The sequence below is a fragment of the Poromitra crassiceps genome (genome assembly GCF_964638095.1).
Source record: "Poromitra crassiceps genome assembly, chromosome: 7".
Classification (NCBI taxonomy): domain Eukaryota; kingdom Metazoa; phylum Chordata; class Actinopteri; order Beryciformes; family Melamphaidae; genus Poromitra; species Poromitra crassiceps.
In genome coordinates, this window is record NC_139628.1 from 26,286,297 (window position 1) to 26,358,385 (window position 72,089).

The 72,089-nt window shown below is 43.6% G+C and overlaps 1 protein-coding gene and 1 long non-coding RNA gene across 2 annotated transcripts; both read right to left on the reverse strand.

The window, feature by feature from the left end:
- Window positions 1-7,916: 7,916 nt before the first annotated feature.
- LOC310779498 (uncharacterized protein) lies at window positions 7,917-29,880 on the reverse strand (the record flags this gene model as incomplete). Its single annotated transcript, XM_083640029.1, has 6 exons — window positions 7,917-8,062; window positions 9,084-9,264; window positions 9,685-9,796; window positions 23,808-23,945; window positions 24,563-24,713; window positions 29,733-29,880. The coding sequence occupies 6 exons, from the start codon at window positions 29,878-29,880 to the stop codon at window positions 7,917-7,919; spliced, it is 876 nt and encodes a 291-aa protein (XP_083496155.1).
- A 17,925-nt stretch (window positions 29,881-47,805) lies between these two features.
- On the reverse strand, window positions 47,806-59,581 carry LOC310780119. The gene is made up of 4 exons (XR_014552905.1): window positions 59,433-59,581; window positions 48,591-48,737; window positions 48,182-48,246; window positions 47,806-48,078 (listed from the first exon to the last, which is right to left on the reverse strand). It is a non-coding gene; the product is annotated as an uncharacterized lncRNA (long non-coding RNA).
- Between the last annotated feature and the right edge of the window lie 12,508 nt (window positions 59,582-72,089).

The following is a 72,089-nucleotide window of genomic DNA, read 5'->3' on the forward strand; positions in this document are numbered from 1 at the left end:
GTGACACTAACATAATGTGTGATAAGGTGCCACTAACATAATGTGTAATAAGGTGCCACTAACATAATGTGTGATAAGGTGACACTAACATAATGTGTGATAAGGTGACACTAACGTAATGTGTGATAAGGTGCCACTAACATAATGTGTGATAAGGTGACACTAACATAATGTGTGATAAGGTGACACTAACATAATGTGTAATAAGGTGCCACTAACATAATGTGTGATAAGGTGACACTAACATAATGTGTGATAAGGTGACACTAACATAATGTGTGATAAGGTGACACTAACATAATGTGTGATAAGGTGCCACTAACATAATGTGTAATAAGGTGACACTAACATAATATGTGATAAGGTGACACTAACATAATGTGTGATAAGGTGCCACTAACATAATGTGTGATAAGGTGACACTAACATAATGTGTGATAAGGTGCCACTAACATAATGTGTGATAAGGTGCCACTAACATAATATGTGATAAGGTGACACTAACATAATGTGTGATAAGGTGCCACTAACATAATGTGTGATAAGGTGACACTAACATAATGTGTGATAAGGTGCCACTAACATAATGTGTGATAAGGTGACACTAACATAATGTGTGATAAGGTGCCACTAACATAATGTGTAATAAGGTGCCACTAACATAATGTGTGATAAGGTGCCACTAACGTAATGTGTGATAAGGTGCCACTAACATAATGTGTAATAAGGTGCCACTAACATAATGTGTGATAAGGTGACACTAACATAATGTGTGATAAGGTGCCACTAACGTAATGTGTGATAAGGTGCCACTAACATAATGTGTAATAAGGTGCCACTAACATAATGTGTGATAAGGTGACACTAACATAATGTGTGATAAGGTGCCACTAACATAATGTGTGATAAGGTGCCACTAACATAATGTGTGATAAGGTGCCACTAACGTAATGTGTGATAAGGTGCCACTAACATAATGTGTGATAAGGTGCCACTAACATAATGTGTGATAAGGTGACACTAACATAATATGTGATAAGGTGCCACTAACATAATGTGTAATAAGGTGCCACTAACATAATGTGTGATAAGGTGCCACTAACGTAATGTGTGATAAGGTGCCACTAACATAATGTGTAATAAGGTGCCACTAACATAATGTGTGATAAGGTGACACTAACATAATGTGTGATAAGGTGCCACTAACGTAATGTGTGATAAGGTGCCACTAACATAATGTGTAATAAGGTGCCACTAACATAATGTGTGATAAGGTGCCACTAACATAATGTGTGATAAGGTGACACTAACATAATGTGTGATAAGGTGCCACTAACATAATCTGTGATAAGGTGCCACTAACATAATGTGTGATAAGGTGACACTAACATAATGTGTGATAAGGTGCCACTAACATAATGTGTGATAAGGTGCCACTAACATAATGTGTGATAAGCTGCCACTAACATAATCTGTGATAAGGTGACACTAACATAATGTGTAATAAGGTGCCACTAACATAATGTGTGATAAGGTGCCACTAACATAATGTGTGATAAGGTGCCACTAACATAATGTGTGATAAGGTGCCACTAACATAATGTGTAATAAGGTGCCACTAACATAATGTGTGATAAGGTGCCACTAACATAATGTGTAATAAGGTGCCACTAACATAATGTGTGATAAGGTGCCACTAACATAATGTGTAATAAGGTGACACTAACATAATGTGTGATAAGGTGACACTAACATAATGTGTGATAAGGTGCCACTAACATAATGTGTGATAAGGTGACACTAACATAATGTGTGATAAGGTGACACTAACATAATGTGTGATAAGGTGACACTAACATAATGTGTGATAAGGTGCCACTAACATAATGTGTAATAAGGTGCCACTAACATAATGTGTGATAAGGTGCCACTAACATAATGTGTGATAAGGTGCCACTAACATAATGTGTAATAAGGTGCCACTAACATAATGTGTGATAAGGTGACACTAACGTAATGTGTGATAAGGTGCCACTAACATAATGTGTAATAAGGTGCCACTAACATAATGTGTGATAAGGTGACACTAACGTAATGTGTAATAAGGTGCCACTAACATAATGTGTGATAAGGTGACACTAACGTAATGTGTGATAAGGTGCCACTAACATAATGTGTGATAAGGTGACACTAACATAATGTGTGATAAGGTGCCACTAACATAATGTGTGATAAGGTGACACTAACATAATGTGTGATAAGGTGCCACTAACATAATGTGTGATAAGGTGACACTAACATAATGTGTGATAAGGTGCCACTAACATAATGTGTGATAAGGTGACACTAACGTAATGTGTGATAAGGTGCCACTAACATAATCTGTGATAAGGTGCCACTAACATAATGTGTGATAAGGTGCCACTAACATAATGTGTGATAAGGTGCCACTAACATAATGTGTGATAAGGTGCCACTAACATAATCTGTGATAAGGTGCCACTAACATAATGTGTAATAAGGTGCCACTAACATAATGTGTGATAAGGTGCCACTAACGTAATGTGTGATAAGGTGCCACTAACATAATGTGTAATAAGGTGCCACTAACATAATGTGTGATAAGGTGACACTAACGTAATGTGTGATAAGGTGCCACTAACATAATGTGTGATAAGGTGCCACTAACATAATGTGTGATAAGGTGACACTAACATAATGTCTAATAAGCTGCCACTAACATAATGTGTGATAAGGTGACACTAACATAATGTCTAATAAGGTGCCACTAACATAATGTGTGATAAGGTGCCACTAACATAATGTGTGATAAGGTGCCACTAACATAATGTGTGATAAGCTGCCACTAACATAATGTGTGATAAGGTGCCACTAACGTAATGTGTGATAAGGTGCCACTAACATAATGTGTGATAAGGTGCCACTAACATAATGTGTGATAAGGTGCCACTAACATAATGTGTGATAAGGTGACACTAACATAATGTGTGATAAGGTGCCACTAACATAATGTGTGATAAGGTGCCACTAACATAATGTGTGATAAGGTGCCACTAACATAATGTGTGATAAGGTGCCACTAACATAATGTGTGATAAGGTGACACTAACATAATGTGTGATAAGGTGACACTAACGTAATGTGTGATAAGGTGCCACTAACATAATGTGTGATAAGGTGCCACTAACGTAATGTGTGATAAGGTGACACTAACATAATGTGTGATAAGGTGCCACTAACATAATGTGTGATAAGGTGCCACTAACATAATGTGTGATAAGGTGCCACTAACATAATGTGTGATAAGGTGCCACTAACGTAATGTGTGATAAGGTGACACTAACATAATGTGTGATAAGGTGCCACTAACATAATGTGTGATAAGGTGCCACTAACGTAATGTGTGATAAGGTGCCACTAACATAATGTGTGATAAGGTGCCACTAACATAATGTGTGATAAGGTGCCACTAACATAATGTGTGATAAGGTGCCACTAACATAATGTGTGATAAGGTGACACTAACATAATGTGTGATAAGGTGCCACTAACATAATGTGTGATAAGGTGCCACTAACGTAATGTGTGATAAGGTGACACTAACATAATGTGTGATAAGGTGCCACTAACATAATGTGTGATAAGGTGCCACTAACGTAATGTGTGATAAGGTGCCACTAACATAATGTGTGATAAGGTGCCACTAACGTAATGTGTGATAAGGTGCCACTAACATAATGTGTGATAAGGTGACACTAACATAATGTGTGATAAGGTGCCACTAACATAATGTGTGATAAGGTGCCACTAACGTAATGTGTGATAAGGTGACACTAACATAATGTGTGATAAGGTGCCACTAACATAATGTGTGATAAGGTGCCACTAACATAATGTGTGATAAGGTGCCACTAACATAATGTGTGATAAGGTGCCACTAACATAATGTGTGATAAGGTGCCACTAACATAATGTGTGATAAGGTGCCACTAACATAATGTGTGATAAGGTGCCACTAACATAATGTGTGATAAGGTGCCACTAACATAATCTGTGATAAGGTGCCACTAACATAATGTGTAATAAGGTGCCACTAACATAATGTGTGATAAGGTGCCACTAACGTAATGTGTGATAAGGTGCCACTAACATAATGTGTAATAAGGTGCCACTAACATAATGTGTGATAAGGTGACACTAACGTAATGTGTGATAAGGTGCCACTAACATAATGTGTGATAAGGTGCCACTAACATAATGTGTGATAAGGTGACACTAACATAATGTCTAATAAGCTGCCACTAACATAATGTGTGATAAGGTGACACTAACATAATGTCTAATAAGGTGCCACTAACATAATGTGTGATAAGGTGCCACTAACATAATGTGTGATAAGGTGCCACTAACATAATGTGTGATAAGCTGCCACTAACATAATGTGTGATAAGGTGCCACTAACGTAATGTGTGATAAGGTGCCACTAACATAATGTGTGATAAGGTGCCACTAACATAATGTGTGATAAGGTGCCACTAACATAATGTGTGATAAGGTGACACTAACATAATGTGTGATAAGGTGCCACTAACATAATGTGTGATAAGGTGCCACTAACGTAATGTGTGATAAGGTGACACTAACATAATGTGTGATAAGGTGCCACTAACATAATGTGTGATAAGGTGCCACTAACATAATGTGTGATAAGGTGCCACTAACATAATGTGTGATAAGGTGCCACTAACGTAATGTGTGATAAGGTGACACTAACATAATGTGTGATAAGGTGCCACTAACATAATGTGTGATAAGGTGCCACTAACGTAATGTGTGATAAGGTGCCACTAACATAATGTGTGATAAGGTGCCACTAACATAATGTGTGATAAGGTGCCACTAACATAATGTGTGATAAGGTGCCACTAACATAATGTGTGATAAGGTGACACTAACATAATGTGTGATAAGGTGCCACTAACATAATGTGTGATAAGGTGCCACTAACGTAATGTGTGATAAGGTGACACTAACATAATGTGTGATAAGGTGCCACTAACATAATGTGTGATAAGGTGCCACTAACGTAATGTGTGATAAGGTGCCACTAACATAATGTGTGATAAGGTGCCACTAACGTAATGTGTGATAAGGTGCCACTAACATAATGTGTGATAAGGTGACACTAACATAATGTGTGATAAGGTGCCACTAACATAATGTGTGATAAGGTGCCACTAACGTAATGTGTGATAAGGTGACACTAACATAATGTGTGATAAGGTGCCACTAACATAATGTGTGATAAGGTGCCACTAACATAATGTGTGATAAGGTGCCACTAACATAATGTGTGATAAGGTGCCACTAACATAATGTGTGATAAGGTGCCACTAACATAATGTGTGATAAGGTGCCACTAACATAATGTGTGATAAGGTGCCACTAACATAATGTGTGATAAGGTGCCACTAACATAATGTGTAATAAGGTGCCACTAACATAATGTGTGATAAGGTGCCACTAACATAATGTGTGATAAGGTGCCACTAACATAATGTGTGATAAGGTGCCACTAACATAATGTGTGATAAGGTGCCACTAACATAATGTGTGATAAGGTGCCACTAACATAATGTGTGATAAGGTGCCACTAACATAATGTGTGATAAGGTGCCACTAACATAATGTGTAATAAGGTGCCACTAACATAATGTGTGATAAGGTGACACTAACATAATCTGTGATAAGGTGCCACTAACATAATGTGTGATAAGGTGCCACTAACATAATGTGTAATAAGGTGCCACTAACATAATGTGTAATAAGGTGCCACTAACATAATCTGTGATAAGGTGCCACTAACATAATGTGTGATAAGGTGCCACTAACATAATGTGTGATAAGGTGCCACTAACATAATGTGTGATAAGGTGCCACTAACATAATGTGTAATAAGGTGCCACTAACATAATGTGTGATAAGGTGCCACTAACATAATGTGTGATAAGGTGCCACTAACATAATGTGTAATAAGGTGCCACTAACATAATGTGTGATAAGGTGACACTAACATAATCTGTGATAAGGTGCCACTAACATAATGTGTGATAAGGTGACACTAACATAATGTGTGATAAGGTGCCACTAACATAATGTGTGATAAGGTGCCACTAACATAATGTCTAATAAGGTGCCACTAACGTTTATGTGATAAGGTGCCACTAACGTAATGTGTGATAAGGTGCCACTAACATAATGTGTAATAAGGTGCCACTAATGTTTGTGTGATAAGGTGCCACTAACATAATGTCTAATAAGCTGCCACTAACATAATGTGTAATAAGGTGCCACTAATGTTTGTGTGATAAGGTGCCACTAACATAATGTGTAATAAGGTGCCACTAATGTTTGTGTGATAAGGTGCCACTAACATAATGTCTAATAAGCTGCCACTAACATAATGTGTAATAAGGTGCCACTAATGTTTGTGTGATAAGGTGCCACTAACATAATGTCTAATAAGGGTCCACTAACATAATGTGTAATAAGGTGCCACTAACATAATGTGTGATAAGGTGCCACTAACATAATGTGTAATAAGGTGCCACTAATGTTTGTGTGATAAGGTGACACTAACATAATGTGTGATAAGGTGCCACTAACATAATGTGTGATAAGGTGCCACTAACATAATGTGTAATAAGGTGCCACTAATGTTTGTGTGATAAGGTGCCACTAACATAATGTGTAATAAGGTGCCACTAACATAATGTGTGATAAGGTGCCACTAACATAATGTGTAATAAGGTGCCACTAATGTTTGTGTGATAAGGTGGCACTAACATAATGTCTAATAAGCTGCCACTAACGTTTATGTGATAAGGTGCCACTAACGTAATGTGTGATAAGGTGCCACTAACATAATGCGTGATAAGGTGGGGGTCCACCCGCTATGCCGACCACCCGCTATGCCGACCACCCGCAATGCCGAGGTTTAGGCGTTGGGGTGGGAGAGGTTAGGTTTTGGGTTAGGGTCTGGGGGAGGTTAGGTTTAGGCATGGCATGGGGGGAGGTTAGGTTTGGCGTGGGGGCTGGGAGAGGTTAGGTTTTGGGTTAGGGTCTGGGGGAGGTTAGGTTTAGGCATGGGGGGAGGTTAGGTTTGGCGTGGGGGCTGGGAGAGGTTAGCTCCACCGACACGCTGCACGCCGCCTCGCTCAGCTGGTTCTGCTTGTGGGCTATCGGCATTGCGACCTGTCGGCACTGCGGCCTGTCGGCACATAGACGCGGCACCGATAAGGTGCCACTGACGTTTGTGTGATAAGTTGCGAGCAGTTTGCCACTAAACTGACTCACTGGGGAGTCAGTCTGCGTAAGGTCAAATTCCTTGTTCACCTGTTAAAAGACTCCTTCTCAAAAAGTAGTAAAATACTCCTCTAACTAGCAGCTCAGACTCAGAGGAGTAGGCTACACAGGGTATCCATAGCCTATATAGGGAAGAGCAGTCCTGTAGACATTTAGAAGTCTACACCGTTGTCTACCAGATAATTTCCTTTCTTTTTAGTTTTAAATGTAGTGAAATATTATGATGGTAGGCTATTTAGATTTTTTTTTTAATGTATTGCTACACTGATGTGTGTAATTCTATTGTTAACCTGATGTGTGTATTTCTACGGTTATACTGATATACATATACTGCTGTAATTTGGTTTTATACTTGTGCTTATGCTCAGAATTTTGTGCCACCGTCTTCTCCCGCCCAGGGAGTAGATGCAAATGGGCTGCTAGCTATTTCTGGTGCAATATCTTTATGGTGCATTGTCCCTGTCAAATAAACAATAAAGATGAATATGGTATTTTAATATCTCAATGTTTTTTCTTTGCTTATTTTTTCCTCACATGGAGTAAATATGGAGTGTGTAGATGGTGATTGACAGGGTCTGACGGACAGGAGTGTACAGCTGAGCTCTGTTGGCTGGAGTTGGAGGCAGGAACCAGGGCAGATAGAGTCCCTCTATACAGGATGTCACTGCAGCGCCCACTGGAACAATAAAGACAAATACACTTTTAGTGTAATTTCACTGTCTACACAATCCTGCAACAAGAAGCCAAATGTTTAGATAAATAATAAGAAGAATAAAAAAAGAAGTTAGTCTCCTATATTTATTATGCATGCATCAGACCTGCAGCTTGCATGAATAACAGCAATTGTGTGGCTGGGCGACAAACACTACAAACTCCAGCCTGGAGCTTGTTAGTCAAAACATATCAAACAAGCTAATATGAAGCCTAGCGCTGTTGCTACCAACTGAAACAAGCTATAGTTACCTAGTTGACCTTCAAGTTCAAACTAGCTAGCCAGCCTGCTGACCGTGACACCATGAATGCCATGATCATGAATTAATCAATTATATTATATTTCTTCTTCTTTTTTTTCCTTTTTTTCCACAATTTTTTATCCCATTTTTATCCCCCATTAGTGTTAATTTTAATTTGTTTATTCTGGTTGCTACTCCACCCTCTGCCGATCTGGGGAGAGCCGAAAACTGGCTCCATGCTTCCTCCGAGACATGGGCAGTTAGCCAGCCGCTTATTTTCACCTGACAGGGGAAGCTTCACCGGTAGGACATAGCAGGTGGGAGGATCACGCTATTCCAACGAGTTCCCCTCCCTCCGAACAGGCGCCCTTAATGACCAGAGGAAGCACCACATCAGCAACCAGGATATTGCATGTTTTGGTGAAGGGGTTCCTATTAAGGAAACCCCCGGGAGGCACAGGGAGAACATGCAAACTCCACACAGAGAGGCCCTTTTGACGACCCCACCCGGGCGGTGGGCACTCGAGGACATGCAGACGGGCAAGCATTCCTTCAGCGTTCACAGCGTCCCAGGTGGGAATCGAACCCAGGACCTTCGAGCTGTGAGGCGACAGCGCTTACCACTGCACCCCAATTATATTATATTTCTATCTCTCTCCAAAGCAGCTCTGCCTCTGATATGTTTTTGTCCGTTTGTTTGTTTTCATAGTGAAAACTTCAGTCTGTAAAAAGGAGATCTCCTACCCTTGACAACAAACTGGACAGGTAGACTGCTGAGACGGTTGTTAGTAGTTCTCCCCGTCTGAGAACCATCACGTTGGGTGAGTGAAATATCCTGGGTGGGAAAGTCCTCCATCACCAGTTGAACAACGTATGAGCCTTCATTACTGCTGGTGGTGGTGGGAAATGACAAAGAGCAAGAAGACTGCAAAAGAAAAAGGAGACAAGTCCAATGTAACTCAATAGTGCTGCATTGGTTTGATGTAAATGAAGACTTTCATGGCTGAAACATTATTTTGTAAGACTGGTGAATATTTTGGAACAAAGGATTTCCCATCTAACTTTCAAAATCCAAATACTAATCTTACAAACTGTGACAATGCAGGGTGTGTGTGGGGGTGTGGGGGTGCTATTTGATATTCAACAAAAATATGATTTCATCATCAAGAATTTGATTTTGTGGGCAGAATGGATCACTTTTGCTTCAAAATGGTAACCACTACATGGTCAAATCTAATTGTGCGTTACGGTTTTGGTGATTCTGAGTGTTTTTATGTGCTTTTATTAAAGTTTTTTATGTTGTTTATTTTGATCTGGTTCTATTTGGTTATGCTCTGCTACTCACTGTTGATAAGCTCAGAACAGACGGCAGTGAAGAAAATACTCCGCATTCAACCCTGTCTCCATCCGGGTCAAATGCCAACAGGTTGAAGTCTCGCTGACAGTTTGAAGGAACTCTGAGAGAGAGAGAGAGAGAGAGAGAGAGAGAGAGAGACTTTTGACTTTTGATGTTCCTTTAATGAACAGTCAACTTATCTTTAAAAAACCGAGCGACCTAACAAAGCCAAAACCTAAACAAACTCAAATGCCTCGCCACCCACAGGCACACACACACACATGCGCGCACACACACACACACACACACACACACACACACACACACACACACACACACACACACACACACACACACACACACACACACACACACACACACAGAGCAGGGATAAAAACAAACCATGCCAACAAACCCCACAGATACACAGAAAGCCAGGTTAACAAAACCATACCGGCTACTCACACTCAAATACAAATGACCAGCCCCTCCTCCCCCACAGTGCAGACTGCCCCCCTCAGCCCCCAAACACTGATGAAAGCCTCCACATCATTATTCATTTCATAGTACATGTATTCGATCCTGAGGCGAGCTGTGACCATCCCCCTGACCATAGCCACAGGATCAGTGGGCCCAGCACCTCTCACCTTGTTCCTGCGTGTTAGCCAAATGGCTAGCTTAGCCTGCCCAAACAGGAAGTTCATCAAAGTGCACACCTGTTTCCTTCTGAGTGAATACACAGGCCCCAAAATGAAAACTTCGACACTGAAAACCTCACCCAGCTTCACACACAAACCATTCAAAACAGTAAAAACATGTACCAAACGGTGGCATTCATGAAAAACATGTACAACAGTTTCATTGGCATTACAGAAAGGGCATTCACTGCCGACCCCTGGAGTAACACGGGCTAGAAACCTATTGGTCGCCAGGGCGCCATGAAGCACCCTCCACTGTAAATCACCAGACCTTTTAGGGAGAGGAAGCTTGTAGAGCACTCTCCACCTAAACTTTACAGGGCTCTGGTCCTCTATCACATCCTCCCACTGATGCTCCCTGACATCCTGTAAGGCCCCCAGGTTCTTCACCTTAACACAGGCTGCATACAGAGCCTTGCTGCCTGCCTGTCTGAACCTCCCCAGGCTCGGAGTGGAGAAACACAGCAGCCTCCCTGCAGCATCCTGCCAACCCCCATCCTCAGCAGATACCTCCAGTTCGGGAAACGCTGGAGTCCCGTCCCCCTGTGGCACATTGAAGCAGTCCCGCACATTGTCCGGCAAGTTCCTCAGGACCTCCCTCAAGAAACCCTCTACCAGTCTCAGGGAGGTCACCCCTGCCTGCTGTGCCAGCTCATGGGGGGATTTCCACCCCCCTCCCCCCGGAGACCACAGGAGGCCCAGCTTGGTGATTCCCCCGGCCGTGAAGCGGTGTCTCAGCGTGGCAGAGCATGTAGACCCCAGTGGCAGCAATGGGTTGTGGAAGATGGGCTCCTCCCACAGCCATGGCCCCGGCACTACACCTCCCCCTCGTGTAGGCCTCAGCAGTCTCCAGGCTCTCAGAACAGAAGTGTAGAAACCTGAGAGCCCTGCTGTGTTCAGACCGTCCTGCTCCATCAGGAATAGCTGGCGGTCCAGACCTAGACCACCAGCCTTCCGCAGCAACGCACGCGCCGGTTGTCCCCAACAGACACCAGCATGGTACAGCAGTCTTTGTGCCGCCTGGAGCCGAAAAGCTGCCACTCTGCTCTCCAGATGTATCAGCCCTTGTCCCCCCTCCTGGGCAGGCAGGTAGAGAACAGCGGCCCTCAACCAGTGATGGCCCAACCAGAAAAAATCCACAAGCTTCCTCTGGATTTCGGCCAGTAGGCCTCCAGGGGGATTGAGCACAGCCAGCTTATGCCACAGGGAGGACGCTACCAAGTTATTGATAACCAGCACCCTCCCCCTGTAGGACATAAAAGGCAATAACCACTTCCACTTAGAAAGTCTGGCATCGATAGCCTGTAGCCTCCCCTCCCAGTTCTGTGCTACATACCCCTCCGAGCCCAGGTACACCCCCAACAGTTTCACACCTGTGTGACCCCACTGCAGGCCCCCAGTTAGTGGTGGAGGCACCCCCCCCTCCCACCGCCCACACTGCAGAGCCTCACTCTTACCCCAGTTAACCCTGGCAGAAGAAGCCCTCTGATAAATACGGAGACAGTCCTCCACTGCGCTAGTGTCCCGCCCATCCCTGACCAGTACGGTCAGGTCGTCAGCATAGGCTGAGAGACAGACCGGCAGGCTAAACCCTAGCTGAGGTGCACAAACTCCCTGCGAACCTTCTCCTTAACAGACAGAGCAGAGGCTCTATGGCCAAAGTATAGAGCTGGCCTGAAAGTGGGCAGCCCTGGCGAATACCCCTACCTACCTGCACCGGCCTGCTGAGGCCCCCACCCACCTTGACAAGACATGAAACATTATTATACAACATTTTTACCATTGCACAAAAATGTGGCCCAAAACCAAAACTCTGCAGCACTTTAAACAGATACCCATGGTCAACTCTGACAAAAGCTGTCTCCTGGTCTAGGGAGATAAGCCCAAAGTCCAGGTTGCAATGATGAGATAGATCCAGCATGTCCCTTATTAGGCACAGATTGTCCGACATCGAGCGCCCAGGGACACCGTACGATTGGTCCTGATGTACCACAGACGCAATGCACAAGTTCAGTCTGTTAGCGAGGCATTTGGCAACCACCTTATAGTCTGCGGTGAGCAGTGCCACGGGCCTCCAGTTTTTTAGCGTGCACAAGTCCCCCTTCTTGGGCAGGAGAGCCAGAACTGCACGTCGGCAGCTGCAGCTCCCCAGCCCGAACGCATTCACACACCGCGCTGTAAAAGTCCTGGCCGATAATGTCCCAGAAGGCCTTGTAAAAATCCACAGGCAAGCCATCAGCACCCGGGGCGCGGCCCGGAGCCATTTGGGCAACTGCCTTAGTCAGTTCAGAAAAGCTAAGCGGAGCATCTAAATCAGTCCTTTCTGAAGGTGAGAATTGAGGGAGGTCCTCCGACAACACATCAGTACATACAGAATCACATACATCAGCGCCATACAACTCAGAATAGAAACGCACAGCCTCATCTCGCATTCCCCAACCACACATGTCACATGACCATTAGGCAGGCGCAGACAGCGCATTTGCTTCTCCTCGCTTATCTTTTTCTCCAGCCCAAAGAAAAAGGAGCTAGGGGCATCCATCTAGAGAGAGAGAGAGAGAGAGGGGGAGGGAGGGAGAGAGAGAGAGGGAGAGATGTGGAGAGAGAGGGAGTGAGAGAGAGAGGTAGAGAGAGAGAATAACAGCTTCTATGAGTCCATCTTTTATCTTCTTGTGGTTTTCATCATTATAATAGTGTCTGAGGAAGGGCTTGCTGTCTGAAACGTGACACTTGCTGGTATATGCTACCAATAGGTTAGGTTAATGGGAGCTTTTTGTAGTGTGTGTGTGGACTTTCTATTCTATTTTCTACCACACTTCCACCTCTGTCAATATTTTTAAAACATTGTTGTGCCTTTGTGAACTTTATCATTATAATAGTGACCTAATTAATTACCCTTGAAGCTAAAATCACTTTTGAATTTATTTGGAAGACAAGTCTCAGCAAACATCAAATAAAGAAAAACATCACAGCAGGGAAGTATTCAGGACCAATATTCTGTCTGCGATGTGAGCATTCCTCCTCCAGCCATCCATCCATCCATCCATCCATCTTCAACCACTTATCTGAGGTTGGGTCGCGGAGGTAGCAGTTTCAGCAGGGGACCCAAAACTTCCCTTTCACCGGCCACATTAACCAGCTCTGACTGGCGTCCCAGGTCAGCGTGGAGATATCTCTCCACCTAGAACCTCACTCTGCAGTGCCCCGTGGTCTCCTCCCAGCTGGACGTGCCTGGAACACCTCCCTAGGTAGGTGACCAAGTGGCATCCTTACAAGATGCCGGAACCACCTCAACATTCCTCAACTTTTCCTCCTTTCTTTCCAAAGAAGCATCTACTCCGAGTCCATCACGGATGACTGAGCCTCTCAGCTTGTCCCTAAAGGAGATGCCAGCCACCCTCCTGAGAAAACCCATTTCAGCTGCTTTTCTCCGTGATCTTGTTCTTTTGGTTTTGACCCATCCTGACCATAGGTGAGGGAAGGAACGAAGATCGACCGGTAGATCAAGAGCTTTGCCTTCTGGCTCAGCTCTCTTTTTGTCACAATGCTGCGGTAAAGCGAACACAATACCGCTCCTGGTGCTGCGATTCTTCGGCCCATCTCCTGCTCCATTGTCCCATCACTCGAGAACAAGACCCAAGATACTTAAACTCCTTCACTTGTGGTAAGGACTCATTCCCTATAAGTAGACAATCTAGCGGGTTCCTGCTGAGAACCATGGCCTCAGATTTAGAGGTGCTGTTTCTCATCCCAGCTACTTCACACTCGGCTGTGAGCGATCTCGTGAGTGCTGAAGGTCCCAGACTGATGGTGCTATCAGGACCACACCATCTTCAAAAAGCAGCAATGCAATCCTCAACCCACCAAACTGAACCCCTCCCCCCACAACTACACCTCGAAATCCTGTCCTGGCATCCGCTAGGGCTGCACATTGTCACCTATCCTGTTTGTTTGTTTGTGAGCATTTCCCACTGAGATGAAACCATGCAAAAAATACATGTAGCCTATTATGTTTAATTAGGTGTTTGTGTCGCCAATAGGGCTCCTGCTTTTGTGGTATCATTCTGATTTATGATGTGAATTGACTGTGGGATTGTTTACCTGTAATGTGGGCAGTGACTTGAGTTTACATGGGCTGGGTTTGGATGGACTGGGGGGGGGGAGGAAAAGAGTGTCACAAGATTGTTCCCAGGTGCAGCGCGTCAGCTGATTGCAGTGGGCAAGGTGCCGCACATCAGCTGATTGCAGTGGGCACACCCGCTGTGTGCTGAGCTGGCCAGCTGATTGGCTGGCGGCAGCGACACGGCAGGATTTAAACCTGGTGTTTGGAGAGGCCGAGCAGAAAGGCACTGGACGGACGGGAGAGAGCAGACCGCTGGCAGATGGACGAGGCGAGGGCCCGATCGACACCTGACTGATCAGTGGAGAGAAGCTGAACCACCGAGAGCACAACATACAACGCCCTCTAATTTCCTGATAAAGGAAAGTAGGACGCCTGCCATCGCTGTGTGAGTGAGTCTGCTACTTTATTGTAATCAGCCACTGATACCTGTGTGTTGTGTTTCGTCAGCTGGACCCGCGCTGCCCCCGGACCCGTCATCACCGCCTGATTGGGAGTCAAGAGAGCCCGCAGACTCGGACCTGTGGATCATCGGACCCACCTCAACATAGCCTACATACAACGCTCGCTATTTCCTGTGAAAAGGAAAGTTGAATGGCCGTCTGCCTATAGTAGCCTACTTGTGTTCCCCCTGTTGAAAAGCGCTTTTTTATTGATTCAAGTTTTGCTGTGTCCTGTCAGTGCCTGAGCCGGATCGGACGGACTGCGCAGGCCAAGTGTCTTCCCCCGTGACCAGTGGACCCGCCTCACGTCACCAAGGACGCTTTTGCTGGACTGAACGCTTGTATCAGACTGTGTCCATTGGGAAGGGGTGAGGTGGACAAACCGTTTTTAATTCTCTCGGCCGGACGCCTCCGACCGAGAGCGGACCTCAAAATCTTTAATCTTGTACAGTCCAACTACCATTTGAGCACTGTGAAGCTCTATGTGTATTGCAGCCGGCCAGTAGCACTCGCTCAGTTTTATTAGCAGTTTTCCCCTTTAATCCATAGAGGCTAATAGAGTCCCAGTGTGTTTTCACAGTGTGTTTTGGAAGAAACATTCCCATAGTGATTTCCTTAGTTGTATTGTGTGAAATCCTTACCCACTCTGTAGTGGTTTTCTTAGATTTGCTGTGAGTACATTTTGGTCTTTGCAGACCTTGCTGTGAGTTTTTCATAAGTGTGCCGTGTGCTGTCACCCCGTGACCCTTTGCAGTGATTGCCTTTCACCATTAATACTCTTGGCCATAGGGAGAGGGAGGGGTTAACTCTCACCTGAACTGCAGTGCCCTGGTGGCGGGGGCTACCACTCTAGTGTCTGATCAGTGGGTTCTTTGGGAGGGAAACTGTATAAGAATGTATTGTTATTTATCATGCTGTTTCTAATTGTTCATTTTTGTAATAAAGTATATATCTTTTTATAAATACCTGACTCCGGCCTGTTGTGTGTGTGTGTGTGTGTGCCATTTGGGGGATCAAAGAGTATTTTTACTCAAGTGTTAACCAAGGTGGGCATTGCCCGTGACACTTTTTGGCGTAGTTCGGCAGGATCCCCCTACACACACGCTCAACATGTCTGTTGATGGTACAGAGAGTGCTGCTGGCCCCTCTAACGCTGCTCCAAATATTGTTAATCATGTTATGATACCATGGTACATGGGTGGGCCATGGCTCCCTACCTTTGGAGGAAAGGCTCAGGAGAAGGTTGGGGAATGGCGGGCTAAAATTGAAATGTTCATACGGGCTCAAGGTCTCCAAATGGCACAAAAAGTAGACTTTATATTGAGCGCCCTGGGAGGGGAGGCTAAACGTGAAATGCTGCTGGTCCCCCTAAATGAGCGAGACACTGACACGAAAATATTGGATTTTTTGACTTCATTGTATGGCAGCAGCCAATGTTTGGCCACACTGAGGGCTCAGTTCTATGAGTGCAGGCAGGGCGCAGAGGAGGAGATGGGGGTTTTTATTCTCCGTTTCCGTGAGCTCTATCACAGGTGGCAAGCAGAAGGACCACAAGACGCAGAGGCCGAGGAACTACTGAGGACACAGTTCATCAGGGGACTACAAGAGAGTTCTATGAAACAGGAGCTGAAGCGCCTCCTCCGTCGCACGTCAGGTATGACTTTCGCTGCCATCTGCACCGAGGCGAAAATCCTGGAGAAGGAGCAGATGAAAGATTGGGCAGAGTCGCGTACCTGCCGCGCCTACAACACTGGGCCCTCACAGACACTCCCATCAGCCATGCCTACACGCCCAGCGGCAGCCCCACAGGCTCACCCGTCTGCCCTGCTCCCATCTTCCCCAGATATAGAGACATTGTTGGAGTCCCTGCGGGCGGAGCTCCGAAAGGACCTCAAGGACCAGATCTCCTAGGAACTTCTCTTGCAGCGGAAATGCGGGTTCAAATAGCCAACCTTTCCCTGGGGCCAGCGGAACAACCTGTATGGGCCCATAGTCAACAAGCGGGTCCCTCATTTCAGCAGGGATCCCGTAGACCACCCCCTGAGTCACCTAGAGATCGATTTCAGTGGGATCCCCAAGGCCGGCCCATATGCTTGGAGTGTGGGCAAGCAGGCCGCACTCGCCGGTTCTGCCCCAGGCGACGCAATGGACCCCCAGATTTTTTGTCTCCTCGGTTGCTGTAGGGCAAGCAGTCGAGGAGGGGACCCAGACCACACCCCCAATAAAGCCCTCATTGATCGGGACGTGCCCAAAAGTGGACATCATGGCACAAGGTAAAAATATTCCTTGTGTCTTAGATACTGGTTCACAAGTTACACTGTTCAGCTATTCCTTGTTTTAACGGTATTTTGGAGAAGGACTGGTCCAAGGAGAGATTCCCTGGCTCACGCTGAAGGCGGCAAATGGACTCAAGATTCCATATATCGGTTACGCGCTCTTGGACTTTGAGATCAATGGGGTGAAGGTAATGGGAAAAGGGGTGGTGGTCGTTGAAGACTCGTGCCTGAACTCTGATTGTGGCATATTGGGGATGAACATTATTGGGGACTGTTGGCGGAGCCTTTTCCAGGATGGCCACCCTGGGGAGGCAGCCTTTAAATCTTCGCTGCCCTCTACTGTTAGTGCGGCTTGGGCAAAGGCTTTCGCTGTTTGTCGGCGGGTGGTCCTGGCTGAACCTGACATTGAGCTGCATGGGGTCGCAAAATTGCCCCGTCAGGCTCCCGTAGTGCTCCCCCCAGAGACTGAAATGATAATCTGGACCCAGGTGCCCCAGGCGGTCGCCAGGTCAGACTGCTGTGTCATGGTGGAGAACCTCCAAAGCGAAGACCAGGAGTGGCGTGTGGCCAGAACGCTGAGTTGGGTAAGAGGAGGGAGGGTACCAGTTCGAGTGTGTAACCCTCATCTTTTCTCCATAGAGCTCCCCCAGCGTCGTGCCCTCGCTACGGTGTCCCAGGTGGATCCCCAGGCAGTACGGACCCAGGAAGAGCTGGTGCTGACCTCCACTGGCCCGTTTGAAGTGGAGGTATCGGTGAGGAGAGTAGAAGGCGCCCCAGGTAACAACCCGCCGCTGGAGCATCCAGCCCTGTCCTTACAGGGGGATCAATTGACCCGGGATGAACAGCAGCAACTAACAGAGTTGCTGCAGAAATGGACCCAGGTTTTTGCTGCCAATGACGATGATTTTGGTCACACGAACGCTGTCCTACACCAGATCCCTACAGGTGACGTGCCGCCAGTGCTTCAGAGACACAGGCCGGTCCCACCAAATCAGTACGGTGAGCTGAGAGCCCTGTTGAAAGGTATGTTGGACAGTGGAGTGGTAAGGGAAAGTGCCAGCCCTTGGGCTTCGCCTGTAGTGCTGGTAAGAAAAAAAGATGGATCCTGGCGTTTTTGTGTGGATTATCGAAAACTTAATGCTGTCACTCATAAAGATGCCTTCCCTCTACCCAGGATTGAGGAGTCCCTCACACACCTTAAGGAGTCCGCCTGGTACTCCACGCTCGATCTGGCTAGCGGGTATTGGCAGGTCGAGGTGGATCCGCGGGACCAGGAGAAGACGGCCTTTACGACACCAGTGGGCCTGTACCAGTTCGAGCGGATGCCCTTCGGCCTGTGCAATGCCCCAGCCACCTTCCAGAGACTCATGCAGCGCTGTTTGGGGGGACAGGTAAATGACTTTTTGTTGATCTACCTGGACGATGTCATCGTGTACTCACCCTGCTTCAACAGCCATCTTCACCGTCTGGAGCAAGTGTTTGAGAGGCTGTACAGACATGGACTGAAGTTGCAGCCCCTCAAGTGTCACTTGTTCCAGAAGGAAGTCAAGTACCTTGGACATGTGGTCAGTAAGAAGGGGGTGGCCACGGACCCGGACAAGACCGCAGTGGTACACGATTGGCCAGTCCCCCAGACAGTCACGCAACTCAGGTCCTTTATGGGATTTGCGGGATATTACCGCCGCTTCATCCCTGCCTTTTCTTGTGTGGCAGCGCCCCTCAACGCCCTCCAGCAGGGTACTGCGGGAAATAAAGCAGCCAAAATTCAGTGGTCCCCCAAGTGCCAGCATGCATTCGAGGAGCTTAAACGTGCTTTGATACAGGCTCCAGTGCTGGCCTACGCTGACTTTGGCCTGCCGTTCCTGTTGTACACAGATGCCAGCTTAGAGGGGTTGGGTGCCGTGCTGTCACAGGTACAAGGGGGGAAGGAGCGGGTGATTGCGTATGCCAGTCGGAGCCTAAACCCCAATGAAAAGAACGATCGGAACTATAGCTCATTCAAGTTAGAGCTGCTGGCTTTATTCTGGGCGGTCACAGAGAAATTTAAACACTACCTGTGGGGCGCTGATTTTACAATCTTTACAGACAATAACCCATTGGTACACCTAGGGACAGCCAAGCTGGGAGCGGTTGAACAACGGTGGGTGGCTCAGCTGGCTGACTTCACCTTCACAGTAAAATATCGACCAGGTACAGCAAATCGGAATGCGGATGTCCTGTCCCGGCTCCCGGGGGAGGTCAAGGTTGCAGCGGTTCAGGCGGTGCCCCCAGAACAGGAAGGCCCAGGAGGGGTGGGGTTGCAGCCTGGTCCAGAGTTCAACTCGAAGTCATGGCAAGAGCACCAGCAGAAGGACCCAGACCTGAGCCAGGTGAGCAAACTGAAAAGTGAGGGGTTAACCATTGCTCAGCTGCGACAGTCTGTGTCTCCCCAGGTGCGCCAGTGGTTACCAGAGTGGGATCGGTTGGAGCTACGTGGAGGAATCCTGAGCCGCTGCATCCAGGAACTGGACACTGGCCAGCTGGCGTTTCAGGTGGTTGTCCCAGCCCAGTGTGCTCGGGGGCTCTGGGAGGACTACCACCAAGCGGCGGGACATGCTAACAGCGAGAAGGTCCTGAGCATGCTGCGCCGCCGATTTTACTGGCTACGGGTGGGTAAGGATATCAAATCCTGGACAGCAGAATGCCCTCAGTGCATCGTAGGGAAGGCTGGTCCCGAGGTGAGAGCTCCCCTCCAACCGATCACGTCTAGCTACCCTTGGGAGGTTGTGGCCCTGGATTATTTGTCCTTGGGAAGGGCAGCAGACACTCACCCATATGTCCTTGTCATGACCGACCTGTTCTCTAGGTACGCCGTGGCCGTGCCTACCAAGGACCAGACCGCCCAGACGATTGCTAAGGCGTTATGGACATCTCTCATTCAGCCGTTCGGCTGTCCGGAGCGGTTCTTGTCGGACCGTGGGGGGGCTTTTGAATCTGAGTTGATGCACCAGCTCTGTGGACTTTATGGCTGCATAAAGAGCCGTACCACCCCGTACCATCCACAAGGTAATGGTGCCTGCGAACGCTTCAATCGCACCTTGTTGTCTCTGCTGGGCTCGCTCGCTGAGGATGTGCAGGTACGGTGGAGGGAGAAGTTGCCAGCATTGGTACAGGCATACAACAACACTGTACATTGTAGCACTGGTCTGACGCCCTACTTTGTACTTTTTGGCCGGCATGCTCGATTGCCTGTTGATCTGTGCTTAGATGTTGTCCCCCCACAGGAGAAGGGGACGCTGGAGGGGTGGGTCGGCACTCATCACCGGACGCTGGTTGAAGCCTATAGAAGAGTGCGAGCCCACACCCAACAACGGCAGGAATGGGACCGAGCTCGGTATGACAAAAAGACTCGTGCACTTCCCCTGTTGCCTGGGGAAAGGGTACTGATCAGGAATTTCAGGCGGAGAGCCCGGGGCAAATTGGCACCCCATTGGGTGCCGTCTCCATATACTGTCCTTGCGCAGATACGGTCGGGCCACCCTGTGTACAGCATCCGGCCCGAGGGAAAGGAAGGACCAGTCCAGACGATGCACCGCAACAACCTGCGACCCTGCCCTACAGGACTGTGGATTGGACAAACTGAGCCCGAGGTGTGTACCCCCAGAATTGATTCTCAGCCTAACCAACCTGTATTTTTGTTGCCTTTTGCCCCTGTAGTACCGTTGGCCCCCCGGGTCGCTGTAGAGCCTGCCATGCCTGACCCGGTGCCTGAACCCAACCAAGTTGTTGAACCAAATCAGGTCCTAGTTCCGTTGGAACCTGAGCCTCAGGTGGGGGGTGGGCCAGACGAGGGACAGGAGCCTGTGCGACGGTCACATCGGAGTAATCTTGGGCCCCGTTCCAATACCCATACTTCCATACTATTTAGTAGGCAAAAAAAGATTTAGTATGTCCCAATACATAGTATGTCAGATGCAGTATGCCAAGAGTACCAGGATGTTGTACTACATCAGCTCCTATTTCGGAGTATGCATCGATGCATGCTGCTTCAGCCAAACTTCCCCACAATCCTTTGCGCAGCAGGAAGTTATGTCTTCTTCTTCTTCTTCTAATGTTTTATGGCGGTTGGCAAACAACTTTTTGTGCATTACCGCCACCTACTGGAGTTACGTTGCACTGACTGAGCTGCGTGTTCATGAATGAGATAATTAACTTTAAGAAAGCCTTGAGATATGTTAAAACCAAACAAGCATGGTGTGTACCAAAACATGCATATCTTGATTCCTGTTTAGATCTCTGACTTAATGTTTTTGCTTTATTTATTTTATTTTGTTTATTTGATTGTCTGTTCCAATTTTGTAAATGTTTAGTCTGAATTTTTTGTATAATGTACTGTTTGTTACTGCCAGACTTTGTTTATTGAGAAAAAAAAAAAAAAAAAAAAAAACTCAAATGTGGCGCTGCGGACATCGGCGGAAGTGAGCAAGAGGTCGGAGTTCAGGAAGCTCACGTGACGACAGATGTAGTGTGTCCCAATAGTATGCATTTTGCATGCATGCTGCACACTACAATCCATACATGTGAGGGCAGCGGCAGTACATACTACAAGAAAGAAGTACAAGTATGGGTATTGGAACGGGGCCCTGGTGTGCAACCCCAAAGGTATCCGGACTAAGGGGATGGTCGGGACGACCACCGCTAAAGGGGGGGGGGAAATGTCGCCAATAGGGCTCCTGCTTTTGTGTTATCATTCTGATTTATGATGTGAATTGACTGTGGGATTGTTTACCTGTAATGTGGGCAGTGACTTGAGTTTACATGGGCTGGGTTTGGATGGACTGGGGGGGGGGAGGAAAAGAGTGTCACAAGATTGTTCCCAGGTGCAGCGCGTCAGCTGATTGCAGTGGGCAAGGTGCCGCACATCAGCTGATTGCAGTGGGCACACCCGCTGTGTGCTGAGCTGGCCAGCTGATTGGCTGGCGGCAGCGACACGGCAGGATTTAAACCTGGTGTTTGGAGAGGCCGAGCAGAAAGGCACTGGACGGACGGGAGAGAGCAGACCGCTGGCAGATGGACGAGGCGAGGGCCCGATCGACACCTGACTGATCAGTGGAGAGAAGCTGAACCACCGAGAGCACAACATACAACGCCCTCTAATTTCCTGATAAAGGAAAGTAGGACGCCTGCCATCGCTGTGTGAGTGAGTCTGCTACTTTATTGTAATCAGCCACTGATACCTGTGTGTTGTGTTTCGTCAGCTGGACCCGCGCTGCCCCCGGACCCGTCATCGCCGCCTGATTGGGAGTCAAGAGAGCCCGCAGACTCGGACCTGTGGATCATCGGACCCACCTCAACATAGCCTACATACAACGCTCGCTATTTCCTGTGAAAAGGAAAGTTGAATGGCCGTCTGCCTATAGTAGCCTACTTGTGTTCCCCCTGTTGAAAAGCGCTTTTTTATTGATTCAAGTTTTGCTGTGTCCTGTCAGTGCCTGAGCCGGATCGGACGGACTGCGCAGGCCAAGTGTCTTCCCCCGTGACCAGTGGACCCGCCTCACGTCACCAAGGACGCTTTTGCTGGACTGAACGCTTGTATCAGACTGTGTCCATTGGGAAAGGGTGAGGTGGACAAACCGTTTTTAATTCTCTCGGCCGGACGCCTCCGACCGAGAGCGGACCTCAAAATCTTTAATCTTGTACAGTCCAACTACCATTTGAGCACTGTGAAGCTCTATGTGTATTGCAGCCAGCCAGTAGCACTCGCTCAGTTTTATTAGCAGTTTTCCCCTTTAATCCATAGAGGCTAATAGAGTCCCAGTGTGTTTTCACAGTGTGTTTTGGAAGAAACATTCCCATAGTGATTTCCTTAGTTGTATTGTGTGAAATCCTTACCCACTCTGTAGTGGTTTTCTTAGATTTGCTGTGAGTACATTTTGGTCTTTGCAGACCTTGCTGTGAGTTTTTCATAAGTGTGCCGTGTGCTGTCACCCCGTGACCCTTTGCAGTGATTGCCTTTCACCATTAATACTCTTGGCCATAGGGAGAGGGAGGGGTTAACTCTCACCTGAACTGCAGTGCCCTGGTGGCGGGGGCTACCACTCTAGTGTCTGATCAGTGGGTTATTTGGGAGGGAAACTGTATAAGAATGTATTGTTATTTATCATGCTGTTTCTAATTGTTCATTTTTGTAATAAAGTATATATCTTTTTATAAATACCTGACTCCGGCCTGTTGTGTGTGTGTGTGTGTGCCATTTGGGGGATCAAAGAGTATTTTTACTCAAGTGTTAACCAAGGTGGGCATTGCCCGTGACATTTGCTTTTGGACAAACGCTTATGGGTTAATTAGCCTATAGCTGACCTTTGAAGTTCAAACTATCCATAGTATAGCTATATAGGTCAGCTAGAGCTGCTATACCTCCCATGATCATGCATGGCATAATTATGAATGGAAAAAGTAATTACTATTGTTTGTTTCTTATAATACATTTCTTTATATTTTTATCAGATTTCTCTTTGGTTTGAAGTTTGCCAGTAAACTCAGGAAAAAGTTAATCTTTGGTACCAGTCGCCTCACAGAACAAAAACTGTCAAACCTGAGTGGTGCAGAGACTCACCGCAGGGCCGGCAGGATGGTGGTCTGAGGTGATCTGTTGGCTTGGCCCGTGTCGGACCGGGTCCTCAGATCCACATAAGTGAGGGCATTCCAGTAAGTGACGCCATTTCGATTTTCTAACCAGCAACAGCTAGACAACCTTTGGTAGAAGATAATGGGAGATGAGGTTATTCTGTTACTCAGAAGCTGTGTGTATGTGTATTTAAACCAATGTATATGGATTTTGAGTAGTGTTGCTGAAGGATTTTGGGTAAAATCTCAGAATTTGAGAGTAAACTGTGAATTTACACACTGAATAATTTTCATGCAGCGCCCTCTAGGGCTTGAAACCCACTTTTGCAGTTGGGTCTGCTGATCGGCTAATCTTGGGTTCTGATAGCATCACCAAGAACCCCTTTCCTACCCCGAGTGATTCTAATCCCTGCTCCCAAGCAACCTGAGCGTTCATTTGTGAAAAAATAAATCCCAAGTTGAGGCAGGTCTGCCAGAATTGGCAGACCTGCAGTGTGTTGGTCTACCAGGAGCCACCAGAACAGCTTCAACACTCCTTGGCATCAATTCTACAAGTGTCTGAACTCTAGTCAAGGGACGTCACATGCCTCGCTCAAAAATGCATGGCTGTCAAGTTAAAGACAGGTTAGTTCCTGAACTGTTGCCATTTTGAAGATACAAGGTTTTTACTGACAGGAGTGAAGAAAAACTCTTAGTGGATGGGTACAAATTGGGTAAAAAGCTGATTGTTTTTGGTGTACTCACTGCAGCTGAAACGGTGCGTTGGTGGAGCCTAAGTTGATTTGTCTGACTCCTTCGCTCTGGCACCATTCCCCGCTGCTCTCCTGATCCACAGTATTCAACGGTTCACTCTGAACAGTCCCACAGTCCCCAGAGTTACAGACCCATGTACCAACTTGTCCGCATGAGTGAGAGTTAAGCTTATAGCGAAGGACCACCTGCAATATTACAATAATATGATATTATTACATTACAAATCATTCTTATTTATAACATAATGTATGAGTTGTTGGATGTTGGCTTGTGAATAGATGTCACTTTGCAGTTAAAACAGATTGAACAGAATTATGATTTGACCGATGGTGTTGTTTTTCTATAGAAGATGCTGAGGATATTTGTGCCAATGTTCAATATCTAAATCGGTGTTTAGTTTATTTGCAGTGATAAAGAAGTGATGAAAACAGTGATAATGCAATAAAGAAACTGTTAAATGCAATAAATAAATCTAAATAAAAATACAAACACCTCATGAAATTCATTATTCAATATTTATAAAACATAGTCCTACTCTGTAGGGGAAAAAATCTGCCATTATTCATTCTGTTACTGTAGTTGCCACTTTTTGTCTAATGGTGAATGTTTAATTCTAATTTATTTCATTTAAACACGTCACACAATTCTCCTTCAAGAAAACAAAAAACATCAAGTATTTCATTTGATACGAGTCTGTGTTTTAATATTCTTTTTTTCAATTGGTGGATATTTCTTTTTGGAATACAACTCTTCATTGTTTCTGTGTCCTAAAAGTCTGGAAAAATGTTTCCTTCCATTCTTGGGGGAAAATAAATAAATAAAATACAATAAAATAAAATACAATAAAACACAATAAAATAAAATACAATAAAATAAAATTATGTTTTCAGTCAATCATTATGTAAGACTGTTGCTATGATTATAATGACCTTAAAATGGTTTATATCTCAGTTTGAAATTAAGCTTTGTTAGTTATAATTTTACCTACCTCGACAGATCCACTGTTTTGTTTTTTGGGGATAAAAGTCATCACTGTCCCATAGAAATGACTAGCATGGGAGCTGCAGACCAGCAGCAGCAGCAGCAGTGACAGAGACATAGTGAATGTAGAGTAGTCTCTCTCTACACACAGACACTATTATACTGGTACACACACACACACACACACACACACACACACACACACACACACACACACACGTGTGCACACACACACACACACACACACACACACACACACACACACACACACACACACACACACACACGTGTGCACACACACACACACACACACACACACACACACACGCACGTGTGCACACACACACATACACACACACACACACACACACACACTAGCAGTCTCTCTCTCTTTTCCTAGCTCTAAAATGCCTATGGGGACTCTAGTGACATCACTTGGGCTCGAGACTCGAGTCAGACTCAAGGATGTAATTTACGGGCGTCCCGGTAGTGTAGGAGTACATTCCCTGCCTACCTACGGGAGGGGCACCATCTGATTTCACCAAGTAACAGGAACAGGAAGTAACCTGGACCAACATTTCTTCCTCGTATGGGCCGGGAAAACCCCGCCCCCGAACTAATTTGATTGGTAGCAGCAATTGCTTCTTCCTTAAAACGTGCGGCAAGTTAAAAAAAAAGTGGTCCATACAGGCACAATTGGCTGTGTCTGCGGTTGGGAAGCCGGATTAGGGGTATGTGTCCTGGTCATTGGACTATAGCGCCTCCTCTGGTCGGCCTGTTCGGGGCAGAAGGGAACTGGTGGGAATAGCGCGAACCTCCCACTTGCTACGTCCTGCCGGTGAAGCTCCCCACTGTCAGGTGAAAAGAAGCGGCTGGCAACTGCGCATGTTTCAGAGGAAGCATGTTGCTAGTCTACGGCTCTCCCCAGATCGGCAGAGGGCGGAGCTGCGACCGGGGTAGCAGCGGGAAATTGTCCAAGTACAACTTGGGAGAAAATGGGGGGGTGTCAGAAAAAAAACATTTAAAAAAGGATGTAACTCACGGGGGAGGGGGTGCTCACACTCACATGGGACATGTCCCCTGCAGTTTTTCAGAAGGTAGTGTTGGACTCTGAACTTTCTTCAACCTGCAGCCGACATTACTGTCTGTCAGAGGCTGTAGTGGCCCCACACAGTGAAGATATTAGTAGCCTATCTATGATTTTCAAGGTGGAAAAAATGCACACCGTGGAGTCTCAGTGAGGTGCTGGAATGGAGAAAAAAATTCAAATGACAAAGAAGAAACCACACACTCTGGCAGTATGACTTGACAAAGGCCATACGTCCGAAACGCTGTCGATTAAACATTAAACATTGTTTGCATCTAGAGCCACGGTGTGCGGTTTGTCCTTTTTGTTAGTATCATGTGAAACTAGAAGACCTAAGGCATCCATTGGTACCATGTCATGCTAGCTTGTCGGCAAAGGGAGGTAAATGATGCTCCAAATTATAGGCAAAATTTTGCTGATGTAAAAAGTGGCATGGTGATTTTCAAAGGGGTCCCTTGACCTCTCACCTGAACATATCTGAATGAGAATGGGTTCTACAGTATGCATGCCTGGGTACCCACAAGTCTCTCCTTTACAGACATGCCCACTTTATGTTAATCCCATGCAGTTCTTGGTGCAGTATGAATGTGTTATTTTTGCCTATTTGAATATTTCTGCATACTGGGGTCTTGGAATTGCATAGATTGGGCATGACTGGAAAGCTGAGACTCATGGTTTCAATAGAGCTTCAACGGTCACATGACATCTCTTGCCTCGGGAGTGAGTTTCCCATTCATTTTCTCCATTGACATTTCGAAAAATCCTTGTATAACGAGTTTTAAAACCTTTGTGCTCCGATAAAATGCACTTACCCGAAAAAGGCTTGTACACATTCTGTACGCGTGGATGTGTGCCCAGTCCTAGGCGCAGACCTCCCGTGGCGCCCAGCCCTGAGGCGCAGTGGTGTCCAGCCCTAGTCCCAGACCTCCAGTGGTGCCCAGCCCTACGCTACATTCACACAGGGCACCTACGCCTTGCCTTGCCTCAACCCACGCCTACGTCTACAGACCTTGACCTTGGCGTGAACCTATCACACGCTTTTGCGATCACATTGGACGCCTAGTCCACATCACGTGTGGTCCCGAATTATCATGGGTAGGTAAAACAAATCTGATATATTTAATGTGCTATTGATGCTGGATATGTATAACCAGGTCTCCTTCTTGGTCTCGGCCATATGACCGCTAACATCTCATTCAGAATGCTGCAGCCTGTCTGGTGTTCAACCAAACTCAATTCTCTCATGTCACTCAACTGGGACCTTCACTGACTTCCCATCTCAGCACGCATCAAATTCAAGACACTGGTACTGGCCTACAGGGCAGTACACCAGACAGCTCCTCTGTACCTACAATCAGAATCAGAATCAGAATCACTTTTATTGCCACAGTATGCAAGTTACATACGAGGAATTTGTCTTAGTGTCTGTATGCAGCGTAGCCGTCACCTCAATATACAGAGATAAGAAGTAGGAAGATAAACTAAAGACAATCACAAAGTTGCAAGTGCAATCAAATTGAGTAAATAAAAAAAATAAAAAATAAAAACTCTCGTAACGGACAAGCCCGTCTTTTATTGTCACACGAACACCACAATACATGCATGCGGCCACAACACACTCATGCTGATGGTGGCCGGTGAAAAGTGTCCTCTGCATTTAACCCATCCAGGCATGTCCTTTCCTCCGAGGGGCAGGCCAGGAGCAGTGGTCGCTTTCTCGTACAGCCCCCGGGGACCAACTTCGGATGTTGTCGTCACTGGTCGGATGACGATGACGATCTGATCTTCTGCATGTTTTTAGTGGGGGGGTTATACAGTATACGGAGGAACCCCCTGGGGGAGCACGGGGAGAACATGCAAACTCCACACAGAGAGAAAGGCCCTTATGACGAGATACCCCACCTGGGCAGTAGGCACTGAAGATATGGGGGGGGAACACAACCACAGCGCCCACAGTGTCCCAGGCGAGAATCGAACTCAGGACCTTCTGACTGTGGGGAGACAGCGCTACCGACTGCGCCACCGTACCCCGTAAATATATACAATATGTACATGAGTGGTGAAGTGTTCTGTGGATAACAAATATGAATTTACGTTGGATTTACATGAGATTTACAGACTGAGTTAAATAGACGTTAAATAGGCAGTGGATTTACATGAATTTACAGTCGGAGTTAAATAAGAGTTTACATTGAATGTACATGAAATTTACAGGCTAAGTTAAATAGTAATAATAAAGAAAAACATTGCATGGATGCATAACTGGGATGTATCCTCAGTGATGTACCCTGGGGTCATAGGATGTTTCGGGTCTCGCAACATCATACACCCTCGCCCAGGTGACCCAGCCGGGGCTGGCCAAGCCCCAACTTACGTCCCAGTAGCTACCCACGGTCAGCCCTCCAGGAAGGGTCTGGTCAGGGCCACTCAATCCGCTGCTCCGGAACTACTCTGCCGGGACCGGGGGGGGGGGGGGGGGGGCTCTGGTACGTAGAGGGACCGGGCTCTGTGGGTTGCCACCCGGCCGGCTTCCTCCCTCGTCTCACCAGGTCTAGGACCTGTGCGCTGCACCAGACTCCCCCGCTCCAAACATCTCATTCCGAGGTGATGGTATCTTGGTGGATAACATGCAGTACCAGTACTTGGTGGCACTGTAGTCTCCACTTGCGGCTTGAATGGCCCTCCTAAAAGGCCTCTCGTGGGTTGTTGGGCTTCTTCCTCACGGAAGACACAGGCTGGGGAGCTAACCCATACTGCTACCCGGGTGCCGTCCCTGTTCCGGCTGTCAACTGACTCTCCAGGCATTAATGTGCAGGGAATGTACATGAATTTACAGTCCCAGTTAGACAGGCATTAAATTAGATACAGTATGAGTTCCAGTTTTATGGGGGGGGGGGTTCAGTTGAGTTTAGGAGGAGGTAGTGAGTTTGTGTCTGTGTGTGTGTGTGTGTGTGTGGGGGGGGGGGGGGTTGTTGGTGAGGCCCTTGGCGGAAGGGGTTTCCGGGCCTTGTTGGTGAGGCTGATGGCGGTTGGGAAGAAGCTGGTCTTGTGGCGGGTGGTAGGAAATCTATGGTCAGGCTCCAAACCTCACACCGATCCCTCCGTTCCTCCATCCTTGCAGATCGCTTCTCCTCTCTTCCGCTATCTCCTCCTCATCCCGATCGCGACTCTTCTCGTTCCTGGCGCCACAATGGAGGAACGAGCTCCCCTCTTCGGTCAGGACGACCGAATCACTGCCCATCTTTTAACGAAGACTAAAAACACACCTTTTAGGGTCCACATGGGCCCTTCTTGAACTAACATCTTTCTCCCTCTTCTAAAAAAAACAAAAACAAATGTTACTTATACCTTCTCAAATTACTTTCTACAAGTGCTACTCTATTCCTTCAAAATGTTGTAACTGTCAGAGATTGTGTTGCATAATTGTTTTCTCTACTGTTGACAAAGTGTGATATTGTAAGTCGCTGTGGATAAAAGTGTCTGCTAAATGATGTAATGGAATGTAATAAGACTTGACTGATGCATGAAGAGAAGACTTGACACTTGACTTGATTTGGTACTTAACTTTGACTTGTACTTTGATTGACTTGAATGGCTTCCAAAGTGATACTTTTACCAAGTCCCCCCTCCCTATGAAACCACATTGCATTGTAAATATTAAATTGATACTGGACTTGATTTGTTTTTGGCTTGCTGTTCTACATTTAGGCTTGAGACTTTATATTATGACTTGGACTTGACTTGGTAATCTACACTATCTTTAGACTTGACACTTTACTTGACACTTGTGCATAAAGATATACTGGATAAACACTTTTCAGGATACAGATCCATAGGAAGTGACCGCACACTCCACAAATCTGCAGGAAGACAACTTACTTCCACAGTTCATTTTTTTAGTAACAGACAGAACAATGTATTTCACAGATGCTTCATCAGGTTCATTCATGAGCCTCAAGACTTGATACTGACTTGAGACTCCAGCAAACTTGGTCACACCTCTGATTTGTTGGTAACTTACAAACAGTAGAGGGAGCTTAACGTCTTGACCACAAGTTCTTGGCTGCTTGAGCAAACTAGATTTTTGAAGTAGAATACCTGAGTTACCTCAATATAGACCAACTTAACCGCCCATAGCAAAAAAGAAAAAGGAAAAAAAAACAGCAGTTGATTGAAACTAATACTCCCTTTACTGATGATCACACCATAACATCTTGGTTAGTTTGAGTTGTTAGTTATTTGGATCAATAAACGCTTTAAATGACTTTAATTCTTCGTATCTCTTCTGTTACTTGTCATGGCCTTGGAGCCGGGTGTGACACATTGGGGGCTCCTCCCTCAAAGAGTCTAAATTCTAGGTAACTGGTTAAGTGCATTTAGACGCTTTCCTCTTGGTGCTGGAACATGTCCAGGTGACTTGCTTGTAGCGGTTTCCCATGAAGCTGGTCGGTATGTGCCTCACCTGGAAGAGTGAGTTCCCTTATTGTCATGTCCGTGGCTATGGAAGAGGGGTTGCCAGTTGCTGGTCGTCTGTCCTGCCAGCGGTCTTTACTGCATAAATACCCGCATCTTTGGGCATTGTTTGCCAGATTGTTAACTACTGCGTTCCATTGGCAATGGAACACGGAAGCTCTGAGTTCCATTGGCAGACTTATTATTATCATAACAGATTGATTGATTGATTGATTTCATTTGACAGTTTCATAAAAAACAGCTCTGCCCAGGCATAGAGTGCATACATAAAAGGAAAAGTCAGAATAACACAATAAAGCCCAGAGGGTTGTTACCTCCACCAAGGAGATGATGTTTTCAGGATGACAGAAAAACTACTGGGCTGATGTTCATGAAACTTGATGGAAAAAGATCCTATGTGATATGAGCAAACTCTTCTGGCTGCTACATGACTGACTGCTAGTGCAACGTGGTGTTTTACTCTTCATTTATCCTGGAACGTTGTTTAGTTGCCTGCCTGAGCACATAAACTATGTTTCCACTGTCACACAGTTACAGCCAAGGGTGCAAGTAACTACATTTTCTCTTCTTACTGTAATTGAGTAGTGTTTGTGTGTACTTATAGATCGATTTTGAGTATTTCAAGTCAGTGCTTTTTCTTTTAATTATCATTCTTTTTATGAAATATACAATTTAAATCACATCAATTACAGGGGACAGCTTTTGTCACTTTGCATCAGCAACAGGAATGGACAAGCATACATTGGCCAGTTGATTCACGATGAGTAATCTGGTTTTACTTTTCAAATTAAGAGAATCTAGTTTGAACTCTGTCCTCTCATGCTTAAGAATCACATGGAAAAGATCACAGCTAACAAGTTCTCTTTTCTCAAATGTAACTAATGTCACTAACTTTCCTCTGAGGTCATTTTCAATTAAGACACTTTACACCAGTATACTTTCAAACCCGGGACCTTGTTGTTGTGAGGCAATAGTGCTAACCACTGAGCCACCAAGAGTTTCTTTGTTTGGGGGAGTCATAATTTACCAGCAGAATGATGTTTTTACACTTCATTCTGCCCACTGTGTTGAGCCTTTCTGAAGGTCAGTGATATGGAATTGCACTGCAGTGCTTCAGATCAAAGGATTGCCTTCTGTCACTGAGTATACTGTGTACAGCCATTTGGATCTGTTTTAAGTTAAAATTGGCTAAGTGGGCGGTGTCTGTCTTTCCGGGGGGGTGTCAGTCACGATTTGTGACGGAAGTGATGTCATCAGTGATGTCACTCGAGCAATTATGATGTCATCAGTGAATCGTTCCTGGCTAATTAGGGACAAGATGACTGTCACAATTAAGAGTTTTCTGACGCCAAAAGCGCAGAACTGGAGTCCATCTGATTTTGGAGGGGAAATTAGGTATTTTAATGTTTCTCAACCACTGGGCTGTGGCCTACTGGTAGGCCTCAGAGTGCCATCTATCAGGGTGCATACACATTTTGACCAGGGGTGTTGTCTACGTGATACGCAGGTATACGCAGTATACACACTGCGAAATGACTCAGATTTGCGTATGCGCACTGGGAAATGCGCTATGATACGTATCGTTTTCAATTTCCATTCATAAAATTCACGTTCACACACAGCACCCAAGCCTTGCCTTTACCCACGCTTTTAAATAGGCATCCTTTTTAGTCAATGAGGCGCCTCAACGTGAACCTTCCGTGTACCCACGCCTCGCCTGAGTTGCGCCGATTTTTACTGAGTTCTATTCAAGCCGACTAGACGCGTGAAGGCAGACTTTTTCTGTCAAGCCGTGAAAGAAAAACGTGACAATATCCGTGGGAAATGGCAAAGTCAACTGAATTTCAAAATAAAATGGTGTTACAGCGTTGAGCAGAGAGAGAGAGATTGACGGGTGGCTATCACGTGGGGCTTTCTCCCCGTCGGTAAACACATCTTCAGGAGAGAGAATAGCGACCGAAGAAACAAGATGAAGCTAGCTGAAGCCAGAGCCTGGAACTCTTGAGTAAAAAAAGCAGCACTGTCGAGTTGCAGCAAAATAGACAGTTTGTGTTGTAGTTTGAAAGGGTTTTTCATCCCTTGAATCAAATTGTACATTATCAGCTTTATTTTAGCATGCAAAAGTAGTGCGAGACCCATTCCTGCCTCTTCATTGGCTAATGAGTCTCGCTGTTGGAGAAAAATATAAGTTCCATTGGCATTTCCCAATAAACTATTTGCATACACATAATTAATGCTATGAGTCATTAGTCCCTTTGCATTGGCCCATGACATTTCACCCCATTTCACCCATAGCAGGGACTGCTCCAATTGCTGAAACCTTGGACAGTGCATCAAGTCCCATAACAATTGATAACAGTCTCTCAGTCAGACAGGCAGCCCTGTAGGCTCCAAGTCAAGTCATCACCCCATCACCCCCTCCTCTCTGCCTTTTCCTCCTCCTCATGGTATAAAGCATATGGTACACTGTCAGCCATGGGCTGAATATTTGACTCTGTACATCGATCACATGTGTACATTGAGATTCATGCCCTCTGTCAATATGCATATTGCAGAGAATATTGTATTAAATATACTTTTATGTTAAACAGTCCTGGACTCAAGGCTTCAATTTATTTGGTATTAGATAAGCTGTGATATACATTTACATATACATTTAGCGGATGTATAGAATTCTATTCTCTATCACTCGCTATATGGTCCTCCGCTGACGCCACTCTCTCTCTAGAGCAGTGGTTCTCAAATGGGGGTCCGCGGACCCCCGGGGGTCCGTGGCACTTTGCCAGGGGGTCCGCGAAAAGTTTTCAGGTAATTTTTTTTTTTTTTTTTTTTTATTAAAAGAAAAATGCTACATGTTACTTATTCCTTTTCAAACTACTTCCTACATGGTGAGCGCGTTTTACTAAAATTCCTAAATATTGATTTATGTTGTTAGCACAGCAATGATGTAAAGGTGTAAATGCCATCATTAGAGTAATTGCTCTTGAAAATGGTCTTGCATTGGTCTGGTCTTAGTCTTGGTCTCGACCCCCCGTCCCCCCCCCCGTCCCCCCCTCCCTCCCCGACTCCAACACTCCTGTACAGATCAAGATGTTATCAAAGTGTTATGGTTATGATGAAGAAAAACAATGCTGTGACTTCTGTGATGGACAAACATCCAACCTGAGAGGAGGAAGGTAAATGTGCTCTCAAGATGCTGTGCTATATTATGTGCTTTTGTTGGTATGCAGAATTGGCCTGTAGATGGCAGGTTTTCATGATTAGTTCCTCCTCTCTGGTTGAAGGTGTGCTAATCACTGAAATCACCTGTTTTCATTGTTAGGTTGGAATGAAAACCATTGCACATGGTTCCTCCTGTCCCTGCCACAACACCTGGATAACATCTTGTTACAGACATTGTGCACTGCATACCAACAGAGGCTCCTCTGAGCTGCCATCAGGGCACAGTTTATTATTTGCTGTTTATAATACCGTGGTCACATTCGTTCAGTCACATAGTCAGTGAGTCAGCCAGATGAAGGATAACATGTCATGGGGACATGCTTCAGTCAGGCTTATTGACTCACACTTTTGACTTTTGAAGCGTTTTCTGAAAATCATGTTAAAAAAGGCATTTATGCTTCAAAAGTCATAAAAGTCATAAAACTGAACAAACACGTCGCTGTTTCATAAGCTTTTGTTAAGCACAGACCTTGATTTCATACATTTACAAAAATCTCATTGCCTTTTACCAAGTGTTACTTCCAGACTCACTCCTGCGGTACTCTATTTCGGCCGTGGACACCAGTGACCTCAGTAGCCTTTTACACTTGCAGTTACAGCCCACCACCGGCAGCACATCTACTTCCAGCCTCCCTGTACACACACACACACACACACACACACACACACACACACACACACACACACACACACAGATCTAATTTCAAAATATTGTGACATAACGCTCTGACACTGCTGTTTGATGGGTTCTTTTGACAGCAGCTCCCCCTTCCTGTTCTATCCAGATACTGTAGATGGACTCTTTCTTTCTTTCTTTCTTTCTTTCTTTCTTTCTTTCTTTCTTTCTTTCTTTCTTTCTTTCTTTCTTTCTTTCTTTCTAATAGTAAAGCAGAAATCCCATTCAATTAAGGGACCTTTTAAATTATGTAGAGTTTGGCATTGACACTGTATCTTAAATGCAATGAATTCTGAAAATGATGCACATCAAGATGATATATTTAGCATCTTAAACAATCTCATACTGTAGCAATTACTTTTTAAATAGAATTATCTGTATTGTTTGATGTTGCTTCTCCACAAATAACTTTCATTCCAGGTATGGACGGTATTGGACGGATTTCTTTACTCAATTTTCACACAGATTATTTTTAGAAGTGCAAGTGTGGTGCGAATATCAGGAGTGGGACTTGATCTTGCAATTATCAAAAATATAATATCATATCATATATAATTAATACAGTAGGGAGCCAAAGTGAACATTACTTCCTGCTTCAGCACTGTACCAAGGATTTTCATCCGCCATTTATTTTCCCATAGACGTTTCGTAAAATGCGTATAAAAATAGTTTTACTTCGTCAAACCAAACGGTTCAGCTGTAGAATGGGGAGAGAGACAATAGAACAATTCACTCTGACCAAAAATATTTTCTTGAAACCGCTTGAAACCCACAATTTTTCTACGTTTTGGTTTGAGTGAAATGTTATGTGGTCTCTCCTGTTTCTAAATATATCTGAACCGTTTGGTTTGAACAAGTACAATTATATTTATAAGCATTTTACTAAACGTGTATGGGAAAATAAATGGCAGATGAAAATCTCTGGTACAGTGCTGAAGCAGGAAGTGACATTCACTTTGGTTCTCTATTCTAAAATTCAGGGGAAAAGGAGGTGGAACAATAGAGGCACAAGTCTTTCAGCGTTGCTCTATCAGTCAGTGATACTCAACCTGAGGCTCTAGAGCCACATGTGGCTTCTTTATGGGTAATTGTGGCTCTTTTAAGTCCTACTTAAAATACATAAAAAAAAAAAAAAACTAAATAAATAAAGGGAGGAAAGGGACTTTTTGGGATTGTGGTTCTTGCAAAGATTTTGTTTGGGTCAATGTGGCTCCTGAGTAGGGCAAGGTTGCGTACCACTGCCTGATGAGCTCACACAGGTGAGAAGAATTAGTAGACTTAGTTAGGCATGACGCACAGACGCTCCTCCGTGGCGTCGCTGTCCAAGGTGCTGAAACCTGTTTGGCTGCATTGAGCACTGGCTACATGGAGGAGACTTTTTGGTCAAACAAAAATGGTTTTGCAGTCATTCAGGACTTGATAACCTGGTACCGAGACTCCTAGAGGCAGAGTTGTAGTCAAGTCTCTAATCTCGAGTGTGAGATCGAGTCTCAAGTCCCCAAACAGTGTTCGAGTCGGAGTCCAAGTCGAGTCCCCAATTAGATGAGTCCAAGTTGAGAGTTACTGATCATGAGTGTGAATCCGTATGTAGGGGGAACACACGTGCCTGGCTTTGCAAGACATTTAATCATGTCACGGCGTAGGTATCTTTTGCCAAATTATTAAGTCCGAGTCCTCGTCTCCAATTTCCGAGTCCGAAAGCATGAATGCTCAAGTCAAAGTCCGAGTCATCAGTGCTCAAGTCCAAATCGAGTCACAAGTCCCGAAAATGAGTCCGGACTCGAGTACTACAACACAGCCTGGAGGTGTGTAAAGCAACAGAGGTGTGTGGCACAAAGCTGCAACTCCAAAGCATCTTGCAGCGTCTTGACAAAGTGGTAACCACGTGATGAGAAAGCAAAGATCTGACTATTTGTTGTGCAGCTATTATTAAATGTGCCTCTTTGCTCTATCTCCACCATATTGCTTCATCTTTTCATGTAGGACTGAAACCAGAACAGAACTGCTGCCTTGCTATGTGTCACTTCAATGAAAGTGTATATGAATACATTAACTACTGATTGTCCAAATAGAGGCTAATGTGGCCACATTACATTATACACTACACCATGGGTTCCCAAACTTTTCCAGGCCAAAGCCCCCCAAATAGCATTCGGTTTTGGCCGCCGCCCCCATTTTGCAAGAAGAAAGAAACTCATTGACAATAGTATTGAAAATGTTAAGAATTACCTTCATTCAACCTCAGAAATTATATTTCCTTAATTGTATTAATGGAACAACCTAATAATTACATTTGTATCTCAAATCTGTTCTAATTTCTTCAGACTTTAAATTACAGCACAAGTCATGTTTTGTTTAGTCATGTGAAAATCATGCGTGCTAGAGTGCATGTGTCAGTTGGAGCATTGAAGTATATTTAAGCAATATAGCATGAGAGCCAGTGTGTTGTGGCGAATATATCCCGCTGATCAGCTGTTATCCCACGAGGCCGCAGGCCGAGTGGGATAACTGCAGAGCAGCGGGATATATGCCACAACACCACGCAGCTCGAGTGCTATATTGCTTTTATAAAACGGTTTCCAAGTATGATAATATAATAATAATAATAATAATACTATAAGTCCGACTGGCATGGTATTCTGATAGAGTCAGTTGAAACACTACTGTAAGGCGGGACCGCAAGAACGTGCGGGTGATTTGATTGGATCGTTCTGGAGACTGAAGTTGACATTGGCCAATCCTGGCGCTTGCTGAGAAGCTGAGAGCTTTCTGGAAAGCCCGACACGCAGCTCGAGCGCAGCGTTGCATTCTCAGCGCTTGCTGAGAAGCTGAATGCTTTCTGCAAAGCTCGACACCAACTAACGTTACGGGGTTAAATGCGGGGTTAAATGCAGGGTTAACAGCCTTTTTTTTGCAAAGAAGACATTAGCCCGCGTCTATTCTTGTACAAAACATAATTTTCTGCGAAGTATTAGTAAAGTTATAAGCGAAGATCGATTCACAAGGATCTGACAGCTGTCTCCGCCATTTGTTTTTTCTACATTGTCATTTGAGGTAACCAAAGGCTTTTAGTAAGAGAGTTGCCATGGCAACCAATAACCCATGGCCATGGGTTATTGGAGTGGGTTACTGGATTTATACAATGGCTGTGAACCAATCAGATTGCTTGATTTGAGAGAGCCGTTTTATAAGTTAATACAACACACTGAGCTTGCTAGCCTTCTTCAAAACAACTGCAGTGAATGGAGAAATATTCTTAGAGTAATGTTATGCTCATTTTCTCCTCTTTTTAGAATTCCAAAGAGCATAATCCAACTGCTCTGAAGCCAAATGATTGCACTGTGGGTCCAAAAGTTGACAGTTGTAAATTCAAGTTGATGTCTCTTCAAGTACTTTTTCCTCAGTCCACAATTTGCTCAGATTCTGCTTGTAACAGTTTGCCACATAGGGAGGAGAGCGCTTTGAAGGCAAAGATCACAAACAATAATAAAACCAGGTAACAGCAAACTTTATTGGGTTTGATTTATACTTAAATGACTTGAAAAGGTTTCTAAAGTCTTGACTTGAGATCTTGTGTTTGTGGAAATGATTAAATTGAAAGTGATGATATTTGTTCCATCAGACAACTGAATTTAAATTCTGTTTTCTGAATTTGTGTGGAATGATTGAATCTATTTAATTATAAACTGAATATGTGTATTTTTAAGTAATTGCACTTTTGATTATTTTAAAATGTTACACACACACACACACACACACACACACACACACACACACACACACACACACACACACACACACGTGTGAAATGTTATCTTCAAGTTTTATGAATGAATTGTATCCCTGTTAGAACAGCTGTTGCCTCTGCAATTCTATTCAATTACAATTTAATACGCGTTTTATATTTTTGGCAATGTCTTGAGAGGATATTTGTGTCGAATGACAGTTGAATCCATGATACATTTCGAGACAAGATAACTTTATTGAATTGGACAAAACTATGTCACATTTTAAGTTAAACCAATGCAACATTTTAAGGCAGCAAGGAAACTTAGTATCAAACAATAAAACAAAGAAATTGTATTAATCTTATTCATATCCATATGTTGAAGAATTGAATAAGGGTCCATCATATTCACTCAAAATAATTACTTCTGCAGTTATCACAGTGGATCATATTTAGTCATATAATAACAAGTCATCCACGGTCATTTTAACTTTGACAACTTTCACAATAGATTGAAACAATGAAAGATTTTTAGTCTAACTTTTTAACCCTTAAAGCAACAAATAAACCCATATCAATTTGAAATTTGAAGGCAGCAAAGATTAAATTGAAGCAGCCTGAAATTTCTTACAATGTGGTATGTGGCCAGCAGGCAGCGCTGTAGTCCTCTTTTTCCACTTCCTACTTAATGCGTCTGAGGCTTATAGTAATGTCTGCTGGCAGCCCTCGTCTGACCAGTTCCTCTTTAATCTGGAAGAGAAAAGAAAGTGTGGCATTGAGACATTGCAGCTGTAATGTGATGGATCTGAAGAGGCAGAGACTGGATTTCTTAACACAAACTGAACCAAGACAGACAGAGTCACTATTCTTTGTTCTCCTGTTTTGTTGTTGAATGATTTTACTGGGTTGAATTTATCCTTGAGGCAGAGGCGTTGGCTGTTGCTGGGTCTTACTGGCGCAAAAAAACATAGCTCAGAGATGGAGGGCTCCTCATACTCATACTACATACATATTTTTCAAGTATGTGTTTTCATTTATACAATATATTCAAGTGAAGGGAATATTCCTGAACAATTCAAGGTTTACTTTAAGAACAATTCTTTGTTCCATTCATACTTACAAGCCTTCCATAAAAAATTACAAAAAAAAATGTTTGAAGGAGCATTTGATCATTTTGATCACATTGTAATAGTGTTTATAAAAATAGTGTTTTTTCTTTTCTATTTTGAATCAATCTATTTTAAACTTTTTGGTTCTACTCAATGTGACTTCATGTCATGTAGTCTATAACAGTCGTGTTATGTATACTGTAGCTGTACTGCTTGTCAATGTCTTGTAATTGTGTGTCAAATAGCACATTATTTCACTTCATCTAGATACACAAGCAGTCAATGTATCAGTCAGTCATTGTAGTTTGATACCCAGCCCTATCACCGAGACCCCAGAAAATCCCCCTCTTTTTCACAGCCCAATGTTGCCAGGTATGATCGATTCAATCGATTATCTGATGTAATCCAAAACAATCAAGACAGTTAAAATAATCTTTCTCCGCAGCACTAAAGCATACGTGTTAGCAAGCTATCACTAACAGCAGACGCATGTTGTTGTCCCTAACAAATATGTGTTGATTGGCATAAAACCAAATTCTGCATTCCAGTTTCACATGGAAACCAAGTATCAGGAAGTATTCTTAACATGAACTATGCTTATTCAAACTCCAAGTTGAAAGGTAATACATGATCTTTTGATGTTTGATGTGGTGAAAGACCTGTTGTAGGACTGCATTCCTGATGGTGTCTTCAGACAGTGGAGTCTCAGAGGAAAGTCTCATATTCACACCTACAACATAACCTGGAGAAACAGATCAACTCATGATTACAATGAAGAAAGAAAGAAAGAAAGAAAGAAAGAAAGAAAGAAAGAAAGAAAGAAAGAAAGAAAGAAAGAAAGAAAGAAAGAAAGAAAGAAAGAGAATATCATAACAATAGATTCTTATTATTAGCCCGGTGCTGCTGGTTCATAGGGGAAAAGGAAAAAGGATTTTTGTATGGGAATTTAGGTTAAATGCATAAAAGTGGTCCTCGTTTGTGATGATTATCTTGCTGAAAACAGACTTGCTGTTTCATAAGCTTTTGTTAACCACATACCTTATTTCATGCATTTAACCAAAATCCTGATACAAAAATCCCATTCACTCTTACACGGAAGTGCTAGCATCCATGTTTTCCAGACTCATTCCTGGGGTATAGAGACAGAGTTCAGGGTAGAAACTAGAACAACCGCACCGCGGATATAATATGCCTCTGCCAACAAGTGAGCAGTCGACATCCATGTCTCTCCGGACTTTCACGTTTGAGCCAAATGTGAAGAAATTGATTGATCTTTGACCACAAAATGTGATCAGTTCATCCTTGAGTCCAAGTTGACGTTTGAGGCAAATGAGATTAAATTCCATCGTTCCTGAGATATCATGTTAACGAGTGGTCGTGATGTCACAGTGACCTTGAACTTTGACTACCAAAATCAAATCAGTTCATCCTTGAGTCCAAGTGGACGTTTGAAGCAAATTCGAAGAAATTCCGTCAAGGCGTTCCTGAGATATCGCGTTAACAAGCTTGAAAATGGCATTCGTGAGGCCACAGTGATCCTGACCTTTGACCACCCAGATTTAATCAGTTCATCCTTGAGTCCAAGTCGACGTTTGAGCCAAATTGGAAGACATTCCGTCAAGGCGTTCCTGAGATATTGCGTTAACGAGCTTGAAAATGAAATGGCATTCAAAAGGTCACAGTGACCTTGACCTTTGAACTTTGATCACCAAAATCCAATCAGTTCATGCTTGAGTCCAAGCCCACGTTTGAGGCAAATTTGATGAAATTCCGTCAAGGCGTTCCTCAGATATCACCTTAACGAACATCGGACTGACGTACGTATAGTAAGTACGGACTGACAACCCAAATCCATAATGCCTCCGACCTGGCTGTCGCTGGAGGAGGCATAATTATCACCAGAAACCAGCTAAATGCTGGCAAATTTTGTTTGTGGCTGGAAGTTCGGGAGCGATCACATCTACAGTTTGTTTTCTTTGGTGATGACATGCATCATAATGCATGTTGATAATTTGATGCTTCTGTGGAGGCAAGAGATTTTCTGAAATCACGTATTTTATTTTTATATAGAAAAAGCAAGTGTGATGCATTTGTGCCTGACATTAGGTATTGTGTTATACTCACTCGGCTCAGGACTTTCAGTACTTGGTATGTTCGGGGTTTCGGTTACAGGTGGTGTGGAAGCTGTAGTTGGTGAAGGTGTGGCTGCAGGTGTTGAGGTTGTGATTGGTGGTGTAGTAGGTGAAGGGGGAATGGTAGTTGTAATGTGTGTGGTAGATGCTGTTTTTGGTGTGTTGGCTGCTGTTGGTTTAGTTGTGGTTGTAGTTAGTGGTGTAGTTGTAAAGAGAGTGGAGGTTGAATCTTGTACGGTAGTTGCAGTTGGTGTAGTCATGGTTGTAGTTAGTGGTGTAGTTGTAAAGTGAGTGGAGGTTGAATCTTGTACGGTATTTGCAGTTGGTGTAGTCATGGTTGTAGTTAGTGGTGTAGTTGTAAAGAGAGTGGAGGTTGAATCTTCTATGGTAGTTGCAGTTGGTGTAGTCATGGTTGTTGTTAGTGGTGTAGTTGTAAAGAGAGTGGAGGTTGAATCTTGTATGGTAGTTGCAGTTGGTGTAGTACTAGTCATGGTTGTAGTTAGTGGTGTAGTTGTAAAGAGAGTGGACATTGAATCTTGTACGGTAGTTGCAGTTGGTGTAGTCATGCTTGTAGTTAGTGGTGTAGTTGTAAAGAGAGTGGACGTTGAATCTTGTACGGTATTTGCAGTTGGTATAGTCATGGTTGTAGTTAGTGGTGTAGTTGTAAAGAGAATGGAGGTTGAATCTTGTACGGTATTTGCAGTTGGTGTAGTCATGGTTGTAGTTAGTGGTGTAGTTGTAAAGAGAGTGGAGGTTGAATCTTGTACGGTATTTGCAGTTGGTGTAGTCATGGTTGTAGTTAGTGGTGTAGTTGTAAAGAGAGTGGAGGTTGAATCTTGTACGGTAGTTGCAGTTGGTGTAGTCATGGTTGTAGTTAGTGGTGTAGTTGTAAAGAGAATGGAGGTTGAATCTTGTACGGTATTTGCAGTTGGTGTAGTCATGGTTGTAGTTAGTGGTGTAGTTGTAAAGTGAGTGGAGGTTGAATCTTGTACGGTATTTGCAGTTGGTGTAGTCATGGTTGTAGTTAGTGGTGTAGTTGTAAAGAGAGTGGAGGTTGAATATTGTACGGTAGTTGCAGTTGGTGTAGTCATGGTTGTAGTTAGTGGTGTAGTTGTAAAGAGAGTGGACGTTGAATCTTGTACGGTAGTTGCAGTTGGTGTAGTACTAGTCATGGTTGTAGTTAGTGGTGTAGTTGTAAAGAGAGTGGACGTTGAATCTTGTACGGTATTTGCAGTTGGTGTAGTCATGGTTGTAGTTAGTGGTGTAGTTGTAAAGAGAGTGGAGGTTGAATCTTGTACGGTATTTGCAGTTGGTGTAGTCATGGTTGTAGTTAGTGGTGTAGTTGTAAAGAGAGTGGAGGTTGAATCTTGTACGGTATTTGCAGTTGGTGTAGTCATGGTTGTAGTTAGTGGTGTAGTTGTAAAGAGAGTGGAGGTTGAATCTTGTATGGTAGTTGCAGTTTGTGTAGTCATGGTTGTAGTTAGTGGTGTAGTTGTAAAGAAAGTGGAGGTTGAATCTTGTACGGTAGTTGCAGTTGGTGTAGTCATGGTCGTAGTTAGTGGTGTAGTTGTAAAGAGAGTGGAGGTTGAATCTTGTACGGTAGTTGCAGTTGGTGTAGTCATGGTTGTAGTTAGCGGTGTAGTTGTAAAGTGAGTGGAGGTTGAATCTTGTACGGTATTTGCAGTTGGTGTAGTCATGGTTGTAGTTAGTGGTGTAGTTGTAAAGAGAGTGGAGGTTGAATCTTCTACGGTAGTTGCAGTTGGTGTAGTCATGGTTGTTGTTAGTGGTGTAGTTGTAAAGAAAGTGGAGGTTGAATCTTGTACGGTAGTTGCAGTTGGTGTAGTACTAGTCATGGTTGTAGTTAGTGGTGTAGTTGTAAAGAGAGTGGACGTTGAATCTTGTACGGTAGTTGCAGTTGGTGTAGTACTAGTCATGGTTGTAGTTAGTGGTGTAGTTGTAAAGAGAGTGGACGTTGAATCTTTTATGGTATTTGCAGTTGGTATAGTCATGGTTGTAGTTAGTGGTGTAGTTGTAAAGAGAATGGAGGTTGAATCTTGTACGGTATTTGCAGTAGGTGTAGTCATGGTTGTAGTTAGTGGTGTAGTTGTAAAGAGAGTGGAGGTTGAATCTTGTACGGTATTTGCAGTTGGTGTAGTCATGGTTGTAGTTAGTGGTGTAGTTGTAAAGAGAGTGGAGGTTGAATCTTCTACGGTAGTTGCAGTTGGTGTAGTCATGGTTGTTGTTAGTGGTGTAGTTGTAAAGAGAGTGGAGGTTGAATCTTGTATGGTAGTTGCAGTTGGTGTAGTACTAGTCATGGTTGTAGTTAGTGGTGTAGTTGTAAAGAGAGTGGACATTGAATCTTGTACTGTAGTTGCAGTTGGTGTAGTCATGCTTGTAGTTAGTGGTGTAGTTGTAAAGAGAGTGGACGTTGAATCTTGTACGGTATTTGCAGTTGGTATAGTCATGGTTGTAGTTAGTGGTGTAGTTGTAAAGAGAATGGAGGTTGAATCTTGTACGGTATTTGCAGTTGGTGTAGTCATGGTTGTAGTTAGTGGTGTAGTTGTAAAGAGAGTGGAGGTTGAATCTTGTACGGTATTTGCAGTTGGTGTAGTCATGGTTGTAGTTAGTGGTGTAGTTGTAAAGAGAGTGGAGGTTGAATCTTGTACGGTAGTTGCAGTTGGTGTAGTCATGGTTGTAGTTAGTGGTGTAGTTGTAAAGAGAGTGGAGGTTGAATCTTGTACGGTAGTTGCAGTTGGTGTAGTCATGGTTGTAGTTAGTGGTGTAGTTGTAAAGAGAGTGGACGTTGAATCTTGTACGGTAGTTGCAGTTGGTGTAGTACTAGTCATGGTTGTAGTTAGTGGTGTAGTTGTAAAGAGAGTGGACGTTGAATCTTGTACGGTATTTGCAGTTGGTGTAGTCATGGTTGTAGTTAGTGGTGTAGTTGTAAAGAGAGTGGAGGTTGAATCTTGTACGGTATTTGCAGTTGGTGTAGTCATGGTTGTAGTTAGTGGTGTAGTTGTAAAGACAGTGGAGGTTGAATCTTGTACGGTATTTGCAGTTGGTGTAGTCATGGTTGTAGTTAGTGGTGTAGTTGTAAAGAGAGTGGAGGTTGAATCTTGTACGGTAGTTGCAGTTTGTGTAGTCATGGTTGTAGTTAGTGGTGTAGTTGTAAAGAAAGTGGAGGTTGAATCTTGTACGGTAGTTGCAGTTGGTGTAGTCATGGTCGTAGTTAGTGGTGTAGTTGTAAAGAGAGTGGAGGTTGAATCTTGTACGGTAGTTGCAGTTGGTGTAGTCATGGTTGTAGTTAGCGGTGTAGTTGTAAAGTGAGTAAAGGTTGAATCTTGTACGGTATTTGCAGTTAATGTAGTCATGGTTGTAGTTAGTGGTGTAGTTGTAAAGAGAGTGGAGGTTGAATCTTCTACGGTAGTTGCAGTTGGTGTAGTCATGGTTGTTGTTAGTGGTGTAGTTGTAAAGAAAGTGGAGGTTGAATCTTGTACGGTAGTTGCAGTTGGTGTAGTACTAGTCATGGTTGTAGTTAGTGGTGTAGTTGTAAAGAGAGTGGACGTTGAATCTTGTACGGTAGTTGCAGTTGGTGTAGTACTAGTCATGGTTGTAGTTAGTGGTGTAGTTGTAAAGAGAGTGGACGTTGAATCTTTTATGGTATTTGCAGTTGGTATAGTCATGGTTGTAGTTAGTGGTGTAGTTGTAAAGAGAATGGAGGTTGAATCTTGTACGGTATTTGCAGTAGGTGTAGTCATGGTTGTAGTTAGTGGTGTAGTTGTAAAGTGAGTGGACGTTGAATCGTGTACGGTATTTGCAGTTGGTGTAGTCATGGTTGTAGTTAGTGGTGTAGTTGTAAAGAGAGTGGAGGTTGAATCTTGTACGGTATTTGCAGTTGGTGTAGTCATGGTTGTAGTTAGTGGTGTAGTTGTAAAGAGAGTGGAGGTTGAATCTTGTACGGTATTTGCAGTTGGTGTAGTCATGGTTGTAGTTAGTGGTGTAGTTGTAAAGAGAGTGGAGGTTGAATCTTGTACGGTAGTTGCAGTTGGTGTAGCGATGGTTGTAGTTAGTGGTGTAGTTGTAAAGAGAGTGGAGGTTGAATCTTCTACGGTAGTTGCAGTTGGTGTAGTCATGGTTGTAGTAAGTGGTGTAGTTGTAAAGAGAGTGGAGGTTGAATCTTGTACAGTAGTTGCAGTTGGTGTAGTACTAGTCATGGTTGTAGTTAGTGGTGTAGTTGTAAAGAGAGTGGACGTTGAATCTTGTACGGTAGTTGCAGTTGGTGTAGTACTAGTCATGGTTGTAGTTAGTGGTGTAGTTGTAAAGAGAGTGGACGTTGAATCTTGTACGGTAGTTGCAGTTGGTGTAGTACTAGTCATGGTTGTAGTTAGTGGTGTAGTTGTAAAGAGAGTGGACGTTGAATCTTGTACGGTATTTGCAGTTGGTGTAGTCATGGTTGTAGTTAGTGGTGTAGTTGTAAAGAGAGTGGAGGTTGAATCTTGTACGGTAGTTGCAGTTGGTGTAGTCATGGTTGTAGTTAGTGGTGTAGTTGTAAAGAGAGTGGAGGTTGAATCTTCTACGGTAGTTGCAGTTGGTGTAGTTGTAAAGAGAGTGGAGGTTGAATCTTGTACGGTAGTTGCAGTTGGTGTAGTACTAGTCATGGTTGTAGTTAGTGGTGTAGTTGTAAAGTGAGTGGAGGTTGAATCTTGTACGGTATTTGCAGTTGGTGTAGTCATGGTTGTAGTTAATGGTGTAGTTGTAAAGAGAGTGGAGGTTGAATCTTGTACGGTATTTGCAGTTGGTGTAGTCATGGTTGTAGTTAATGGTGTAGTTGTAAAGAGAGTGGAGGTTGAATCTTGTACGGTAGTTGCAGTTGGTGTAGTCATGGTTGTAGTTAGTGGTGTAGTTGTAAAGAGAGTGGACGTTGAATCTTGTACGGTAGTTGCAGTTGGTGTAGTACTAGTCATGGTTGTAGTTAGTGGTGTAGTTGTAAAGAGAGTGGACGTTGAATCGTGTACGTTATTTGCAGTTGGTGTAGTCATGGTTGTAGTTAGTGGTGTAGTTGTAAAGAGAGTGGAGGTTGAATCTTGTATGGTATTTGCAGTTGGTGTAGTCATGGTTGTAGTTAGTGGTGTAGTTGTAAAGAGAGTGGAGGTTGAATCTTGTACGGTATTTGCAGTTGGTGTAGTCATGGTTGTAGTTAGTGGTGTAGTTGTAAAGAGAGTGGAGGTTGAATCTTGTACGGTAGTTGCAGTTGGTGTAGTACTAGTCATGGTTGTAGTTAGTGGTGTAGTTGTAAAGAGAGTGGAGGTTGAATCTTGTATGGTAGTTGCAGTTGGTGTAGTACTAGTCATGGTTGTAGTTAGTGGTGTAGTTGTAAAGAGAGTGGACGTTGAATCTTGTACGGTAGTTGCAGTTGGTGTAGTACTAGTTATGGTTGTAGTTAGTGGTGTAGTTGTAAAGAGAGTGGACGTTGAATCTTGTACGGTATTTGCAGTTGGTGTAGTCATGGTTGTAGTTAGTGGTGTAGTTGTAAAGAGAGTGGAGGTTGAATCTTGTACGGTTGTTGCAGTTGGTGTAGCCATGGTTGTAGTTAGTGGTGTAGTTGTAAAGAGAGTGGAGGTTGAATCTTCTACGGTAGTTGCAGTTGGTGTAGTCATGGTTGTAGTTAGTGGTGTAGTTGTAAAGAGAGTGGAGGTTGAATCTTGTACAGTAGTTGCAGTTGGTGTAGTACTAGTCATGGTTGTAGTTAGTGGTGTAGTTGTAAAGAGAGTGGACGTTGAATCTTGTACGGTAGTTGCAGTTGGTGTAGTACTAGTCATGGTTGTAGTTAGTGGTGTAGTTGTAAAGAGAGTGGACGTTGAATCTTGTACGGTAGTTGCAGTTGGTGTAGTCATGGTTGTAGTTAGTGGTGTAGTTGTAAAGAGAGTGGAGGTTGAATCTTGTACGGTAGTTGGTGTAGTCATGGTTGTTGTGGTTACTTGTGTAGTTTTAGAGGGAATGGTGGCTGTACTTTGTGTGGTAGTGACTGTAGATGGTGTGTTGGTTGTAGTTGTACTGAGCAGTGTTGTAGTTGTAAGAGGGACAGCTGAAGTTGGTGGTTCTGTAAAGATAAGTTATAAACACATTTCACATTAACTCTATCACACCAGGAAATCAGCAAAGGAAATTGAATTATGGAGAAATGTAGGACTGACTCTACTCACCATTTCCTACGCTGACAATCACGCATCGTAGCACCGAGTGATACTTTATGGGGTTAGGCTGAAGGCTGAGAAATAAATCAATTTGTTACAAAATGTGATGTACATCTTTGGAAAAATCTGATGATTACATTTTCATTAATTTACACAAATGCACCCCTTAATTCATGCAAATCCTTTTAAACTTAATCGGGGAGTTAGGAGGAGATCCCATTGAAACTTATTCAATCATCCCCTTAGTCATACACAACACAAGTGCAAATAGTTACAGTGTAAACTCTGTAATTGTCATTGTGATAATACCCTCTTGAAAAACATGATGAGGGAGAAGTTAATGAAATACCTCTACAGTGTTATTGTGTACTTGGGATACATTTCGATAGGTTAATTAATGAAGTAAGAAGAGACAGACTTGTTCACTGCCTGGACCACAAAGCAGATGGGATGGTTTTCTCCATCTTCCTCCTCAGATGGTGTCCAAGTCAGGATGAACTGTCCTGCTGCTGATCCATTCTGTTTCTCTGCATTGTGTGGCCCACTGAACAACAGCTCTGAAACACTGTAACAAACACAAAGGAGGACATGTTGTGAGGCCCACTGAACAACAGCTCTGAAACACTGTAACAAACACAAAGGAGGACATGTTGTGTGGCCCACTGAACAACAGCTCTGAAACACTGTAACAAACACAAAGGAGGACATGTTGTGTGACCCACTGAACAACAGCTCTGAAACACTGTAACAAACACAAAGGAGGACATGTTGTGTGACCCACTGAACAACAGCTCTGAAACACTGTAACAAACACAAAGGAGGACATGTTGTGTGGCCCACTGAACAACAGCTCTGAAACACTGTAACAAACACAAAGGAGGACATGTTGTGAGGCCCACTGAACAACAGCTCTGAAACACTGTAACAAACACAAAGGAGGACATGTTGTGTGGCCCACTGAACAACAGCTCTGAAACACTGTAACAAACACAAAGGAGGACATGTTGTGTGGCCCACTGAACAACAGCTCTGAAACACTGTAACAAACACAAAGGAGGACATGTTGTGTGGCCCACTGAACAACAGCTCTATAACACTGTAACAAACACAAAGGAGGACATGTTGTGTGGCCCACTGAACAACAGCTCTGAAACACTGTAACAAACACAAAGGAGGACATGTTGTGTGGCCCACTGATCAATAGCTCTGAAACACTGTAACAAACACAAAGGAGGACATGTTGTGTGGCCCACTGAACAACAGCTCTGAAACACTGTAACAAACACAAAGGAGGACATGTTGTGTGACCCACTGAACAACAGCTCTGAAACACTGTAACAAACACAAAGGAGGACATGTTGTGTGACCCACTGAACAACAGCTCTGAAACACTGTAACAAACACAAAGGAGGACATGTTGTGTGACCCACTGAACAACAGCTCTGAAACACTGTAACAAACACAAAGGAGGACATGTTGTGTGGCCCACTGAACAACAGCTCTGAAACACTGTAACAAACACAAAGGAGGACATGTTGTGTGGCCCACTGAATAACAGCTCTGAAACACTGTAACAAACACAAAGGAGGACATGTTGTGTGGCCCACTGAATAACAGCTCTGACACACTGTAACAAACACAAAGGAGGACATGTTGTGAGGCCCACTGAACAACAGCTCTGAAACACTGTAACAAACACAAAGGAGGACATGTTGTGAGGCCCACTGAACAACAGCTCTGAAACACTGTAACAAACACAAAGGAGGACATGTTGTGTGGCCCACTGAACAACAGCTCTGAAACACTGTAACAAACACAAAGGAGGACATGTTGTGTGGCCCACTGATCAATAGCTCTGAAACACTGTAACAAACACAAAGGAGGACATGTTGTGTGGCCCACTGAATAACAGCTCTGAAACACTGTAACAAACACAAAGGAGGACATGTTGTGTGGCCCACTGAACAACAGCTCTGAAACACTGTAACAAACACAAAGGAGGACATGTTGTGTGGCCCACTGAATAACAGCTCTGAAACACTGTAACAAACACAAAGGAGGACATGTTGTGTGGCCCACTGAATAACAGCTCTGACACACTGTAACAAACACAAAGGAGGACATGTTGTGAGGCCCACTGAACAACAGCTCTGAAACACTGTAACAAACACAAAGGAGGACATGTTGTGAGGCCCACTGAACAACAGCTCTGAAACACTGTAACAAACACAAAGGAGGACATGTTGTGTGGCCCACTGAACAACAGCTCTGAAACACTGTAACAAACACAAAGGAGGACATGTTGTGTGACCCACTGAACAACAGCTCTGAAACACTGTAACAAACACAAAGGAGGACATGTTGTGTGGCCCACTGAACAACAGCTCTGAAACACTGTAACAAACACAAAGGAGGACATGTTGTGTGGCCCACTGAACAACAGCTCTGAAACACTGTAACAAACACAGAGGAGGACATGTTGTGTGGCCCACTGAACAACAGCTCTGAAACACTGTAACAAACACAAAGGAGGACATGTTGTGTGACCCACTGAACAACAGCTCTGAAACACTGTAACAAACACAAAGGAGGACATGTTGTGTGGCCCACTGAACAACAGCTCTGAAACACTGTAACAAACACATAGTAGAGTGTAACTGTCTCACAGACAGAGAGAGAGGTTTCATTGAGATGTTTTATTTCATATTTAGATTATCCCTGCCCCGAAAGGCCCGTGGCGCTCAAAGACTACAGACCTGTTGCCTTGACCTCTGTGGTCATGAAGGTCCTCCCTAACATCCATCCATCTGACCCCCTGCAGTTCACCTACTGAGCCAACAGGTCTGTAGAAGATGCTATAAACATGGCCCTCCATACCATACATCAGGAACTTACACCAAAGGTTTTCTGCACGCCACCACGCAAATAGCCTAATGTTTGGATGAACATTTAGTGTACTGTATGTAAGGTTTGATGTAGAGAGTAACGGGTCATGTGACCATGGTATTATGGGTCAGAACCACTGAAATATATCATTGGAGGGAGTGTCCCTATCTCCTCCCCATATGTTTTATTGAAGCCAAAATCCGGCCAGATCAGTGAACCAGATTCTGCGGAGTAGCTCCATTGATTTAGAACCTCTGTGGGCTCCCCGCCCCTCTGAACTTTCGTATGTAGAGCTGCTGTTTCTAGAATGCACACAGTGCGTTGTGTATTTATATACAGTCCAAATATGGCACTTTAAGTTGTAATATTTTTTGTCTCGCCAAAACTAATTAGGAAGATTCCCACTATGAGATCAGTTTATCAAAATGACGCCTGTACGAAAATCTGATTTTGGTTGTCGGAGATTTAGACCTGCTGTGCTGCTGTGCTGCTGTGCTGCTGTGCTGCTGTGCTGCGCTCTCAGCGCTCTGAGCCCGGACCAAAAGTGGAGGCATGTATGCTCCTCTCGGCCTCACTGGGGGAATTATCCGAAGCAGCCTATTGTTTCCGTGGCATTTTGATTAACTTTATGATTTAATTCCTTTTGGAGCAAATGTTGGTTTTACAAATATAACCTTGACGCTTTACGCTACGTTGTTTACTGATAGGCTATAGTGAAGGGCAGCAACGTTGTAACGTTCCATTTAATATAGCTCAGTGGTAACGTTATCCTAGCTGCCTAGTCTCGTCTCTGTTAACTATATCCTTACAACAGCTAAGAAAGGAGCTTGTGAAGAACGAACATCCCCACAGTCAAAGCATTTCTCTGAGATATCCATATAAAAACGTTTGTTGCTTTAATACCAAAAATAAAACCTGTTTATGTGACGCTAACGGCTAACCAGTTAGCGATTAGCTCATGGCTGGTGCTTGCATATTAGGCCCCATCTTACACCGGGACGGGAGTTAACGTTATAAAACACATTTCCTGGCAGTTGGACAACCTGGTAAGTTCTGAAAATATGTGTATAGTATTGTGTTATTCCAGCTATCGTTATCGGTTGTTAAGTTATAGTATTAAGCCGATAAATAATGAAAACAGCCGACTAGCGAAAGCGGCTAACGATATTGCTAACGTAGCTGGAGTAACTACTAACACATATTTTCTGAACTTACTTAAGTCCCCAACCAATGTTAATTCCTCGCACACCTTTCTCAAAACAATGTTCTTTTTATTGCGGTCCATTAATATGTCTGGTAGCCAGCACAGCCAACCCATGAGCCACCCCGACCTCCAGGCCTGCACTACCCAGGCTAAGAGCCCATCTCCCGGCCCCACACACCCAGCAGAGCCACCCCGACCTCCAGGCAGCGTTAGATAACGATGAAGCCGTGTGTCTTGTCTATGACGATAGATCTATAATGTGAAGTGCCTGTCCAGCCAATGACGGCTTGAGACTGGCTGCCACAGCTGTCAATCATCCATTTTTATCCCTTTTTATATGTCAAATAACTACTTAAAAACAAACTGATCAGAAAAATGACCACTTGCACAGGCATTAGCATGATAATGACTATCTAAAATGATACAAACCACCTTTGGAAAAAAATTATCTGACGTATACTGTGATTATTTCGGTTGTGATTTTCCCATCCACTAACATGGGGAGGCGGGCCTTGTGACCTAATACTGGATTCAACCGCCAGACCGGCGATCTAACATGCAGCGGCTTCACTGAACAGGACCAATGCTCAGTCCATCTTATAATATGTCCATGGTCAGAACCAACATGGCTGCTGCAGCAGAGGAAAGATGTATATTACATTATGTTTGTTTTATACTTGTATGTAATGTCTGTTGATCTGCCTTTACATCAGGGTTTTAGTTATAATCTGAGCTTTGTGGGGGTCTCTAAAATATATGTCAGAAGCATGCGGCGGGGTACAAGTGTTTGTTAAGTGGTTGGTTATATGTGAGAGAGAGAACCGTTTCTACAGGCAACACTCTGATGAACACTTAAACTACCACACACCAAAACAACCAGACATAAGAACAGTTCCCACAGGCATCACTCTGATGAACACTTAAACTACCGTACACCAAAACAACCAGACATAAGAACAGTTTCTACAGGCATCACTCTGATGAACACTTAAACTACCGCACACCAAAACAACCAGACATAAGAACCGTTTCTACAGGCATCACTCTGATGAACACTTAAACTACCACACACCAAAACAACCAGACATAAGAACAGTTTCTACAGGCATCACTCTGATGAACACTTAAACTACCACACACCAAAACAACCAGACATAAGAACAGTTTCTACAGGCATCACTCTGATGAACACTTAAACTACCACACACCAAAACAACCAGACATAAGAACAGTTTCTACAGACATCACTCTGATGAACACTTAAACTACCATACACCAAAATAACCAGACATAAGAACAGTTTCTACAGGCATCACTCTGATGAACACTTAAACTACCACACACCAAAACAACCAGACATAAGAACCGTTTCTACAGGCAACACTCTGATGAACACTTAAACTACCGCACACCAAAACAACCAGACATAAGAACAGTTTCTACAGGCATCACTCTGATGAACACTTAAACTACCACACACCAAAACAACCAGACATAAGAACAGTTTCTACAGGCATCACTCTGATGAACACTTACACTACCACACACCAAAACAACCAGACATAAGAACCGTTTCTACAGGCATCACTCTGATGAACACTTAAACTACCACACACCAAAACAACCAGACATAAGAACAGTTTCTACAGACATCACTCTGATGAACACTTAAACTACCATACACCAAAATAACCAGACATAAGAACAGTTTCTACAGGCATCACTCTGATGAACACTTAAACTACCACACACCAAAACAACCAGACATATAGTAGGGTCATCTGTGGCACTTCCGTGACCGTGGAGAGCGAAGGTCCGTTTCTCAATGGATTTGTCATCTAGGAGGGTTAATAAACAAATTTAGCCGGGGTGTATTTTTAAAAAAGGCGGGGAAAATATTTGAGAGACCAAAATCCAAAATGGCTGCCGTGGAAATTAACTTTTTAATGGTTTGACCTACAATGATGCACAATACATGGTTTCAGAGCTTATTTTGGTCAAGGAATACATATTTGGTGTTTATATAATGATTTGACCTATTTTTGACCTTCAAATCCAAGATGGCTGCCAATTTTGAGCTCTAAAAGGCAGTTTTTTCAAAATCGTCATAGAGCCTTCATATTAGGCTTGAATGACAGGTCTTCTCATGATGAGTTGAATAATATACAGTATAAGTACACAGAAGTCATCTCTGAGGTCATTAAAGTCAATGTTTGTGTGTAAACAACAGTTGCTGATTTGCGGTTTCCCATTAAATAGGGTAGGCTACTGAGAAAATGGTGTCCAGTTCATCCCATCACATTTTCATAATGAACCAAAAACAATTTTGCACTATCGCCTAACATAAAATAGTATTCTGTATGCAAAGCTAGCAAGGTTAGTTGCTTGAGCTGAATTTAAAGGTCAACTCAAAACAAACAATGAAATTAACTTTGAAATTAAAACTGAATCCTAGGCTACTAAATTTCATCAGCACACAGTAAAGGAAACTTGTCTTTGAACTCAGCTGACTGTCTAGTCCTAATCCCTGTTGTGCAATGTCCCTTTTCAGTGAAGTCTTTGTTTTTGTTAAGAGTATGGACTTTTAATCTTGACCTTGTTGGTAGGCAACGACCCTTTTTCAGTCAAGCATTTTCAGATGAGCTCAGTCAGTCTGTGAAGCAGTCAGTGTCAGCACTTGCGCGAGCTCACTTTTTCTCTAACTAACGTTAACATTACACACTTTAAGACACTTTGTTTGAGGATATCAACGTTATTCACTAGTCTAAAGATAGTTCTACCATAAGAACATGTAAAACAAAAGCAAAACATTTTTTTATTTGCAGAAGTCATCATTGATATTTGGTGTTAGCTAACGTTAGCTAACGTTATTATTTTTTAGCTAAAGTTATTGTTATCTGTCTCCACACTTCTGTCAACTGACATATGCATTTGCTTTTGAAAATAAACAGCGTATAACAGCAATATAATATAACAGTAATATAATAGCGAGTTGCTTTCCCTTCCAATGAAAGACAAAGCACACAATGTCCTATGAATGTGTCCTAAAATGTGGCAAGCCTTGCAAGCGCACCGATACAATAAATCAAGGCAAATGGGACAGCTTACAATTAAAAGCCCAAGACTGGTCAGGACTTGATAAATTTGATGATGTTTACACCACCACCTCCTGGGAAGATGGGCCAAACAATCGGTACATGCATTCGTCATGTTATATTTCTATTTAATCTTCAGTTATGCTTAAGCAAGCCAGGCGACGCAAAGACAACAAAAGTAAAAATGCTCAGTCAAGATCTGAAATGCCTGCTCAGAGTGCTTTATGTGATGAAGAGGCAGAGGGACCATCACCAAAGCGCCTTCGTTCGTCAGTGGGTGGGCCTCTCCATGACAAAACAAAATGTGTGTGGTGTATGCAAGGTACGGACATGAGGCACCCGAACAGGAAGCAAGGCAAGCTGTTGAGAATCAACACACCATCAGCATGGCGCTCCTTCAAGCGCCACACAATCCTTATAGAAGATGAGGAGCTCAGGGATCGTCTCACACGACTAATTGAGTCAACGACAGCACTGTCAGATCCTTACGCAAATGATATAATGTAGCACTATGCCTGTTGGATGAAGCATATCCACCACACAGTCTTCAAGACAGATGCTGCTATGCATCTCCAGAGTGTGTCTCTCTCAGAGGCAAATAATTTGTTCTTTAGACACGTTTTTGCTGAGCGCGAGATCCGTTCACTGCAGTCTTTTTTAGCAGACTACAGACGCATCGTCAGTGACTATGTCTATCCAGTGGGTGATGTCAAATCATCTTATGTCAAAAGTCTGCTCATTAATGAGTATCAAGATAAAATTGGCTTCAAAGAGAGGAGTGAACTTAACAAGAGCGAGTGGGTCTATGATGTTGAGGGTGGTGGTGACTACATAGAGACTGCAGTGTCATCTCTTGGCATCAGCGATGAGCAGCTCCTCCAGAACGTGGCACCACGGCTATCAAAGAAAATCAAAGATACTCCTACTGTTCCCTGGCCACCTCGCATTGATCATCTTGAGGAAGGCGAACAGATGTGTCAGTTGCTGTTGAAGCTTTTGACTTGGCTAAAACAGCCAGAGAGAAAAACTGCTGACCTCAGCCCAGCCACACTCAGTCTGGCATCGATGATACAGTACCACATCACTGGACATCGCACTACCACTGCTATCGGGGTTCCTCTGCCTTTCCGACATGCTGCCACTCCGAACGTTAACTTCCATTATTCGGACTGGCGGTCGTTCACCTTAGAAGCCGCAATGCCGACCTTAGGTTTAGGCGTGGGGGTGGGAGAGGTTAGGTTTTGGGTTAGGGTCTGGGGGAGGTTAGGTTTAGGCATGGGGGGAGGTTAGGTTTGGCGTGGGGGCTGGGAGAGGTTAGTGAAAAACGGGGAATATAGACCCCCTTTCTGAGTGCCGATATTTCGGAGTGGCAGAACGTCGGAGTGGCAGCACGTCGGAGTGGCAGCATGTAACCACTGCTATCAACCTGGGCGTAAATGTCCATGGCATGACAAGGAGTAAAGATCTGGTAGACACTCTGCACAAGAGTGGTGTCTGCATCAGCTATGCAGATACACTGCTCCTCTATGCCCACTGGGCTCTGGTGGATGTGGAGGCATCAGCAACCTGCCCACAGGAGATCGCAGACAGCAAGCCAGCTATCGTGATCATCGACAATGACGACTTCAAGATTGACACTATGACAGGTGACTCTACAGGAGCCCATCGAACAAATGTCATGTACGTGCAGCCAGACAGCTATGAATATGAATATGAATATGAATGAAGCTATTATATTGCTGTTATACACTATTTATTTTCAAAAGCAAATGCATATGTCAGTTGACAGAAGTGTGGAGACAGATAACATTAACTTTAGCTAAAAATAATAACGTTACCTAACGTTAGCTAACACCAAATATCAATGATGACTTCTGCAAATAAATTTTTTTTTTGCTTTTGTTTTATATGTTCTTGATGGTAGAACTATCTTTAGTAGTGAATAACGTTGATATCCTCAAACAAATTGTCTTAAAGTGTGTAACGTTAACATTAGTTAGAGAAAAAGCGAGCTCGCGGACACTGACTGCTTCACAGACTCACTGAGCTAATCTGAAAATGCTTTACTGAAAAAGGGCCATTGCCTACCAACAAGGTCAAGATTAAAAGTCCATACTCTTAACAAAAACTAAAACTTCACTGAAAAGGGACATTGCGCAACAGGGATTAGGGCTAGACAGTCAGCTGAGTTCAAAGACAAGTTCAAAGACAAACATTGACTTTATTGACCTCAGAGATGACTTATGTGTACGTATACTGTATATTATTCAACTCATCATGAGAAGACCTGTCATTCAAGCCTAATATGAAGGCTCTATGACGATTTTGAAAAAACTGCCTTTTAGAGCTCAAAATTGGCAGCCATCTTGGATTTGAAGGTCAAAAATAGGTCAAATCATTATATAAACACCAAATATGTATTCCTTGACCAAAATAAGCTCTGAAACCATGTATTGTGCATCATTGTAGGTCAAATCATTAAAAAGTTAATTTCCACGGCAGACATTTGGATTTTGGTCTCTCAAATATTTTCCCCGCCTTTTTTAAAAATACACCCCGGCTAAATTTGTTTATTAACCCTCCTAGATGACAAATCCATTGAGAAACGGACCTTCGCTCTCCACGGTCACGGAAGTGCCACAGATGACCCTACTAATAAGAACAGTTTCTACAGGCATCACTCTGATGAACACTTAAACCAGCCACTTGATCACTTCATTCAAACACTTCACTGTACACTTGAATCACTTCATCACTTTACACTTTAACTGTTGCACCTACCTCATGCACATAATCCCATCCGACATGCACGCACGCACACACACACACACACGTGCACCCACGCACATACACACACTCTCATGCACGCGCGCAGGCACGCACGCACGCACACATGCATGCAAGCACGCACGCACACGCACACACAAACACACACACACACACACACACACACACACACACACACACACACACACTAGTCTAATGTGAAATGTGTTAACTGTGCAATAACTGTGTAATAACTGTACCAAAGCTGTGTCTCAAGAACTCAATAACTGTGTAATAACTGTCCCAAAGCTGTGTCTCAATAACTCAATTACTGTCTCATACTTGTTTAAATAGATCGATAAACAATTGTGCAATATCTGACTTATAGCCTTGTTTACAATCGACACACAAACATTAAAATGAAAAAAAAAATGGATCATCAACTCTCCATGCCAGTTGAAACAGCGGTGAGGTTTGTCCATATAACACACAGGCAGGTTGCCAGCACAACTCAACAGAGAACAGGTCCCCATTGACAGTTGTACTGAAGTCAATGCCAAAAAAGACAAAGTTTCATGTCACCTGCTACCGCTAACCGGAATGCAGGTAGTCCACCTGCTACCACCTACCGGAATGCAGGTACTGAATCAATATGATTTATTTTGGCATGAAAATATTTTAAACCTAATACAATTGATTATCAGCATGATTGGACAATTATTTATTAATTTGTTTGTTTGCTTGTTTGTTTATTTATTCATTCATTTTCATTCATTCATTTATTCATTCATTCATTCATTCATTCATTTATTAATTTATCAATTTATTAATTTATGTATTTATTTATTCATTTGTTCATGTATTCATGTATCCACGTATGCATGTATCCATGTATTAATTTATTAATTTATTAATTTACTCATTTACTCATTTACTCATTTACTCATTTACTCATTTATTCATTTATTCATTTATTCATTTATTCATTTATTCATTGGTTTATTGAGTCATTGATTTATTGCGTTGGATGCATACTTGTTAGTACATGTGGTCTGCACTGCTTTGTTATGCTTTGCAGCACCTGTATCTAAACCTGTATTGTGTGATTGTCTTGACATTTATCAGTACAAATATTTGTACTGATAAATGTATTTGTACTGAATCAGGTGAGATTATTTGTGCACCTGTTGAAATACTTTCTTCAAATTGATAATTATCCCTTCTCTACCCAGCATGTGAGAGAGGTACACAGGATATCTATGGTATTTTAATATCCAAATGTGTTTTTCTTTGCTTGCTTTTTCCTCACATGGAGTTATTTGCCTCTGTGTTGATGGTGATTGACAGGGTCTGACGGACAGGAGTGTACAGCTGAGCTCTGTTGGCTGGGGTTGGAGGCAGGAACCTTGGCAGATAGAGTCCCTCTGTACAGGATGGCACTGCAGCGTCCACTGGAACAATAAAGACAAATACACTTTTAGTGTAATTTCACTGTCTACAGAATCCTGCAACAAGAAGCTTCTGGACCAAATCAGATTCTGACACAGTGCCTACCTAATGGGGTTAAAAAAATAAAAATGAAAAATCTTTGATTTTGTACTCAAAATGTCTATGAACGGTTCGATTTTTTATTGCAGTCTGTGAATCACATGTTTCACAATGCTGCTTCCTCTGATTCAGCCCAGTACCTCATGCGTGCATCAGAGCTGCAGCTTTTATGAATAACATTGTTGCTGTTCGGGCGACAAACATGACAAGCTCCATTCACACCAGCTAATATTATGAAGCGTACCACTGTTGCTACAAACTGAAACAACTTCTAAGTTATCTGGGTTAACTAGTTAGTCTAGCTGACCTTCCAAGTTCAAACTAGCCATACTAGCTGATAGCTAGCTAGCCTGCTGACCTTCCAACATCATGAATGCCACGATTGAATGTATGAAAAAAGGAAGTTACTGTCAATTAGCTAACTTGGCTCTGAAAAACTGTAATTGTTTGGCTCCAAGCATTGGGTTCAACTCAATCATGAGTTAAATCATTATTTCTGTCTCCAAAGCAGCTCTGCTTCAGTCTGAGAAAAGGTAACAAGAGAGCTCCTACCCTTTAAAACAAACTGGACAGGTAGGTGGCCGAGATCGGTGGTTCGCATCCCCTGCTCAGAACCATCAGATTGGGTGAAATTAATATCCTGGGTGGGAAAGTCATGCATGTACAGGTGAACTACGTACGAGCCTTCATCACTGCTGCTGGTGCTGTTAAATGACAAAGAGCAAGAATCCTGCAAAAGAAAAGAAAGGAGACAAGTCATAACTCAATAGTGCTACATTGGTTTGATGTAAATGAAGAGTTAATGTATGGTCCTTACACACCGCGGGGCATTTTTTTTCTCTTTCATCTTTTCATTCGTGGGATTAATTCATATGTCAATAGTGGCCTATTTTTCAAACATATCGTCAAGGCAACCATGCATATCAAAGGTGAAGTTTCGCTGAGTGATATTGCAGCTTTTATTTTTTCAGACCAAGGTCGATATTTCAGAAATTCGCTTCTGACATGTGTTGCCTTGCTGTGATTGACAGGTGGGTGCAAATTGGCCTCTCAAATTTGTATATTTGCATCACTCTTGGTGTGTAATGGCCTTAACAGCTTTTCAATAATGAGAGACTAGAAGGAAAGTACGATAAACCTTAATGATAAAACAAACAACACTTAGATTTGGCGAATGACTCCATGGTATGATGACGCTCCTCTGAGACGTGAGGAGGATGTCAGTGATTTATAGGATAGAGAACCCCCCATAGGGAGTTCTACTGGAGTCATGACATTGGTGGTGTTCAGGGGAGGAGGAGGGGTAAAGCAACAGCTACACAGGATATCAGCAGCTATTGGTGACACACAGCGTGAGTTACAACTTTGCAGAATACGAGAATCCTGAAATAGAACTTCATTTAGGTGATTGGCCAACAGCCGAAGAGAGGGAAAGCGTGGGAGACATTGATTGGACAGGGATAAAGGGGGCGTGCATATTTATGAATGGCTGATGTAACCTGAACAGGGCGTTGCTGCAGTGGAGAGAGAGGTGAATGGAAAGGAACAATGGATTAGTGAATGGGATGGTTAATCAGACATTGACTAGAGAAGTAGTCTTCATTATTGAAAACAGTCTGAGACATTATTTAATGTCTGAAAAATCATTTTGTAATGGTGGATATTTTAGAAAACATTTCACATTTCACATTCTGAATTCTGTCAAATAGAAAATCTCCCCAAATCTGCTAATCTTACAAACTGTGACAATATATGCATGGGGGCTGAAATTCAACAAAAACAGGTGATTCCATCGTCAAACATTATATTTTCTGGGCAAACAACTTTGAATAGCTAATGATTGATGCAAACTTCATTCCAACATCAGCTGCACTATGAGTTTTGCTTTCATGGCACCAATCATTCTGTCATGTAGGTCACTTTTTTCATCACATCATGGTCAAATCTCATTTTGTGTTTCAGGTTTGGTGATTGTTCTCATGTGCTTTTATCAAAGTGTTTTATGTTGCTTATTTTGTCTCAGGTTTTGTCGCTGCTGTGAGACTTAAAAGTAGCAATTTATTTAACTATCTGGTTCTATTTGGTTATGAGCTGCTACTCACTGTTGATAACCTCAGAAAAGACGGCAGTGAATAAGGTACAGGGAATTTGCATTGAAGGATGTCTCCATCAGGGTCAAACGCCAACAGGTTGAAGTCTCGCTCACAGTTTGAAGGAACTCTGAGAGAGAGAGAGAGAGAGAGAGAGAGAGAGAGACAGACAGACAGACAGACAGACAGACAGACAGACAGACAGAGAGACAGGCAGGCAGGCAGACAGACAGACAGACAGACAGACAGACAGACAGACAGACAGACAGACAGACAGGCAGGCAGGCAGGCAGGCAGACAGACAGACAGACAGGAAGACAGACAGACGGACAGACAGACAGACAGACAGACAGACAGACAGACAGACAGACAGACAGACAGACAGACAGACAGACAGAGTTCTACTTAGACTGTCCATTATACAATATAGTTCTTGTTGTTCTTCATCTATTGAATTGAGAGACAGAATAACAGTTTCTGTGACTCGGCATTTGATCGTGTGATTTTCATCATTATAATAGTGACCTAAAGTTACCTTTAAAGCTCAAATCACTTTGAGTTTATTTGGAAGCCGTGTCTAAAACATCACAGCAGGGATTCAGGACCAGTCTGGGATGTGAGCATTTCCACTGAGGTGAGCCCATAAACATACAATACATGCACCAGTGTTTAGTTTTGGACAAAAGCATCCACTAAATGCTGTATGTCCTGCAACCTGACTGCTTTAAAACAATACAATCTATAATTAGGGATGGGTACCGAACTCGGTACTTTTACAGGCACCGACCGAATGACGTCGGTGCTACCGAGTACCAGTTCACCTGAAAACAAACGGTACCACATTTCGGTACTTGAACGCATCCGTGTGATAGAAAGACAGCGAGCCTGATAGAAATTCCGATGGGAACCTTAAGGCAACACGCGAGAGCGCGTTACGTCAGTACGTCACTCTGCCTGGATTCTGGAAGCAAATATGAGCAATCATGGCCAGCCGAAAGCGGTCCAAAGTGTGGCTACACTTTACAAAGATAGACACAGACAACACTCGCTGCGACATTTGCGACACGAAGTGCAAAGCTGGTCAAGGAAATACCTCGAATTTGAGGAAGCACCTCATCAAACACAAGATCTATTTAAATGCTGAAGTCTGCACAGTGTTCGATAGCCTGAAGACAGCAGCCACTGCAGCTAGCACCAGCACATCCTCGGCTGTAGCTGAAGTCTTGGGCGATGATGATGATGATGATGACGAAACTTCGAGTGAAGCATCGAGTTCTACAACAACATCAGGTAACGTTATTTAGCTAATTAGCTGACGTCAGCTGGATAAGTTGTTTCACTGCCATTATTGTTGATAACGAGGCTTTTTCACTACCTTGGTTGAGGGTACGGTTGGCGCAGTCGGTAGCGCTGTCGCCTCACAATTAGAAGGTCCTGAGTTCGATTCTCGCTTGGGACACTGTGGGCGCTGTGGTTGTGTTCCCCCCACCTGCCCAGGTGGGTTATCTCGTCGTAAGGGCCTTTCTCTCTGTGTGGAGTTTTCATGTTCTCCCCGTGCTCCCCCAGGGGGTCCCTCCGTATATAACCCCCCCCCCACTAAAAACATGCAGAAGATCAGATCGTCATCGTCATCCGACCAGTGACGACAACATCCGAAGTTGGTCCCCGGGCGCTGGAAAGAAAAAAGCGACCACTGCTCCTGGCCTGCCCCTCGGAGGAAAGGACATGCCTGGATGGGTTAAATGCAGAGGACAAATTTCACCGGCCACCGTCAGCATGAGTGTGTGTTAGGGCCGCATGCATGTGTTGAAGTGTTCGTGTGACAGACGGGCTTGTCCGTCTGAAATCGTGTTAACTTAGCTTCATAGCTTAGCATGTTACCGTAACTAACGTTAACGTTATAATTATCAGCTCGTTTCACCGTCCGTGAGATGTGTTATTTAATGTTACACCTTTGTTTTCATTGCGGTCACCATGTGACAATCGCACGGGAGACACCGTTCACCCTCGCAAAGAAATCTGCTTTACCCCAGCACAAAGTCCATGAGTGCCACAGGGTTACTGGATTCGTTGTAAAAGGGATGATGCCCTTTTCAACTGTGGAGGCTCCATGGTTCAGGTAAATTATTATTTATGCATAAAACAGTGATGATGTGTGTGATATTCATAGAGTAAGCTAAGTTCTAAATAAGGTTTTGAGAAGTTTGGACTTATTTTTTTACAACTGTACATTTTTGCTATTACAGTGTGTGTGTAAAGTACCGAAAAAGGTAAAAAAAAAAAAAGGTACCGAACAAGGTATACCGTTTTCGGTACCGTATCGAATTCCAGGTGCCGGTACTGTACCGGTATCGGTTCAAATGTGAACGGTACCCATCCCTATCTATCATATTATGTAATATCTAGGTTAGCTAACTTCAAACTATCCATAGCCTATAGCAGTGGTCTTCAAACGGATGTCAGTGACCCCTAGGGGCTCTGCACAGGTACTGCAGGGGATCCACCAATTTTTGTCCAAGTAGTTTGTGATTTTTTTTTTTTTTATCTTAGACCAAAAAAATAATAATATTGATTAAACTACAAGCATTAATAGGCAATAATAAGCTACTTTTGACAAAAAAAGATTTACAAAGTGAATCTGATGAAGCAATATGCAAAAGACGTCCGCTCCTTCTTGTTTGTTTTATGTATTCTATTAATAAAAATAAGTGTCAACATGATATGCTGGTGTGCACTGGATTATAAATGTTATTATACGTACATATTATATATGTTTAAAATGCAACACTTCTTTTTTTATCATAGGAGGTCCCTGCTCTGTTTCTCTATCAACCAAGCGGTCCTCGGTCTGAAAAAGCTTGAAGACCGCTGGCCTATGTATATGTAAGCTATAGGTTATCTAGGCCTAAAAGCTGCTGACCTGCCAAGATCAATGCCATGATTGAAAAAAATAAAAAATAAAGTAATTAGCCTCCCATTTATGTTGTATCTTATTGAATATTGTATAACCTTATATAATGTATTTATATGTTGACCAACTTTCTCTTTGCCTTAGAAGTTTGCCAGTAAACTCTGAGAAACTGAATCTTTGGTACCAGTCGCTTCACAGAACAAAAACAGTCAAACCTGAGTGGTGCAGAGACTCACCGCAGGACCGGCAGGATGGTGGTTTGAGGTGATCTGTTGGCTTGGCCCGTGTCGGACCGGGTCCTCAGGTCCACATAAGTGGAGACAAGTGAGTAAGTGTAGCCATTTAGATTCTTTATCCAGTTGTCGCCTCTCATCCTTTGGTGGAAGATAATGGGAGATGAGGTCATTGTGTGTGTATGAATGTACTGTATGTACATATTTATATAGCTGTGTATGTACAGGTAACAGGTACAGGTACAGGTACATTTCTCCAGTCTAGTTTCAACAGCATACAACAGGTTTTCTCCTCCCTACGCCTCATGTTAAACACCTCTAAGACCAAGGTCATGTGGTTCAGTAAAAAGGGCTCTGTGCTCATGTCACCTCCTCTGATCAGTACCCTCAATGGAGCGACCCTAGAGCAGGTCTCTGAATATAAATATCTGGGCATATGGCTGGACAACACTGTCATTTTCTCAGCATATCAACAAGTTGCAAGCCAAGGTCAAATAAAAAATTGGCTTTCTCTATTCACCTTATTCACCACGCCCACTTTTTCTCTCTTAAGCGTTTGACGCAAACGTATTTGTTCTTCCGGTTCAGCGCTAGTTGTCGGTCATTTTTACTGTAGTTCATGCGGTGCGAGCCCTTTAAGACCAGTGCAGTGGTAATGCCTACTGTGGCTAATATTAGCCGCTAGTTAGTTATGTTATATGGCAGTAAAATGCCACTGAATGACCAAATTGATATAACTTTTAAACATTTCGAGTAACACTGTTTCCATACGGATCACCAGCGTTAGTTTGTTGTTTATAACGTGGCTATATTCATAACGTTTTCTATCTCGGATGCGTTATTTCGAATCCCACATAGGTTACGCTGTCGCAAAACGTGTGGGTTTCAGGACGAAACAGTCATGAGCCACTAACGTCATCTTTAGAGCACAATATTCCTGGAATGCAAATTTAACTAAACAGTTACATGTCCTCTGCATTCTACATAAAATTAAGATATTACGGGTTGTTTTATTTTGTATGTTACATACTTATTGGCCAGGATATGTTAGTTTATGGGGGAGTAATTCTGCCAGCTTAGGAGGGGAGTGTGGGCGGCCATCTTGCCTGCGGTGTTTTTGGCAAGTCTAAAAAATAAAGCTCGAAGAAATAATCTACATCCAGTTCTAAAACGGAAATACTATTACGAAATGACGTAATGCGGAAGCGTCCATGTGTGGGCAAAGAATAAGGTGAATAGAATGCGCTCCTCTTTCACTCTGTCTGCTAGATTCACCCTGGTTAAAATGACAGTTCTTCCCATGTTAGACTATGGTGACACCATTTTTCGCTCTGCCTGCAAAACTACTCTGCAAAAGCTAGATGTTATCTATCACTCTGCCATCCGCTTCGCTACAAATGCCCCTTTCAGAACTCACCACTGCACTTTATATTCCTCTGTAAACTGGCCATCCCTACACACCCGTCGCGAAATACACTGGTTCATGCTAATTTACAAAACTCTCCTTGGTCTGTCACCCCCCTACCTGTGTAGTTTGTTGCAAATTGCACCTGCCACATACAACAGCCGAAAATCCCCAAAACTCATTCTGTAATCGGTCAGTCGCCATTCCATTCTGCTGTGCCCACAGACTGGAATGGCTTACAAAAAACACTAAAACTGGACAATTTCATCTCCAAGTCAGGTTTCAAGGACTCTATCATGGACATATTCACTGACACATGCAACTGCTTCCTGAACTAGTTCTTATCCCCTGCCTGTCTGCTCTGACTGTTTTTGTTTTATTTGCTCTGTCTTGCTACTTGTATGTTTTAACTGTGTTTAAACTTGTGTTTTAATTTGTTCTAAGTAACTTTGTATTTATTTTATCCCCTACCCCCATCCCTCAAAAGGCTGTGCATTCTGCCAGGTCGCCATTGTAAGTAAGAATTTGTTCTTAATGACTTACCTGGTTAAATAAAGGTTAAATAAAAATAAAATAAAAAAACTTCAAGATATAGGAAACACCAACATAATGTATTAATAAGGTGTTGGTCTAGGAGCCACTAGAACAGCTTCAACACTCCTTGGCATCAATTCTACAAGTGTCTGAACTCTACTGGACGGATGTGTGCCCCACTCACAAATACAAGGCCGTCAAGTTAAAGATAATTTTTTATTAGTTCCTGAACTGTTGACATTTAGGAAAAAAGGTTTTCACTGCAGGAGTGAGAGAAAAACAAACTCTTAGGGCCCTATCGTTGTACGGCGCTATCGTTTGCGCTGCCTTTGCGCTGCGTTTGCACGCCTTTTATTGCTATCTTCCCAGATATCTGCCTCCACCGTCCAGTTTTGCGTTGGGATGACACAGGTGTAGGCATGGCCCAGGCGTGTCGGTGGGCCTCTAGCCTATCATGTGTCTTGCGCAAGTGTCATTTAGCGCTGTAGGGAAGATACCGTCGGTATGTGGCGAGCGCAAAGAGAGGTTTGGGAGTTGCCTGTTCTAAAATAGGCGTTACAGCGCAAAGTGTTAGAAAAAAATTGCCTTGGGTGCTCTCAATTTTAACGCCAGGAAATAGCTGGTCTTAGCGCAAACGCAGACGTACGCCTGAGCGCAGACAGTCTCTACATCTCCGTGCAGTGCAGGAAATCCTTGATTGGATCCATTTACGCACGGCATGGATGTGCTCTCCACTCGCACCTGCAGACATTATTCTCTCCTCGGAATGCCACGTTGATTTTCAACTAACAGGGAGTTAGAAAAAAACACATCTTGATTAACCCATTGATACCTGATGCAGCATTTGTGTGTATATCCCTCATTTGTGTGCGTATCCCTTTAAGACCGCGAACCGCGTTAACGCGGTTCATGGTCTTAAAGGGATACACACACAAATGCTGCATCAGGTATCAATGGGTTAACAATGAGAATTAGGTTTGTGCGAAAAAGTGATTTGCGTTTTGAATTGGATTACCAGGGGAACGAGGAGTCTGTGTGTAGCGTGGGGAGGGGATGAGGGGTGCTTTGTGGGCAGTGGCGTGCTGTCCATTAGGCGAACTAGGCAAATGCTAGGGGCGCTTGAGCCGTTAGGGGCGCCAGAGAGGGTTTTTTTTTTTTACAAATACTTTTTCATGATAATAGGCCTACTATTATTTTCCAATAGTAGACAAAAAATAAGCAGAACAACGTCTTAAGTCTTTAAATAATAGTGAAATCATTTTTCTAATTCTGGCTTTCTGGCTGCCTGGGCTGCAGCACTTTCACCATGGTCCCTAATCCATACCACCCCACCCCCTGCGCGCCCGCGCCCCCTTCTACCTGCTCGGAGCTTTTTCCCAGAGTGGGGGAAGGGAGCTGGAAGGTGGGTGCTGAGGGTGCTGCAGCACCCCCTGGTGGCAAGAAATGGGATTTTCGAAATTGTTGGATTTGGCTGTCTTGTGTTTATACCACCAACAAGATGCATTAAAAAACTGTTTGTGCTTCCCAGCTCTAATCTTATTTCATACGCTCTCTCTTCAAAAGTGTTTGATTTTCATCATAATCTGGTTTTCCATAATAATAATAATAAGTTCAGTGTTTATGCCTGTGTTGCTGTCTGTTGTAGTGTAAAACGACTAAAGGGAGAGAAAGTGAGTGAGAAAAGGAGAAGATACTGAATAATGACATCACACAACAGTATAATTCTAATGTTAATTTAAAATTAAATATTCTTCTAAATATCGATGAAAGTCCAAAAAACGTCAAATTTTCTTCGTCGCTGCCCTCGCGGGAAGCACCGAGAGTCCCTTCCTTACAGCACCCCCTACCTAAAAGTACGATTCTGAACCTGCACTGCAGTGGTGGAATTAGCTGTGATATAATTTTTTTTATATTTTCTTTGGGGGAGGGGGGAAGGGGGGCACCAGCAAAAATCTTGCCTAGGGCACCAACTTGGTCAGGCACGCCACTGTTTGTGGGGGTCGGTGCACAGGGTGGGTAGATCACTGCCCAGCAGCCCAGGCACCGAGGCAGCGCTGTGCTGTGCTGTGCGTGGTGGTCCCGCGGATCGAAATCAGTTTCTGGCAGAAAATCACTTTCTGACACAACACCGGCCAGTAGGCTACAGTAACCATTCTGGTATAGGCTATTGAAATAAAATCTCACACATCCCTACCCTATTAAAGAAAGGAATAGGCTATTTTTAAATCTGTATGTTATAGCCTATATGAGCGAAACGGCTAATTAAAAGGCTACTAATTACAAAAGCATCAATTTTCGTTACAATCCGAACTGGTTCATCCTCCAATTCTCTCTTCCCTCTCTCGTTCCATCCACCCCCCCCCCCCCTCCCTCTCTCTCTCTCTGACTCTCTCCCTCTTTCTTAAAGGATAGGCAAAAAATAGGCCTTGACTTCAGCCTATTCCTTTTTTCGGTCATTGATTGTATAAATTGTATTTGTGTGAAATAGTTTGATATGTACATGTATGATGATGTTCTCTTGCTGTATATTCACACAAATTGTTACATTTTGTTTGTGGTTCATTATAACCTATGACCGAAAATAAACCATTCATTCATTCACTCATTTCTTTTCTCTCTCTCACACTGTCACGCTGCTTGCACTAAGCAAGAAAGAAGCTGCTGCCTGTCACAGACGTTGACGCTGTGGCTTTTAAGGGGAGTGATCTCAACTAAGCTTGTGGTGAATCCTGTTAATATGCGTGTAACCGAGTTGAATCAGCACGGATTCCTCGTGAGTCCCGAGTGGTAGCGAGTGGATTGGTTAAACTCACTCCCCAGGTATAAAGGAATGTTAATCAGCTCCGCCAAGGGAGCTAGCTCTCTTGGCGTTGCGGTTAACAAAGCCAAGCCAAAGGTCGGCGGTTCGTACCCACCCCTGGACAAGCCCTTAACATGGGTTGCTGCAAATACCACCTACACAACGCCGTTACATGGGCATAAATACGGCTATCGGGGTTTGCGCTGGTGTCCACCCGCTATGCCGACCACTCGCAATGCCGACCTTAGGTTTAGGCGTGGGGGGTGGGGAGAGGTTAGGTTTTGGGTTAGGGTCTGGGCGAGGTTAGGTTTAGGCGTGGGGGTGGGAGAGGTTAGGTTTTGGGTTAGGGTCTGGGGGAGGTTAGGTTTAGGCATGGGGGCTGGGAGAGGGGAGGTCGGAACAGCGAGAGGTCGGAACAGCGACATGGAACCTTTGCGCTGAGATGACGTGAAGTGCAGCGGCCCGACACCCCCACAATTAGGGCTTTGCGCGGCGCTATTCCGGCGCAAAACGGGCGCTAACGCAAGTCGGGAAGATAGAGCCCTTATAGTTTGTTTTGCCCTCAGTGGAAAACCAGATGGGTACAAATTACTTGGCTGTCAGTTAAGCTGTCAAAATTACTTAAAAAAAAAAAAAAAAAAAAAAAAAAAAAAAATTGGGTGTAGCCTACTCACTCTAGCTGAAATGGAGCGGTGGTGTTAAGCTGTCGTTTCATAACTCCTTCCCTCTGGCACCATTCCCCGCTGCTCTCCTGATCCACGATGTTCAGCGATTCACTCACAACAGTCCCACAGTCCCCGTATATACAGTACCATGGTGCGTTATGTGTGCATGAATCAAAGCTAACCTTATAGCGAAGGACCACCTGCAATATTACAACAATATGATATTATTACATTACAAATCATTCTTATTGACAAGATAATTTATGAGGGCAGTTTTTCAAGATGTTAGCTTGTGAATAGATGTCACTTTGTAGGTAAAACACATTGAACAGTATCAGTATTCGGGTTCAACCAATACCGAAGCTGCTGATGGAGGATATTTGTGCCAATGTGTCAATATCTTTCTGGTTTCATGCTGAACATTTTGAAGTAAATTTCAGAATAACACCAAAACTCTCCACTGAAACCCAAACTGATGAAATTATTGTAGTCTTAGCAGCTCTATAAAGGAGGCAGACCTACCACACATAGTCAATGTTAGGAAAACTCTGGGATACATTATTGCCTTGAAGATGAAGAATAATAAAAAAATAATAACATCTGTACATTATCTTAAATGAAGGAATAAAATGTGTAAAGAGAAATCAGGTTTAATTTTACAGACTGTTTAATGTAGTTTATTTGCACAGTGGTGAAACAAAGAAGTGGTGAAAACAATGATAAAATGCAATTAAATAAAAAAATAAAAAATACGACTTAACACCTCATGAAATTAATTATTCAACATTTACAAAACAGAGTGTAGTCTGTAGAAATATTCTCAACTTGTCAACTAAGAACATAAACTAGAGAGAAAGAGAGAGAGAGAGAGAGAGAGAGAGAGAGAGAGAGAGAGAGAGGGGGGGCCACAGCATTGATCTTATTTTGTGCTATTCTTTATTCTATAATTGTTGTTGCCACTTTTTTCTAATGGTCAATATTACATTTTAAAATAAGACACATTCATTTAATTTCAACACAATTCTCATTCCAGAACAACAGAAATATATTATCAGTTTGGAATTGAGCTCTTCAGTATTTTGTCCTACCTGGACAGATCCATCTGCACTGTTGTTTTGGGGGAAAAAAGTCATCACCGCCGCATAGTAAATCTGACTGTGGGAGCTGCAGACCAGCAGCAGCAGCACCAGCAGAGGAGAGAGAGACATAGTGAATGTAGTCTCTCTACACAGACAGTAGATTTATACTGACACACACACACAAGCACACGCACACACACACACACACACACACACACACACACACACACACACACACACACACACACACACACACACACACACACACACACACACACACACACAGAAGAAAAACTATTTTAGTTCCTGATCAAACAACAAGGAAGTAAAGGAGAGGTGGGGACTGGGGTCACATCATATCATATCAATCATCATTGCATCATATCACTTGGACTCGAGCTGAGCCAGACTCAAGTCACAGTTGTGGTTGCTTGAGAGTTGAGACTACCTGTCTCGGCCATATGACCGCTAACATCTCATTCAGAATGCTGCAGCCTCTCTGGGGCCGGTTGTGTAGTAATGGCAAAAAATGCTTGTTGTTTGAAACAATTAATCAGTCGCTCGTTTAAATGAACAAAGGAGGATTTATTTCCAAAGCCGTTTTCCCACATGCGTACCAGAAAATTACCTGTAAGTCAATATCGGACATTTCCCGGAATTTCCCTTCACACCTGGGCGCTCGCAAGTGGGAATATAGCAGC